This window comes from Marmota flaviventris, chromosome 3, assembly GCF_047511675.1.
Source record: "Marmota flaviventris isolate mMarFla1 chromosome 3, mMarFla1.hap1, whole genome shotgun sequence".
In the NCBI taxonomy this organism is placed as follows: Eukaryota; Metazoa; Chordata; class Mammalia; order Rodentia; family Sciuridae; genus Marmota; species Marmota flaviventris.
Genome location: NC_092500.1, coordinates 164,397,016 through 164,469,104, shown reverse-complemented (window position 1 = coordinate 164,469,104; position 72,089 = coordinate 164,397,016).

The window sequence follows — 72,089 nt, the reverse complement described above, 5'->3', positions numbered from 1 at the left end:
TCTGAACCCCAGCATGTGCTGCTGCTTTGGTCACAGCCATTCTCAGCCAGTGCCCCCCATCTGCCGCAGTCTGGCTGGGCACAAATCACGAGCCACTGAAGCAGGAACAAACTTTATTTTTAAACTGCAGGAAAACACTTCACACAGCTCCCGGGGAATCCTCCCGAACGCGCCACGAGGCTTCTCCAGGAACCCCCAGCCGGAAATATCTCTCCCGGAAATCCCTCCTCCTGCACTTCCCCAACCAATGGGAACTCTCGGGGAATCCCCGGAAATCCCCACGAGAACTCCAAAATAGTGCGAGAACTCAAAAGTTGCGGCAGAGGCGGACAGGCAGAGGCGCCTGTCAATCAATACTGTTGGCAAAATGCCAGGGGCCATACAGACTCAGCCATGGCTCTCAGCACCCATCCTCTGCTATATCTTGGGCCTGAAATGTCCCCCAAAGGCCTGTGTGTCAGAGGCTTGGTCCCAGCTTGGCAGTATGGGCAGGTGGTGGGACCTTAAGAGGCGGGGCTTGTGGGAGGCCTCCAGGGCTTACCCCTGAAGGGGATAGCGGGATCCAGTCCCTCTCTCCCCCTCTCTCTGTCATACCTGACCATGAGGTGACCAGGCCTCCTCCATGATGGGTTGCCGCCACCATCTGCCAAGCCTTCACTGGCCAAATGGGGCCAGTCTGCAGGGAACCGAAAGCTCATACACTCGGGGCCAAAATGAACTTTGTAGAAGTTGATTATTTCAGGTATTTGAGATAATAGGAAGCTGATTTGCATGCTCCCTACCCTCATGGGAAGGGAGTAGAAGGCTACAATATACCTCAATAAACTGGTAACTCAGGACTCCCGGGCTAGCCTCCCTCCTGCCATGGCTCATAGGAAGCAAAGGTGCTCAGGGAGGGTGGCAGCAGAGTCACTTGAAATAGACACGTGTGTTTCTCGTTACCCGATGGGGTCTTGGTTGTTACTTCTGGGGTCCCAGGAAAAATTCCAACGTCCTGCTACATCTGCATGGCAGAGAGCAGGGCTGAAAGTCAAGCCCCGAAACCGGCTCCATTTACTGGAGGTAACAGAGACAGGAGAGCACTTCGACTTGACAAGATTCAGAAAATTCAATTACATGTCATTCCTCTGCTCAAAGCTCCTAAATATCCCATTACCTGCACTCTACGGTCCGAACTCTTAATCTGGCTGCACCCTATTTTTCCCAAGTACTTCCTGCCTCCGCCCAGAATGAAGTGTTCAGTCCAGGCCAGCAGCTCCGCTCAGCCACTTCAGAATCACTGTTTTCTGTCCCCACTTTAAGACTGTGTGCTTCAAATGAGCTAATGGATCTGAAAGGCTTCTAAGTCGCATGTTGTTGTACACCAGCCACCCAAACCAGCAACTTCAGTGGCTCCGTTTGTAAAACATCTCAAATTACTCCTCATAGATTCCCTCTGAGTTGGAAATTACTGTTCCCATTTAACAATTGAGGATGCAGAGTCTCACCTGGTCAGTAAGAGCCTGAGATGTTAGCAAATGCAGAGCTTCTGAAACCAAATTCTATGCTCCTCCTGTTAGTCTCTGGAAAGGGGGGGAGGGTGGAAAGGAAGAGGGAGCAAAGAGGAATAGGAGACACTGATCATCTCTGATTTTTGTGGTTGGCTTAAAGAATGGATTAACTGCTGGGAGGGGGGAGCTAAGCAGCCTCTGGATGCCTCCATTTATGAAGGCCATGCTGGAAACTCATGGCTCTTTGGATCTCTGGGTGAGAGAACTTTTATTTCTATTGATAAACACAGTAAAGAGAGAGAGAAAGAGAGAGAGAGAGAGAGAGAGAGAGAGAGAGAGAGAGAGAGAAAGGAGTGGAGGATGGAATCTCTGAGGTTCAGAGTGCAGGGAAGATAAAAGCTTGTAGGGCACTCAATCACTGCTTCTAACGGTTGCCAAACACCTCCATCCTAGGATGAGGTCTCCTCGGGTCTGGCAAGCCTGTAGACACGACCCTGGCAGCAAACATTCTCTGGGCTAATCACTTCTCATGGATTATCTCAATTAATCCTCCTCCCAACAACCCCCGAGGTAGGTGTTAATATTAGCCACACTTTACCCAAGGAGAAAGCTCTACACAGCTGTCTTTGTCATCCGTCCTTTAATTACTGTGAATACAGCTGGTCGTGCAGATGTGTTCACAGTCAACTTCCATTGTTTCATGTGAGGAGATGGAAACAGAGAGTCAGGTTATGGCAATTCATATAGAGATGACTCTTGGCCTTGGGTTTGAGAACAGTGGTACAGGACATCTGGAGAATTCCCCATGCAGTTCGTGGAAACCTGATGAAGGTATCTTGTGATGCTCTGACCCCAAAAGGACAAGTGTGTGTGTTGGGGAGGTGTCAGCCAATGTTCTTCCTCTTATCAGTTTTTGATGCTGAATACGGACTCTGATTACCTCTCAGTACCAACATCCCTTCTTCTTCTCTTCTCCTGTCTTCTCACACTTCTTCTCAACATTAATGCTGACAACCATCACTAAATAGAGGATTCTCCTGCACCAGGCTTCAGGTGCATGTGCCCAAGCCTCAGCAATGCCCCGGGGGACATGAGGTGGGGTGTGTGTATGTGTGTGTGTGCTAGAGTGGGTCCTACCAGTTCACACAAGTGGATTGCTCGATTTTCAGTAATCCAGTGAGCTGACTGTTAAACAGAGCTGTTACTAAAAATAAAATTATATGAACTTGCAATTAAACAACATACATTAAACGCAACAAAGCCATTAAATATTTATCAGCACACCACTGGAAGTGCCATTATCTTTATTTTACAGATGAAGAAACTGAGGTTTGTAATAAAGCCCGTGTAGCGTGGCTGGGAAGGGGCCAAGCAGAGGGGCAAATCCAGGTTGAGCTGTCTCAAAGAAGCTGGCCTAAGGTAGCTGCGTTGTACCCCCATCCTGCTGTGGGAGTGGGGGAGGCTGAGAGACTTAGTTCTACTAGGTCTGGGAATTGAACTCAGAGGCACTCGATCACTGAGCCACATCCCCAGACCTATTTTGTATTTTATTTAGACAGGGTCTCACTGAGTTGCTAAGTGACTTGCTTTTGCTGAGGCTGGCTTTGAACTTGTAATCCCAAGCCTCTGGGATTACAGACAGGTGCCACCATGCTTGGCTCCACTAAGTCTTGATCTGGTTAGTAGGTGAATTGCTACTGCCACTCCCAAAGAGAGACTGTAATAGCTGATTTGTCTCCTCTACCTATGGTTAAAAAAATCATGCCTAAAGTTTGCCTGCTGCCATGCTGGGAGAGCGAGCAACAGGTACCCCTCCTTGTTATAAACACTCACTCATTTTCTCTGGAACCTTTTCTGCCCGCTGGGCAATAACACACCAGAAATGTTCACAGCCACAAAGCCTCATGCTTAGCAGAGAAATCCATCTATTAAAAGAAAGAGGGCATTCCAACTCTTTGAAAAAGGACAAGAACAAGTGAGGACTATCTCCAGGGGTGGTGGAAATGGTAAGAGAAAGCAAAGAGGAGGTGTCTGGAGATTCTTCTCTGAAAAGCTCCAGATCCATAAATATATCCACTGGAATGCAGGACAAAACATAATGTATAAAAGATTGAATAGAAGATATATTATGCTATTGCATAGCAATCCTGTCTGCAGGAATTTATAGCTTCGATATATTCCCCATTAAAAGTGGTTCAGCTAGCCGGTGGAGAAGCTCAATTCATCTCGCATCTGTTGCAAGCCATCAATATTATGGTTTACCCATTTAAACTGGAAATGGGACCAAATATTTGGGCTATTTATAATAAAAAATATGAAAATCTTTGTATTGGTGTTCATCTCCTAACTTCTTCAGTTTAATCAGAAGTTTGTTTACATAGAGCTCAGAGGAAATTTCTCACCTGTGAAATTGCTAGGATCCAAGGGGCCGTAATGAGAAATAATCTTGGATCTTTCCCCAAAGAGCTGGGCTTGTCCTTCTCTCTTGTTGAGTAGCAGCCCCAATAAAGCCCCTTAGTCCACAGGAAAGGCCAGAGGGGCCTTCCACCCTTGCATTCAGGGTAAGGAAGGCTGGGCAGGCTGCAAGGTAGAAACAGGTATGCGTATGAAGAGCCAGCTGTGGTTGTCACACTGGAGGCCACCATACCTGGGACAGTCCCACACCATGAGAAGTTGTGTGCCTTGGCTCTTTTTAGAACGGTGCTCCCCAGTGCCCTCTCTCCTGCTCTTCTACCCTGAGCTTTTACCTCAGTTCCAATATCTGCCTTTGACCCACCTCTCATGTTTGAGCATCTTCCATCTATTTCACTTGGCCCTGGAATCTTGACACTAAGCCCTTGAATTCCAAGGAACCCATAGCCCTGAGGGAGAATCCCACCAACAGCTTGGGTTGTCTGAAATCCACAATGGCCCTGTGAGCCCCTGTCCAGGGAAGGATGAAAATAAGGACTAATTTCTTCGCTCATCTGTGCCTCGACCCTTTGGCCTCCATTCCATATACTCATTTTGGAAGGGTCCTATCTGGGCAGCGCCTTCCTGCCAGAGGCCTCAGGTCAGAGGTACACAGGCAAAAGTCCCCTCCTCTGGGGCCATGTGCTCGCAATGTGGCCTGGGCGCTCCTGAAGCCCTGAGCTGGCAGGGTGGAGAAGGTCCCCCAGCTCAGCACTTGGCCTCCTTGTGTCTTCCTCTTTGAGATCTGCAGGGTGGCATTCTGCCCTTTGTACCTGTGCCAAGGGCTTTCAGGGCTATTTTTAAAAGCTCACCACATTTACTATCTGTGCCACTCGTTTTGGTGGTTAATCATCACTGTCTGAAAGAGTCACCTCCTGACAGTTCCATGTGCACAGAAGCCGCGGTACAGTGGCGAAGCAGGGTGGCCTGTGGACCTGGGCAGGAGGGTCTCAGGCCTTTATGACCAGCAGCCCCAGAAGGAGAGTCAGGCCAGCACACAGACACGTGTAGGGTGCGTGTGTACAACAGCCAGGCTTCAGCCTTGGTTTCCCAGCGTAAAGTCTTAGCAGAGTCCCTTGGCCTCTCTGAGTATCCTTCTCCACCCCTGTGCAGGAAAGCCCTGCTTTAGGCAGGCCAGGACTGCGGCCCATGTGGTCTCCCAGGCAGGGACAGGATTGGAAACATACCCTTGGTTTCTCTGTTCACATTCACTGTTCCCTGGCTAGAAAGATTAGGATAAAGATTACTGCTCATGACTGAGCATGTTTTTCCTTTTAGATCAGCCTTCTCAGAACAGGGATCTATCTTCTTTTACCATTTGTACCACCATGCAGGCTGCTTGGTGCTTGGCTTGTGCAGAGCTGGAGACTCTCTTCCAGCTGCTGGGGTGCCCTGAAGGGCTGGCAAAAGAAGGGTCTGCCAAGGGGAACTGCTTCTCCTGGGTGGGAATAACTAATAAGAGGCCCCATCTTGGTCCCAGGCCCAAGTCCAGTGCAGACTGACCATTAATAAAGCTGAGATTCTGGCCTGCCCTGGCTCTATTTGTCAACCGATCAGAGCCTAGAAAGTGGGAGTCGATATCCCCCCAAGCTCGATGAATACTGACCTGGTAGGATGGCTGTGTGGGTTAAATAAATCACCCTGAACAATTCCTTCAATAAACACTGGCCGTTATTTAAACATATGGACAAACTGAGTGACTTGAGAGGTCATCTGGGTCGACCATCTGATTGCAAACCCCGCCTTCCAAGAAGTTGGTCTCTGGAGTCCCCAGTGTTCTGAGTGTAAATAGTTACCATCTTTTATTTTCTCAAAGCTGTTTTCATTTCAGGGTATGCAATTTATTATTTTATACATAATAAATGGATAGCATTTGTATGAGCTAGGCATTCTCCAGATGACAAAACTAAAGCACAGAGAGGGTGCTCAACTTCCCCCAGGCGGCTAGGCTGGAAAAAGGCAGGATTTATAATCAGACCTAGATGAGTGCGCTCTAGTGTGGATGCTCTTAATTATTCAGGAGGCTGAAGTCCTGGCCTCTCCTTTCACTCTGCCCCACCACATATCCCAGGGCCTAGCAGGGGCCACCCACACCCTCTCCATGGGCACTGAAAGACTCTGCTGTCTGGATGACAGGACAAAGGAAAGAGGAAGGAATTTTTATTCTTTAAGCCAATATCCCCTGGCCTCCAGCAGTCCCTGTGAATCCCTCCCTGGAAGATAGAATTGACTAGAAACTTAGCTTCCAGACACTACGTGTAGAATATTTTCTTGCTATAAACTGGTTATCAGCACTTTCAGCCAGTCAGAGATTAAGTATTTACTGGATTTCTCCGCTGCAGCCTCCCTCAAGAAAGCCTGCTCTGTAGTCCAATCCCGAGCACGGCCCATCTGGGGGTAGCGAAGCAGCTGATGGAGGGGAAAACATAGAAAATGAAGATGAATAGGCTCACCTGCTCCCTCCTGAACACGCAAGGAAGGGTGGGTGCCAGGAGCCACCTTGTGGGGTCTTCAAGGTTGGGTTATCGCCCGTAATAGAGTGCAACGTGTGCAACACACATGTGTCCATGTGTTGACAGTGGAGGTTGGCTTGTGCCCACGCGTGCACATGCCTGTAACCCATGGGGCATCTGCACACACACCTATGCCCGTGCACAGGAGGCACATGGCTGGGATGTGAGGACTTGAGGACGTGAGCTCTTCAGCTGTCCTTGCTGCCACTCGATCTTTGCACTTCTTGTTGCTTTTGGGGGAGCTGGAGATGGCCTGAGGGTCTGTCTGGGCTAGAATCTTTATTGGAGATGTGCAGAGTGATTCAGTTCTAGAAATCTCTCTCTCCCCCCCCCCCCGCCCCCCGCTTATTAAATCTGTTTTTAGCTCTGCTTGCTTGTGGAATTACAAGACTTAAAGAGAAACCTTGAAGAGGATGCTCTTGCCAGTGTTCTGAAGCATGCAGCAGCTCCACCTGGCCCTGGCCACCTCTGACCACTCACCCCCAGTGAGGCCAGCCATGTACTGACCCATGCATGGACGCCTGCTCTGGCCCCTGCCTTCCCACATGTCATTCCCCACACCCGAACACTTACCTCAATCCTGGCCTCCGGTCTACATGCTGATCATCCTGACATGAGGACCTATGTTTAAGGTGTCCACCCTCACGGAGTTTTGTCTGACCCCAGCAGCTCTCTTGATCTTTTCCTTCTTGAATTTATTGGCTCCCTACTGTTTAGAGTTCTGAATATGTCGTCTTACAGTATTGGCTTTCTTGCTTTACTTAAGTAAGTTCTGTCTACTGAGAATGAGGGAAGAGAGATGCTTTAGAGACTAGCTCATGAGACCATGTGAACATTACAGTGGAGAAGCCAGAAGCACCACCTCAGTCCCATCATTAGGGTCAGCAGGCGGGGTCACCTCGGTAGTGTGTGTCCTTGATGTGACAAGGGCAGCTCTTTGGCTCTGTGGTCTTCCTCCCCCAAACACCTAACAGTCCAGTCATGAGGAAAGTATCAGGCAAATCCAAATTGAGGGATATTACACAAAATACCTGACTTGTGACCCCAAACTGTCAAGGTCATCCAGAACAAGGAAGGTGTGAGAAATAGTCACAGCCAAGAAGAGTCTCAGGAGACACGTGACTTACCATAATATGGGCTCCTGGATGGGATCCGAGGCCATTAGGTGAAAGCCAATACTATCTGAATCAAGTAGGGACTTTGGTTAATAATAATGTATCAATGTTGGTTCATTAGTTATGACTAATGTACTGTAAAACTTAATAATAGAGGAAACTGGATATAGGGTAAATGGGAACATCTTTCTGACGTTTCTTTAAAACTGTTCCAAAGTAAAACAAAAAAGTTTATTTTTTAAAAAGCACAGTAAAAGGCTACGGAAGAAGAAAACAATTGTTAGCATGGACTTAATAGAAGTTGCACCCAAAGAGATATCTGTGGTAAAGAAAGAAAGAAGATAACATCCATCTAACCGCACAGAGCATCCTAAGTGTGAGCTTCTGTCCTGGGCACATTAAGACACCTTGTCATACTGAGCCCTCAAACACCCTCTGAAACAGACATCAAGAGGTTCTTTTATCCTTTTCTTTTTTTTTTTTTTTTTTAAATAAAAGAATAATAGACTCAAAGACTCGGTGACTTGGTCAAATCCAGAGTGTCAAGTCAAGACCAGACTTCTAGTTCATGGCTTGGTGGTCCTAAAACCAGGCCTTCCCCACCCCTGCAAGACACAGCTTTGAATCTTCACAGCCGTCTTCCTCAACAGCAAAAACCATGGCATGGATGTTCCCCACTCGTCTCATTATTATTCTTCCACATTATTGGACACTTAATCTGTGCCAAGTTAATATTGCTGATTAAAGTAGATGAAATACATTACAAAAACTAGTACATTGCAGGCCCACAGGGGAATAAAAGGCTTTTGTTTTCTATTTATGTATTTTAAAAAAACAATGGAAATGAGCTAGGGAGGCTTCTTCTCCTATGGAGGAACTTGGTCTTGGATCAGCTTCCTATCTACCGTGAAGATTTATGTTCCTCCAAATTCCCATGTTGCAACCCAATCCTAATGCAAAGGTATTAAAAGGCAGGGCTCTTGGAGGGTGCTGAGTAGTACCCGAGTGACCCAGTTGGCTCCTGTACCTTGAGAGGTAGCATCCAAAACACTGTCTGTGAGAAATGAGTCCTCAACAGACACAGATCTGCTGATTCCCTGGTCTTGGATTTCCCAGTCTCCAGAACCGGGAGAAAAGCATTCCTGTTGTTTGTAAGTTACCTCCCTTGTGATATTTTGTAATAGCAGCTCAAACAGACTAAAACACTGTTCAGACTCTGTAGTTGAGAATTCAGGTCCACCCCATCTTGTTTTCAAAATGTCTTATGAATATATACCAGGCCTCCCCGACTGCACTCTAGGCTTCCTGAGAGTAGTACACGCTGAACTACACCCAACCTGTCCCTTCTACGGGTTGGGTGTAGCTCAGCATGTACAACAGGGCTCATTTTCTGCATTATCCTGCTGGTGAGACCTTGGAGCTGACGATGGGTCAGGGATTACACGGACAACATTTAACAGGCACCAGCCAATCGGAATGGAAACTGGTCTTTGAAGATGAACTGCTCTGCTGCTGGTTGGGTGGCAGGCCTAGGTTATCTGAGGTTATCTGAGCACTCAAGAGCTGTCATGGTCCAGTTAGGCTGCTAGAAAGAACCACAGGGACCAGGTGGCTTATCAACAACTGTATTTCTCCCGTTGTGGAGGCTGGGGAGTGTAAGACCAAGGCCCAGCAGACTCCAGGTCTGGGGTGGGCTCACTTTTCCAAAGAAGGTGCCTTCTCACACAGCAGGAAGGGCCACCGAGGTCTCTCAGCCCTTTCTTCATAAAGGTTCCTGCCCTGTTCATGAAGTCCCCACTCTCTTGGCCTAACTACCTTCTGAAGGTCCCACATCCCCATCACCATCATGTTGAGGGCTTGGATGTCACATACAAATTTCGGGGGAAGAGGGAAAACCCATACATTGAGGTCACAGCAGAAACCATGACCACCAGGAGGGCCCCTGAATCTGAAAACTCCTCACCTTGCCCTTTACCTTCGAGTGACAGCAGGCCTGGCAAGGCAAGGGTGACATAGAGCCAGGGCAGACTGTGAAGTCAGACAAACATAGTCTTGAGTTCCTGCTATGACATGCTTGATGCCTATCTTTGTGTCACAAGGCTAAGTTGCTGTCATTGGTGACCCAGCGGGTTGATTGATTAAGGCCCAGTTTCCTCGCTAGAGGACGGCTGGGGGTGAATGAGTGAAATGGTGACCCAGCATGCCTGAGAGCCACAGTGGTACGCACTCTTTCACATCGAGCGTGGCTCCATTTCCTTGCCTGAGAAACTGGGCAATCACGTCTGAAAGGAAGTGAGGAGAACTAATCAGAAGTCACTTTGTTATTTGCCTACCCTGCAGAATGTGAGGGAAAACTCTGCCACACAGTAGGCGCTCGGTGCTGCTGATGGTGTGGTGTGTGCAGCTCCTTCAGGACCTGGGGACCTTGTGTCTGCGTTCAGAGGGTGCAAGCCTCTGCTCTCCCTGGAGCTGAGTCTGCTCTGTCCCTGCTTTCTAGCTGTACAGAGTTAAGAAGAGGATGATCCGAAGGATGACGGTGGCCTCCGAGCAGAGAAGGGCAATTACCGGAAGTAAAGATGCCGAATCTTACAGTCTCAGAAGCCATGTACCTGTGGTCTTTTCACTTCTCAATCTCCTCTACAATGACAGTGATTACAAGAGCTGAGAGAGACACCCTGGGCCAGTCCATGTAACAGAAGGTGACACTGAGGACCAGGAGAAGAGCATCCGCTCTGGGTCAAACAGCCAGTGCCAACCAGAGCCCTGACCCTGACTCCCAGCCTGGCTGCTCTCCACTGACCCTGCCTCTTTCCTCTTCCTGGCATTAGACACTGGAGAAATGGATTGTAACCAGATGTCAAATGGGGTTCTCCTGTTGTCCCGGAATTGTGGCCAGGGCTCAAGGCTGAGTGCAAACAGTGGGACGTTCCTGCCTATAAGTACTGAGAAGACCTGAAGTCGGGCTGCCGGATGCTACAGGGCCTGCTGTGGGGGATGGAGTACTTCCCGTGCTGCTCCTGCCTACACCCCTTCATGGACATAGGGGAGGAGAGGGGAAGGGGAGGAGCATGGCTTCCTTCTGCTCAGAGCCAAGGGAGGGCAACTCGGAGAGAATCATGCATGAAGACAGGGTCCCTGCAAGGAGGCAGATGGGCGTTTCGTGTCCAGTTAGTATCTGCTTATCCTGAAGCCTGTCTGATTGGTGCTTGCCTGGCCCAACAGGAAGATATGGGATGGCAGAGAAATGGTGGAGAGCCTGCACTCCCCCCATCTGCAAAAGATGAAGACCCTCTGAGTCCCCCAGCCTAGATAGGGGAGGTCAGGGTGGGGAGACCTGTGTCAGGAGCTACGAGGGCAGGAGAGAGGATGAGCCAGAAGTGGAAGCCCCATCCAGGGTAGGAAGAGTGGGGGGGGGGCCATAGCACTGAATAGGCCCTTCCTCCACACCCAAGCCAGCACTGTGATGCCACCACACAGAAGAACCAGGGGCAATAATCAGAGAAGATGACCAGGGGTGAAGAATCAGAACATAGTGAGGTATGGTACTAGGGCAGGAGGCTAAGGAAGGGGGTGTCTCTACTGAGGATACCCCTCATTCCTGACCATCCCTGGGACTATGGTGCTGAGAAGGAGAAGAGGGAGTGTCAGAAGCCAAACTATGTACCCAGTGCCACATGGGTTGCCAGATAAAATACAGGATGCCCAGTTCAAGTTTAGTTTCAGATTAACAATGAATACTTGTCAGGATAATTATATCCCAAATACTGCCTGGGACGTACTTATCCTAAAAAAATACATTTGGATATTTTTATTCCATATTCAATATCATTGAATATGAAATTGAAAATAACATTTGTACTTGCTAAATCTGCTAACACAACCTTCTCTGTCCCCAATACTAATTCATGCATGTGTCCACATCACATATACACCCTGCTCCCCCAGGCTGCTGTAGCCCTTTGATCTGAGTTTGAGACTGAATCTTAACAACTAAGGAACTGTTCTAATAAACCAAAGAGGCTGGCGAGTTAAGAAATTGGGCCATGATGTCATTAAAAACTCTGCCGCCCAGTGAGAAAGTTGAGGTTTCAGGAAAAGACAGGTGGGGGTATGTATTAGAAAGCTAGAACTGTTTGCTGGTTTTGCCCCTGAGCATTGACCAACTACACTGTCCTCCAGTCTGAAGTTACTCTTCCCAGTTCTTCTGGCTTGCTTATAAGGTGTCACTGTCTTTTCTGTCAGGGGCCTTATCTCTCTGTGGATCCTGACCGTTATGGTTTGGATATGAGGTCTCCCCCCAAAGCTCACGTGTGAGACAATGCAAGAAGGTTCAGAGGGGAAGTCATTGGGTTGTGAGAGTCTTGACCCAATCAGCAAATTAATCCCCTGATGGGATTAACTGAGTGGGAGCTGAAGGCAAGTGGGGTGTGGCTGGAGGAGGTGGGGCATTGGAGGTGTGGCTTTGGGGTATATATCTGTATCTGGCAAGTGGAGATCTCTTTCTGCTGCCTGATGATCATGTGAGCTGCTTCTTTCGGTCACACTCTTCTGCCATGATGTCCTGCCTCACCTTGAGCCCCGAGGAATGGAGCCAGCCTCTGATGGTCTGAAACCTCTGAAACCGTGAGCCCCTAAATAAACCTTTCTTCCTCTACAGTTGTTCTGGTCGGTCCTTTTAGTCACAGCAACCAAAAAGCCAACTAAAACACTAACCAAGTGGCTGAGACAATGTAGCTGTCCCCTTGCGGGACTGAAGCCTTCTACTGGTTTCTGCATTCCCTTGCATCACTGAGATGACGTGCATTTCCCTTAAAGCAGGGGCTGGAGCTGCAGGAAAGGGTCAGGTGGTAGCCAAAGGCACCCTAGGCCAATGACCATCTCACTCTTGATTAACCTTATTCAAGGCTTAAATGGTCCAAATGTGAAGCTCTCAGGTGCGTCCTCCAGACTCTGGGCCTCCTCTCCCCCTCTGCCTAACTCCTGGGTCATCTCTCCCTTTGGCCCTGCACTCTTCTTCCTACACCTCTACCACCATGTAGCCCACCATGAGCACTCACCCACCAGGCTGGCTCTGTCCTCCGGGTGTTTGTCCTCCGTGAGCAGGCTGTTCCAGGATCTGGGTTACTGGGCTCTCTGCTGGATCTTCTGTCTGGTTTCCCGTCCTCTTACCCCAACACACAAGTGCATATTTGTATCTCCACCCGGCCCCATTGATGTCCTGCCAAGGAGACCTTTGGATGCAGGGCTGAGCCTTGATGACATCACCTCCCTGCCATTCCTTTCCTTTCACTTCCTTTCACTGGACATTTGTCCATAGTCAGAGGGATATTTCATGCTGGGGGATTGATTGGCAGAGGCCAGGCCCCTGGCAGGCAGCAGAGCAGAGCCAAACAGGAAGCTGAGAGCAGAGTGACAGCTGGGTCCCCAGGAGCTGGGCTGGGAGCTGCAGCTGGTGAGGGTCCCCTGCTGGAGTAGGCAAGGAGCTTCCCTAGGCAGGGCAGGCCCTGAAAAGAGTGGGGGAAGGTGTGCAAGGGGGTGTTGGTGGGGGTGCCCAGAGGGAGGAAGAACTGGAGACCGAGGGGAGGAGCAGAAGCACAGGTAAGAGAGGCTGGGAAAGAGGGATGTGTGTGTGGAGAAGAGGGAAGAGAGGAGAGAAGGGGAGAGAGGGTTGGGGGGAGTGGAGGGTGGGGGACAGAGAAAATCCCAGCAGAAAGAGCGGCACGGTCAGAGGCAGAGGCAATTTAGTCAGGCAGGGTATCTTGGAGGAAGAGCTTGCTGGAAATGGCCCCAGACTGTGTGTTGAGAGCACGTGGCGCCATCCCATCAAATCTGCACACATCACTGACTTCCTCATTCAGAGCCATTGCAGGGGGCAGCATGCTGGCCTCCCCAGCTCTGCGTCCCCAGACCCAGCCAGACGGTACCATATGGGCTGCCCGATGTTCCCCCGCGAGCAAGTGCAAAGGCGCAGGCAGCTCTTCCCTGCTCCCACCCACTGGCTGACTTTTCAAGGCAGGGCCTGGAGCTGTGGGAGAATGGCCCAGAGGTGTCCCCTCTTACCCAGAGTGGGTGACTGCGGGCGCTGCCAGGTCAGCCTAGGGCAGCCTGGAGCCTCAAAGGCAGCAAGGGGGGAGGCAGGGCCATGGGAGGGTACAAAGGGCAGGAAAGAAGCTTTGGGGACATCATGAGGGAGTCACTCTGTGTTGGGGTGGCTAGGTTGCTGGAGATGGTCAGCAGGATGAATTCTGTGGTGCTGACCGCCCGCCTGCCGACTGCATCCTCTTCCATGGCTGCTACTGAGCCCACAGAGTGCCAGGCTTAGGGAAATCTCCCAGTTTAGCCAGCTCCAGGGTGATTCTGCTCCCACCATTGGGACTTCTGGGGTGAAGAGGCTCAGAGAGTGAGTCCAGTTCCTCCCTCCCCAGTGGGTCCATTCCCTCCCTTCCCAGTGGGTACCTTCCTGCTGTCCCCAGTGGGTTCTTCCCTTACTCTACAGTGAGCCTGTGTCCTCCATCCTCACTGAGTCCATTTCTTCATCCTCGGTGGCTCCATTCTTCCATCCCCATAGTTAAGTGTCCCAGAGTGCTCGGGCACAAAATATGTTTGGAGTCTGTCCCTTCCCTTGCCTGACCACGAGGGAGGTCTGCTCTGGCACCATTAGCCTATGATGATAGTACCCTGGTTATGGTCATGGTGGTGGTAGTGGTGGAAATTAGCTGACATTTCTTGAGGATATGTAATGTGTTGACTGCTTTGTGTGTGTATAAAAGCCCAGATAGTCCTTCTACTCCTATGACGTTGTCTACGACGTTGCTCTTGTTCCATGGTTAGTTACAAATACCCCATACCTTCACACACACACATTGTATATATAAGGAGACTGAGGCATGGAAGTGTTGAGGAACTAGGCCGGGGTCACCCACCAGAAAGGAGGGGTGTCCTGGTAAAGCAAGTGTAGCACCCACACATGGAAAGCGGCAATGACCAGGGTCCCCTTCACTTTGTGTTGTCATGCACGTCTCTTCAACCTGTCTGCCCTGAACAGCCAGACAATGGGGACACAAGGACATGAACCCTAGTGCCATTCTGATGGCCCTGCAGCACATCCTCTCACCCTAACACGAATTCAGGCTGTTTCCTTGCCTCGGAGAAAAAGAACCTCCACGCAATTGAGGATTTTAGCTGGATGCGTAGGATGAAAAAGAAGAAAGAAGTGCCTGATGGAGAGCCCAGGTCGATGAACACCATGGGTGACAGAGCAGAGCGGAGCCAAATCCCAGGGTCCCAGGGACACGCCTTCCTCTTTTGTGCACGCTGCTGGATGGCTAGGTAATAGCTCCTCCACTCCCTTCCGAGCAGAAGCTGGACTGTGTTCAGGTACCCACCTGTGTTATTCAGCCTTTGTCACTGTGACCAAAATACCTGACAAGAACAGTTTAGAGGAGCAAAGTTTTATTTTGGCTTTGTGATTTCAGAGGTCTCAGTCCACGGTTGGCAGGCTCCACCACTTTGGGCATGAGGAGAGGCAGAGCATCATGGTGGGAGTATGTGGTAGTGATAGCTGCCGAGCTCATGGTAGGCAGGAAGCAGGAGGGATCCAGGGACAAGATGTATTCCCTAAGGAAATTCCCCAGTGACCCACTTCCTCCAATCCTGCTTTACTTCCTACATTGGCCTTTGCCTCCCACTACTCCATTCAGGCATCAATGGATCAATCCATCCACAAGCCAAAGCCCTTGTGTTCCAATAATTTCTCAGAAGCCCCATCTCTGAGTATTGCTTCTTTGGAGACCAAGCCTTCAACATATGAGCTTTTGGGGGACATTTTAGACCCAAACCATAAGACCAACCTTCTCTCTTCAGTTGTATAATTCATGGACAAGTAGTCCCCACCCCATCCCTGGTGTAGATGATGGGTTTTGTTGAGGCACAACTTGTATGTGTGTGTGTGTATGTGTGTATGTATGTGTGTGTGTGTGTGTGTGGGCATCCCCAGCTCATGAGAGGTGTCACAGTTGGAGAGAGTCTGAGGAAGGTTTACTGATTTTTAAAAAATGGCAAGAACGAGCAGGTTCTATTTTTTGCCTCTGTAAGTGACAATTGGAGACCTGGTGTCTTATGGCCCTGATGGGTGGCCCTGGAGAAGGTATCCTGGACACTGTACAGCATTAAAAATAAACCAAATGTAACCTGGTTCTTATGAGGTTATGAAGCCAGTGGAGACACCCAGCTCTGGGTTTCTCGCCATCTGAGATTGTAAAATTTGTGGTTGTTTGAATGGGCTGAGGTGTGAGGTTGTGTTTCATTTTTGCAATGGTGGCCTCCTTGCAGGTCGATAGTTTTTGAATGGTGCTCACCAAATGCTGGGGGTGGCGGGGGATCATCAGAGCTCTGAGTGCTGTCTGGGAGGAAGTTGGGTGAGATGAGGAGCTCAGAGTCACCCACCAGGGCCCTTCTGTGCAGTGTGGGCCAGCCGCACCTCTTCCACACACCAGAGTTCAAGGGGTCCCCCTGCTCAATCAAACAGCTGGAGCACGTCGTGGTGGACCATCCTGCCTCCTCTTGGGAAGCCTGAGAACAAGAACATCTGGCTTTCTGAATGTAGGTGCCTGGTGAGAACACCTTTCCCTCGAGGAGATGCCAGACCAGCTGCCTGCACTCTAGGACCGCAGAGAGCAGTCCCTGCAGATGAGGCTTTCCGGCTCACTTCCCTTTTCTCCATGGCTGGACTCCTCCCAAACCCACCCAGTTTTGCCTTCTCCCTGCTTCTACTTTCAAGCCTTGGCCCACAGACCTCCTGGGAAGTGTGGCGTGAACCTTGATAGCACCATTGCGAGTACCGTGAGCGACTGTCTTAAAAGATCACCTGGACACTGTGGGCAAGATGACTTGGCAGCCATGGGGAAGGAGTCCAGGACACATGCCCGTAAGAGAACTAAGGTCCAAGAGGATTGTTTGGGTCTCATTCTGCAGTGGAACATGGCTTTCTTAGGACATGTACCATGTTGAAATGAAAATTTAAAAAAAGAGCTGAAATTGAACTCAGGTTTTTTTTTTTTTTTTTTTAACATAACTCTCAGATACTCAGATGAGAAAGCAAAGGACGAAGGGGAAGAGCTTTCTCCCAGCTCCATAGCTGGACACCAATGCCCTGGCCACATCTGAGCTCATTCCCTTCCTGGCCCCTCTTCTCCTCATGTTTGTTCTCATCTGTGAAATGGACATCCGGATGCGTCCTCCGCAGGCTTGTTGGGAAGACTGACTGAGAGGCATTCCTGGTCTAGACCCCCCTGCAGTACCCCCCTGATGAATGGCTGTTTAGCTTCGCTTCCCTGGAGCAGCTTTCCAGGGTCGGAAGCTCAGACCCTAGGAGCAAGCGCTAGCTGTTGGCTTTCTGCCTGGGTGGCCGTGGGTTTCTCCTCTAGCTGGACCACAACACTCGAGAGCAGGGTCTGAGCCACAGATCCCCATCTCCACAGCTGTGTTCCTGGACCAGAGAGCACTGAGAGTCACAACTTAACGAAAACTCTCAAAAGTAATTCCACAGCAAAAGGAGGAAAACATAATCAGTATTGAAGGTATTTTTTTTTTTCTATTTAAAGAGGATGCTTAGTATCAGGAAAACAAGCTTGGGCCCTGGAAGGCAAATTTCACCATCCTACACCAACTGAACCCGTCCTTCAGCAAGATCGCTGAACATCCATCATATCCATCAGTGACACCAAAGAGCCATTATTAAGTGACTACTGTTTATCAAGGTAGTGTTATGGGAATGGTCTAGCAATCAATGGCAAGAAGCAAAGCCTGCAGGCATGAGATGGAGATGGAGAGCTAATATCAAATGCAAGTACTAAGGCCAGGTGGAGAGGAGACCGAGCAGTTATAATAGAGGCAGATGGAAAGGCCCCTAGACCTGAACTCCTGGTCCTCTCTTGGAGGGAATAGGGTTTCAACCTCCTTGGCAGACTATAGCAAGGCGTCCTCACGGAAGCAGGAAGCTCAGGAGCTCCCAGGAGGATGAAGCCTGGGTACTCAATGTGTAGACAGTCAGCCTCAGGCACCTCAGGCACCTGCCCGACTTGCTCACAGGATATGCAGCCTGAGAGACTGGGACTCACGCCAGGACCGCAGAGCAAGGACTGGGAAGGATGCAAAGGCTAAGTGAATTCTCAAAGAAACCTATGGGGACAGGCAGCGCACATGAGAATGGAGATTTGACACAGGGAGCCAGAAGGCAGGATCCAGAGGAGGAGCTGATGTGCAGGGTTGGACTGGGGGTGCTGTCCGATGTGAGGAAGGGCTCTCGTCTCAGTACAGGGACACTGCCCTGGTGGTGCATGCTAACTGATGCTCTCTCTAAGGTGTCTGTTTCACCCCTGCTCCTGGGGCCCTGGGGCAGCCCAACGCTGCAGCAGCAAATATGGGAGGAGATGAATGCGGCAGAGATTGTCCCTAGAAGAAGCCACCTGAAAAACGTCTCCTTCCTTCAGAGAGTCCACAAGCCAGGTAATCAACACAACACCGAGACACTCCCCAAAGCCAAGTCTAAGTTTCTTTTTTTGGATCTGGTTGTGTCTAAGCCTGGTTGTGTGGGGCAGCTTCATAGCCTCTCTTGGCACTTCCTGTGTCAACCTTTCCTTCTCTGTGAAAGTCCCACGAGAAACTTTCCACACGCCTCCCAGCTTTGGGTGACTTTTGTCCCTGACCACTCCATGTCCCCAGATGCCCTCTCCCTGTGCAGCAGACCCACCTCCTGAAGCTGCTTCTCAACTTCTCCCCTCCTACAGCCCCCAAGTGCGAAGATGCCACTGTTCAGAAAACGAGCTGCCACTCCCCCTGCAAATCTGCTGGGTATTTTTATTCTGCAAATGTCACTGTCATCCACCCAGATACCCAAATGAGTAATCCAGGATTTCCCCCTCCCTCTTTTTCTCCCTCTGCTCTTCCTTCCTTCTCCTAACCCCTGTCATGGAATCATTTCCAGGACCTGCTGATTCCACCTTCTAAATACAGCTCCACTCCATTTCTCACCAGTGATTAGCTCATTGCTGGTCACCTACCCTCTCCCCAGATAGTGACTGGAACCCGCTCCTTGCAGATTCTACTCTAGTCCTCAGTCTTGCACCACTTCCCAATCACAGCCCCGCCTCACCTCCTCCTTCCCACAGGAGGCATCTCCTAACACCTTCAGCTGATCACACCACGCCCTGGTGACATCAGCAGCAGCCCACCCTCAGGGTGACGTCCAAGAGCCCACCTTCCCTCCAGTCATCTCTTGCTTCTTCCCTGTATGGATTGTTCCTTTTAGCCATCTGGAGGTGCACGTGACTGGAGAAGTGTACCTTGAGTTTTAAGTCTCCTAGCCTCTGTGCAGTTTATCCCTTATAATTTTTCACCTTCGAAGAGTACTTGGCCGTGACTCCCCGAGGCAAGCCTTCCTGGACTCTCCCAGCAGAGTGGGGCGTCCCCACGCTTTCCACAATCAGACCGCTGGAAGCGCGAACTTCGCTGACCATTGACCCATCATCTGCATCTAGGCTGAGTCCTGTAACCCTGCACCTTAGGGTCTAGCATAGTTCCTGGAATTTGGGAGTCATTTAGTCAGAAATAGATGAATAAATGAATGAGTTCACCAGGCACGTTTTATTTTGGCTGTTTGATGGTCGTGGGGGAGCAGAGCGGAGGAGGATTTCCAGCTGTCATCTCCGGGTCCACGTTCCCTCCCTCGGCTCCAAGCACTCCTTCTCTTTGTGGAGAAGGCCTGGGGTCCCCTCCAGCGGCCTCCTTGGCTATTCAACTTAGAGCACACTCCTTCGCCTAGACCTGGTCTCCTCCATTGCAGCAGAGGTAGTTATAAAACCCCACAAAGAGAAAAGAGTGGCTGGTTGCTTCCAGACAAGAATTAATAGGTGCAACTCATAATCCTGTCTTGAGGGAGATGAAGGGAAAAAGGAGCAGGAGAGAATATAATGGCCAAATCCCCCCATCTTGCTGCCTGAGTGCCTCTCTGGTGTTTGAAGTTCAATGCATAGAAAATGAGCAGAGAGACTCGCAGGAGTCAGCACTTTGGGGGAGTCCAGCAGTGGGAGGCCTCCAGGGAAGCTCCAGCTTGCCCCTGCCAGCCAGCAGAGGCAAGGGGAGATAAGAGAGGCAGCCCTCTCTGCGTCTCATCCCACCCACGGGGCAGGCAGCCATTGGGATATTCGGCATGCTCTGGTAGCCCTGACCAGAGGAAGCAGGGAGGTGGCCCTTCAGAGCCTGAGGAGACCATTATGATAATGCTGTAGTTTAACCTGCTTATTTTGCAGGTAAGGAACCAGAGACAGTGGAGCTGACTCTTCCTCGGGGGTCACACGGGGCGGAAATGGTGGGCCAGACACTCAGTGAATGGACAATCCTCCCACCTTGTCAGAAAAGCTTGAAAATGAAGTATTACACATTCATTCACTTGCTCATTCATTCATTCATTCATTCATTCAACCAACAAAGGTCTATTCTGTCCCGAAACATGCCAGGCACTGTTCTAACCTCTAGGGACGTATCTGTAAGCACAACAGACCAAGAACCTGCTCAAACAGAGATCAAGGAAAGGAAGGCAGACAATAAGAAAAATAAATAAGCCAAAGAAAGTTGGCTGTAAGGACCCTGGAGGGAAGGTGAGAGGAAGTTCTGAGAGCCACAGTTAGGGAAAGTGTGGCTCAGAAGGCAGCAGTAGGGCACAGTCTTGGAGCAGCAGGGAGATGTGTTTCCCCATGTGCCTGTCTGGGGAAAGGCCTTCCAGATAGAAGGTGGAGCAGGTGCAAAGGGCTTGAGGCCCATAGTTGCTTGGTGAGTTCAAGGAGAAGCACAGTTAGATGGTGGCCAGGGAGAGGACCTGTGAGATGGTGGAGAAGATGATGTTTGGATGGGAACTGAGTTGGGGAGTTGGAGCAGCGTGGAGGTGGGGCACCTTGTACGCCATGGGGAAGATTTTGGCTTTTACACTGAGTGAGATGGAGACGCCTTGCAGGGTTTGAGTGGCACATACTACTTGCATTTTAAAAGGACCCCTGCATTCCTTTGCTGGAGCTGTACTGGAGGGAGCTCAGGAAGCTGGGAAACAAGGCGGGAATGAATGCAGCAGAGGCAAGGGTGGCTTGCACAGGTAGTGGAGAGTCAGTGGGAAGTGGCGGTGTCCTGGTTCAATTTTGAGATTAGACTATGAGATGGGGAAGAAGACTCTGAGGGTCCTGGCTTGCACAGGTGGGAGGACCAAGTGAGATGGGGAGACCACAGAGGAGCTGTTTTGGAGGGGAAGGTCAGTTGAGCTCTGGGTCTACTAAGTTGGGCATCCCTGTTAGATATGTAAATGGGAGGTTAGGTAGCCGTTGACACACAGTCTACCACGTGGGGAAACAGCCTGTGCTGGAGTTGTAAATTCGAGAGTCACAAACCCCACTTGACAGCCAACAAAACAGAATTAGAGCAGTCAAGCCACTTGCCAAGACTCCTAAGTGGCGGTGCTGGACGGAGCTGTGTCCACATCTATCCTGTGCTGCTTCCCACCCTGCAGACTGCAGAGCATAAGAGCTCAGTCCTCTTCCTAAGAGTACAGAGGACACAGTAAAGGCAACTTTTACAGCTGAAGATGCAGAAATAGAGCAGGGGAGATATGGGCACCTGGAGTGGGATGATCCAGGGACAGTGTGCTGTCCAAAGCACATTTCAGCCTTGGGAACTGAATCAGAATGCAGAGTCCCATTGGTTCAGGTTTGGACTGAGCCAAGAGTCCAGCAAGGAGGGAGTATAGTGTTTTCCAGGGCCACTCATGTCCCATTTGCTGAGAACATATAAACCTATCCAGTACACTCCTAGGCCCAGCAGAAGGTCCAAAGTAGACTGTGTGCTTGTCCTTTGTTCCCAAGCATACATTATGTTAAGAAACATTTGCTCCGTGGAGTGGTGGGTGGTGTGAAGGAGATGCCTCTCTGATACCTGGGATCTGTGGACCTGGCAGACTTCTCAGCTTACCCAGCAGCCTCCTCTGGTGCAGCCAGCATGGATGACGTAGCCTCTGTGGTTGGGACTCCTCTTCCAGGAGGCTGAAAACTCCAAGGGACTGTCCAACACAGCTCCCCTGCCTAATGGCCAGGGTCATGTTGTATGAAAGGGAGAAACTCACCTAGCCCTGCTCCTGCAGCAATCTCTGCACCGGCAGGCCCCCTCCTCTGCAGCTGCAACCCGGGGCAAACTCATGAGCAAACGCGGGGCTCACCAAGATCCACCAGGCAATAGGCTGCCATTAGCCATTGCTGTCTTGGCTCAGTGGATTAGTCTAGCCCGCGGAAGGCAGGCACCGAGGGGAGCAGCTGAGGCGTTCCAGAGCCAGGGTGGGAGGAAGCTTGACCTGGATCTGAGGCTAAGGGATGCAGGAAGTGGGGCGGACGATTGGGCCAGGGGTAGTGGGGGCAAGGTCAAGGTCAGTTGCGAGAAGGACATGCAGAGACCCCAGGAAAGGAGAGTTAGAGAAGCTTCTAGTGATCATGTTTGCAAATCAGTCCTGTCAGGACTGCACCTAGGGTGTGAGTGCGTGTGTTTGCATGTGAACCTGGTTTGAGCGTGTGTACAAATATGTGAGACAGTGTGAGCGGGCATAGGTCTGTGCTTGTGTGAGTGAGCAGAGGTGTGAGCATGTGTGTGTGAGTCTGTGATAGTGAGTGTGCATGAGTGTGCAGGTGTGTGTGACCGTGAGACAGTGTGGGTGTGAATGTATGAGTGCGCGTGGTTGTGAGTGGGTGGGACCACGCATGCGGCAGTGTGGTGTAGTGGGTGGGCGGGCCTGGGCAGCCCCTCTCACTGACAGCTCCTCAACGACCTCTGTGGAGGCAGGGAGGTCACTGGCCTCTGACTCTGTGAGTTTAAAGGCTTGGCCTGGCTTCTCTTCCTCAACCTAGAAGGCTCTCTCCCCTCCGCAAGGAAAGGCACAAGACCATGTGGGGAGACCAAATCCTCCTTCCTCCCTTCTCCTGGCCTCTCCCCAGCACCCCTCCCTCCAGCGCCCTCTCTTCATTCTGATCACTCACCTTTCCTTCAAAGGCCTCCCTTTCTGGAGGAGGAACTGTGCACGCTTTGTCTCAAACATGCTGTATTTTTTGTTAACAGCAGCACTGCACCAAAAGAGATCAAAACAGGGGCAGCGGGAAAAAAGGAGAAGATTCCACCCCCAGAAGGAGGAATCGTCACCCTCCCCACCAGGGAAGAGGCTCCTGGAGGAGACAGAGGTCACCCCAGCTCCCCGGGCTCTTGCGCAGTGGCCCGTCTGGGCATCTCCAGGTTCAACCCTGGTTCTGCTGACCCTTTCGTCCCCTGGCTGTTGTCTGATTAGAGGGGAGTAAAGGAGGGAAGGACACCCCACCTGACCCCACTGTGGGCCTGGGTCCCCTGCCTCCAAACCCCGCCATCGCGCACTCCCCGATCCCGTCAGAACTGCATTTTGTTTTTCATTCGAACCTGTCAGCTCTGGTTATGTTGCTGAGCTTGGGTTTTATTCTCCTGTCTTCCCTGCAAATCCCCTTGTGTGCTGAGGGCTGAGAGCATGGGATGTCTGGGCTGCAGAGTAAATTCAGCCGAGTGGTTTCCAACTCTTGCAGGTATTGTGCTTGGAACTGCAGGGCTCCTGGGATTCCTGGCTGAGAAGCATCAGTGAGATGGGAACTGGGAGTGGATCTTTGGAGCCAGAATGTAGGGAAGGCTTGAAGGCCACCCAGCCAGCTCTCTGTCAGCATGCAAGGGTAGCTGTGTAATTCCCTGTGGAGTCTGGATTTACCCCAAAGCTGTTGGGTGTGTGAGATGAGGGTATAGAAGCAAATGAACCTTCTCTTTTTTGTTGAACATCTACTACTTTTAAGGCACTGTGGAGTCACAGAGATGTGCATAACCTGTGTCTTAATCCCTTCAGCTGCTCTAACAAAATACCTTAGACTGGGTAGTTTATAGACAACAGAAGTCTGTTGTTCACGGTTCTGTCTGGAAGCTGCAAAGTCCAAGATCAAGGTGCCAGAAGACTTGGTGTCAGGTGTCTGTCTATTCCTTCTAGATGCCACCCTGTATGTGTCCTCATTTGAGGGAGGGACAAGCAGTCTCGTGGAGCCTCTTTTGTAATGCCACTCATCTCATTTGTGAGCACTCCTGACCTGAACACTTCCCAAAGGCTCCACCTCTCAATATTACCTCACAGAGGACTGAGTTTCAATGCATGAAAATCGAGAAAATAAGCATTCAGAACACAGAGAACAGTCTCCACAATCAGGGCATTGTGAGAAGACCTGAGGCCACCAGCACCAGGAAACAGAGAGGGATCCTGAGGACCCCGGGCAGGGAGGGTCTGGCGGTGGGGGTGGGGGTGGGGTTGAAGGCCTGGCAGGTGGCCAGGGAGCATGGGTGGGAGGGGAACTGTCCAAGGTCACAGCTAGCACCAGAAAAGACACTGGGTGGGGAGAGACCAGGTGTGGAAAGAGGCAGTGAGGAGAGAGGTCAAGTGCAGAGGAGTCCCTGGAGCCTGAGGCTGTTTCTGACCCACACAAAGTGACACCTGAACTAATGTCACCAGGCCTGGGGACATGGATGGGCACTCAGTGTTTTGAATAAAGAATGCATATCCACAGAGTAGGACCCAGTGTGCGGGAAGTCACAGGCTTCACGCCACCCTATCTCCAGCTACTCCACCTCTCTCCAGTGGAAACCCATTCTGTGCAGCCTGTGCATCCCAGAGCAGTTCTGTGCACATAAAATAATAAATTAGCAGCATTTATTCTCCTTCCTTCCTTCCTTCCTTCCTTCCTTCCTTCCTTCCTTCCTTCCTTCCTCCCTCCCTCCCTCCCTCCCTCCCTTCCTTCCTTCCTTCCTTCCTTCCTCTTTCCAGTAAGTAAATAGGTAGCACATTGAACATATTGCTTTGCACCTTCCTTTTTTTATTTTTTAAGACTTAAATATTTTAGAGCAATTTTAGGTCCGTTACCAAATTGAGCATGTGGTACACAGATGTGCCGTACACCTGCCGCCCTGCTCACCCGCACAGCCTCTCCAGGCTGACAGCCTTCATCATGGTGGTACATTTGACATAACTGATGAACGCACACTGACGCCGTTATCACCCAAAGTGTGGTTGACATCAGGGGTCACTTTGTGTTGCACACTGCGTGGGTTTGGACAAATGTATAATGACATATGCCCACCATTATATCAACAGAATATCATCACCCATCACCATACAGAGGGTTTTCACTGTCCTAAAAATTCCTCTGTGCTCTTCCTTTTCATTCCTGTCTTGCCCTTAGACCCTGGCAAAGAAAAAAAAAAAAAAAAGAAAGAAAGCTTCAAAGTTTTTCCTTTTCCAGAATATCATTCAGTTGAAATTAGACAGTGTGCAACCTTTGTAGATTGGCTTCGTACAGTTCATAATATGTATTGAAGATTTCTCCATGCTTTTTCATGGTTTGAAAACTCATTTCTTTTTGGCACTGAATTCCATGATCCAGATGTATCACAGTTTATTTACCCATTCCCCTACTGAAGGACATCTTGGTTGGTTCCATGTTTTGGCAATTATGAATAAAGCCGTTATTAACTTCCCTGTGCAGGTTATTGTGTGGACATAAGTATTCAACTCCTTGGGCAGAAGAACATGATTGCTGATTATGTGGTAAAAATATGTTTAGTTTTACAACAAACTACTAGATTATTTTTTTTTCCAAAGCGCTGTAGCAGTTTGCATTCCTACAGGCAACAATTGAGATTTCCCAATGTTCCCCATCCTTGCCATTATTCAGTGGTGCCAGCGTTCTGGACTTTGGCCATTCTAACTAGTAAGGTATGTAGTCAGATCTCATTGTTATTTTAATTTTGCATTTCTCTGATGACATATGATGTGGAGCACTTTTTAATATGCTTATTTGCTGTCTGGTCTGTATATCTTCTTTGGTGAGGTGTCTGTTAATGTCTTTGGTTCATATTTTAATCAGGTTGTTCCTTTTCTTATTGTTGAGTTGTAAAAGTTTTTTGTATATTTTGAGCCACAGTTTTTCATCACACGTGTCTTGGGGGTAAACATCTTTCCCCAGTCTGTGGCTTATCTTCTCATTCTCTTGACATTGTCTCTTGAGAGCAGAAGTTTTAATATTAATAAAACCCAGATTATTAATGTTCTCATTCATGAGTCATGTCTTTGGTGTTCTATCTAAAAACCTAGAGCCATAGACAAGGTATCTAGATTTTCTCCTGTTACCTTCAAGGAGGTCTTATTTATTTTTTTCTTTCTTGGTATATGGATGTCCAGTAATTTTAGGAAAGATTAATTTTTTCTTTATTGTATTGCCTTTACTCCTTTGTCAAAGATCCATTGATTACATTTGTGTAAGTCTATTTCTGGGCTTTATATTCTTTTTAAAAAATTTTTATAGTTAACTTATTTCTTTTAATTAATAAATTTAATTTAATTCTGACAGCAGAATACATTTGGATTTGTTGTACACAATTACAGCACAACTTTTCATTTCTCTGGTTGTACACAATGTAGCATTGTACCCTATGGGCCGTCATACATGTACCTAGGGTAATGATATCCAATATGGTGGGCTTTCTATTCTTTTCCACTGACCTATTTCTTAAAGTCAAGTAGTGTCAATTCTCCATCTTGTTATGATTTTTTTATCTGTGTATTATAGCTTTCTATGTAAATTTTAGAATAAGTGTATTGAAAAATCACAAAATAACCTGTTGAGATTTTGATTAGGATTTCAATGAATTTATATACCAATTTGAGAAAAAGTGATATCTTGATAATATGGAGTTTTCCTGTCCATGAACATAGATTATTTCTCCATTTAATTAGTTCTTAAAATATTTTGCTCAGAGTTGTCTGGTTTATCTTGGTTTACAAGATATATGTCAATATACCTTGACATATTTTGTTAGATTTATACCTATTTAGTTTTTTAATGTGTTAATGTAAATGATACAGCATTTGAAATTTCAGATTTTGTTTGTTCATTGCTAGTATATTAGAAAGTGATTAATTTTATATATTAACCTTGCATCCTGCAAACTTGCTATAATCATTTATTAATCCCAGGGATTTTTTTTTTTTGGTGATTCTTTATGATTTTCTACAGAGACAAACAGGTAATCTGTGAACAAATCAGTTTTAATTCTTCCTTTCCAATATGTATCTTTTATATCCTTTTCTTGTCTTATTGCATTAGTTAGGACTTCTAGTACAAAGTTCAAAAAGATACACCTTGCTTTTAAAAACAAAAATGTACCCTCAGTTTTTTTTTCATATAAATATATAATATGTATGTGTGTATGTATGTATATACATATGTACACATATGTTCACACATGTATATATACACATGAACATATACATATATACACAGTGCCTTAACTTTTAACAACTTCAGATTATTTCACTGTAAGTATGTATTCTATTTACTATCACACTCCCCATTTCTCACATGCCCAAAGGAAGTGGGACTAAAACCTATGAAACTATGAGCCAAAACATGCCTTTTCTATTTGTAAGTTGATTTTCTCAGGTATTTTGTCACAGGGATGGAAAAGTGACTATGAAAAGCTGTTTGAGTTCCTTATATATTTTGGATATTCACCCATTTTCAGGTATAGTTAGCAAATATTTTCTCCAGTTCTGTAGGTTGTCTCTGAATTGTTTTCTGTGCAGAAATTTCTCAGATTAATACAATCTCATTTGTTTATTTTTGCTTTTATTGTTTGTATTCTGGCATCTTATACAATGTCGGGAAGCATTTCCCCTAGGTTTTACTCTATTAGTTTTATAGTTTTGAGTCTACATTTAAGTCTTTAATCCATTTTGAATAAATCTGATATTCACTTTTTTCCTCTTTACTGATGAGCCTATTCTTTCCCTGATGTACAGTCTTGGCACATTTGTAAAAAGACCAGTCAGATGTATACATGTGGATTTATTTCTGAAATCTGTATTCTGTTCCATTGGTCTATATGTCTGCTTCAATGTCAGCACTGTGCTGTTTTGGTTATTATAACTTTGTAGTCAGGTAGTGTGCTCTAGCTTTGTTCTTTTTTGCTCAACATTGTTTTAATTATTTATTTTTTTTTCCATTTATGTGAAACATGTCATCAATATTTTGAGATATTAATAATATATAATATCTTATAACATCTATCATAATAGTAGAGATTACATTGAACCTGTAGATTCCTTTGGTACTATCAACATTTTAACAGTATTAATTCTTCTAGTCCATGAATACAGCATTTCCTTCTGCTTATTTGTCTTCTCAATTCCTTTCAGCAGCGTTTTACAATTTTCAGTATAGAGATCTTCCATTTTCTTGGTTAAATTTATTCTTAGGGTTTTTTTTTTTTGGTAGTTATTATATATTGGATTTTCCTCTTGATTTTTCTTTTCATTCAGTTCACTATTAGTATAGAAATCATACTGATTATTGGATGTTGATGCTTGATTCTACATCTAACTCAATTTTTTTATTAGTTCTAACAGTTTGTTTTGGGGAGTCTTTATGGTTTTCAATGCATAAAATCATGTCAACTGCAAACAGGGATAATTTGACTTCCTCCTCTCCAGTTGGGATGACTCTAATTTCTTTCTCAAGTTTAATTGACTACAAATTCAAGAACTGTGTTAAATAAAAGTGATTTTATGACACTTTTATCACTGAGAAAAAATTGAAATATATGTCACAATATTTATTATGATAAATTATAATTGTAACCAAATCCATTTTTAATGACACTGCAATATTGAAGTTATTAAAAATATGTCTTGTTTTCTTTTAGTGCATTTAGTTTCATCTTTTATTTTTTAAGGTATTAGTTAATCTTTTGGTTATAACAGGGGTTTTAACTTTAATATTTTTGTTGATGGCTACTATATCAATAAGATTTATTGAGTAATTCATCTTTTCATACTAATATGCAAAATCATATTCATTATGTCTAGTACTGTATTTTTTTAGGAGAATTACTTTTTTAAAAATATTTATTTGGGGTAAAATGGGAGTTCATAACCCACTTGAATCTAATGTATGAAATATGATTTGTCAAGAGTTTTGTAATGTTTTGAACAACCAATAAAAAAATAATAAAAATAAAAATATTTATTTATTTATTTTCAGTTGTAGTTGGACACAATAGCTTTATTGTGTTTATTCATTTTTACATGGTGCTGAGGATTGAACCCAGGGCCTCACACAAGCTAGGCGAGCGCTCCTCCGCTGAGCCACAACCCCAGCCCTCTAGTACTATATTTTAAAGTATATCTGATTATATTTCTAGATTACCTACTATTTCATTAATGCTTATTCCTGATTCTATACCATATTGTGTGTAATTACTGCAGATTTGTAATATGTTTTGATATCTGATAGGTTTAGGCCCCTCATCCCTTGTGGACATTTTTTGGATATTTTGTCCTGATTTGATTGCTTATTTATTATATTGTTCTTTGTAAATTTTAGCTTGTCTAAAATTTGATATACTTGGTGATATTATTTTAAAGAGATTATTGATATTTTTATCACACTGAGTCTTCCTACCAAAGAATATATACATCTTTCCATTGGTTCTTTTTACCTTTCTCTTCATTACAAATCTTTAAAAGTCTTCTTCTTTATATACATCTTACACACTTGTTAAACTTATCGTTTGGTATGTTATTTTTTGGGACACGAATGTATAAAAGATCTCTTTGTCCTCTATAGTTTCTGATTTTATGGAACAACTGCAGATTTTTTTTGTTATTTTTAATTATTTTATCTTTTGTAACAGAATTTTAAAGAACTTTCCTGTTATTCCATCAGATATTTTATAAATAATGCAAAATGTTATTTTTTCCTTTATTTTTATTCTCCTTTTATGTTGCATTGAATAATATTAAAGTAATATTAAATGATGGTAGCAAAATTGAACATCATCATTTAATTCCTGATGTTAATGAGGACACTTCTAATATGTTTTTCCATTAACCATGAAGCTTTTGGCTTGAGATATATGAAATTTTTAATCATAATAAGGAAGTGTGTATATTCAAACTTTTTTTAAGTCAAAAAAGAATGTCAAAAAATTTTTGAAAGCTTTCTCAGCATTTTTGGAAGCTATTTTAATCCATTTATGTAGCCAATTATATTAATATGAATATATAAACCATCCTTGCATTCTTGGGGCAATCACTATTTAGTCATGGTCAATTATTCTTTCAATCCTTTGCCCGATGCTTGACTATAGTATTCCATTCAGTATGTATGCACTGGTATCCATCAGTGAAATTGGTTTGCAGTTTGTGCTTAATTTGTCAGGTTTTATTATCAATGCTATTCTAACTTTATCAAAGTAATTTGGAAGTAATCTTTTGTTTCTACGATCTGGAGCAGTTTAAAATAGCACTAGAGACATATGTTACTTACACATTAGACAGAATTTTTCTGTGAAACTCTTTGGTTTTATTTATTTTTTTCCTTTCAGGAGCTTTTTGACATTGTTTTTAAAAAAATCAAATTTCTCTTTTGGTAATTATTCTGTTCAACTTGTTTATCTTCTCTGTGGTCAATTTTGGTAATTTACATTTCCTGGAAAATTAGTCACTTCTTTCAGGATTTCAAGACTTTATACTTGACTAAAATTGAACAAAATTATATGAATCTTTTGGTTTCCTCTCTATCCGTTTGGTGGGTTTTTCATAAAAGTAACCTCATGAAGTATTTTAATATGATTAGTTAGCAGATGTTGTGAGCAAAAGGAAGCCAGGTTAGAATGTGAGGTGGGTGGAAGTGGCAGACTTTATGGATATAAAATGAAGAACATGGGTGAGGTCAGTACACCTTGGGCAGGTTTCTAAGGGTCCCCATCATCTAAAAATCAACGTCAGAGTTGAGCAGTGGCTTGTTTCAGAGGTCCTCACCTCCTTGCAGTTCTCCTCTTTCCATACTATAGATGTCCAGGGAACCACCTAAAGGAATTTCACCTAATTTGTCCCACCCAGATTATTTTATTTCTTGAAAGTCACTCCTGGGCCTAGTTTAAAGTCTCATCTGGTCCCTTGTGGTCTCAGGCTGGTCTTGTCTTGTCCTTCAAACCAACCCTCAGGTGTAAGTGCAGGAGACCCCTTTCATCTGACTCTTTTGTCTCTCCATAGCTGCCCAGTGGATCCAAGATGACTTAATACATTTGTATCCACAAGCTTCCATTTAGCGTCCTCCCAGGGAAGAGAAATGATAAATGTCAGAGAATTCTCTGTCTTAGGATATTCTGGGACCTTCTAGAAAACACAGCTGGATCTTGCTCTTGATTTGTTGAGTGGGGAGGCATTTCCTTCCCTGGCACATTCATCTTCTCACTTCATCAGGGGTAATGTACAGAATGTCATCCTGCATTCAAGCATAATTTGGTTGAGAGAAGAGAGGGTTGGGGGGAAACCAGGCATTTCATCTCTGGGTCTTAGAATAGTGAATTTAAAATAATTTTACATGTACTACTGTCTGGATAGTCTTATTATAAAATACCATAGTGTGTGTGTGTGTGTGTGTGTGTGCATTTGAGCTCCTGATTGTAATAGTTTTTGTGAGCAGAGATTGAGCCCTTGGTGCACGCCTGCCATTGTACTAGCTCTCTACCATCTGTTACTCAATGTCTCTGGACTGAACAGGGATTGCAACATTGCTCATTTAGGGAGAGATGATAATCATGCTCTAGATGTTCAGGAAACAGGAGGTGAGTTTCCCCTTGAGGCCTTCTGGGAAAGGATACTGGATGCTGAAACGGCAAGGTAACCAAGGCCAGGCTCTGCCTCTATTCAGTCTTCAGGTTACCCCATCCTCACTGACCAGAGAAAAGAGCATATCTAAAGCCCTTGAGGAGCTTGAGGCAGAGTAGGAGTATCTGGCAAAAGAGATTATAGGAAAGGGTGCAAGACTACTGGCCCCCCGGGGGGCTGGGAAGATATTTGTGAGGTGCCACCACACCCAACCTGACTACACCGAAAACGTATAGGGGAAGGTTAATATGTTGACCTGCTCAAGCCAGTTTTAATAATGTCTCCCCAAATCCTATCCTTCAAGCCTTCTTAGAGGTGACCATTCCCTCTCTGTATTCTTACAACAGTGGACAGCCCCTGTGAGGAACCTACCCTGTGCATGGTCACCCTTTATGGGGCTTCCCTTCCCCCACATCCTCAGAGCCTCACCCAATGCTGGCAGAGAGTAGACACCTGGTAAATGTTTGCTCATGAAACTAATTGAACGACTTCATAATTAATTCTGCATCTGAACCCAGCTGTACCCCCAACACTCTCTGAATAGTTGGAACCAAGCCTTGAACACTGAGCTGCTTCCCAGACACAGGATGGGTACGTTTGGGGCCGGGCTTCCTCCATCTCTCCCGTTTCCTTAGAGTTTGCTGGAGGTGGATGATAAAGCAGATGTGCTCAGGCAGCTGTACCTCATGCTTTATTAGGGAAACTCTTCTGTGAATCAGCGTGCAGATCAGGGAGTTACTTGATGCATGTTCAGAGCACTTGTCAGCTGTCTGGAATCCTTAATCAGGCTGCGGGGTAGAGGGGGATAAACAGGCACACCCTGGCAGGTGATTCCAATTTGCAAGTTGGAAGAGCAACAGTGGATTTAATTGTTCCAACATTCTCTGTCAGCCTTTCTCCTTGTCTCCAACCTCTGAGCATGCCTCCTTGGCTTTTGTTTTACAGATGATTAAAGCTGTTCTTTTCATTGTGAAGTCACAATAATGAGACAAGAACTAAGGTTGGGGCCACAGGCATCTGAATTTATGGCTACCTCCTTACTAGCCACTTGGCTCCTAGAGATTGCCAATTGGATCTTATAAAACTTCTGCTGATTTTTCTGATGAGATTGGTGTGTGTGTGTGTGTGTGTGTGTGTGTGTGTGTGACCTTGAGGTCTCCCTAGCTCCCCAAGGCTCCTTGCATGGCTCACAGAAAGCTCTGGGTGTCTGCACTCACGGGCCTGCTCTTCCGTCGCTGGAGGAGTGGGGGAAGGCATCTCCATCCTGGTTTTGCCTGGCACACCACCCACCAGTGACAAAGGACCCTTAGGAAGATGGATGGAGCCGAGGTAACTGGGTTCTGGCACACATTGATTATGAGAGAGCTGTTCAGACAGAGGATTCCCAGGGCGGGGGCCTGTCGAAATCAGCGTGGGGAGCCAGAGTGATGGGGACATTTAAAGAGCAGAGGGTGTGGATCAGGGCGCGCATGAAAACAACATGCTGAGCAGCAGCACACATGCATATGTTTAGGGGTATAAATAATTTCTAATTAGTAACTTTGGAAGGAGGTTTTCAGATGGGAATGTAAGCGTTGGCACTCCTTTTTACGGATGGAAGCTGGGGGAAGCAGGAGACTTGAAAAAGAAAGACCCTTTGCTGCCTAAAGGAACAGGAGAACCTTAGCAAACGATCCCTAGAATCTTTAAAATTGGAAAAGGAATGCTAATCAGTCTCTGAGTCCAGTCCTGTCTCCAAGCCATAGATCCACACAGGGGCTGAAGACCAGCAGAAATCAATCAAGCTCCACAAGTGGGTGCTCCTGATGCGGTCGCAGAGGCCTTTGCTCTTTGACAGGTAGGGGTGACCTCTGGTTTCACTTTCTTTCTAACTTTATCCAAACTCTCAAGGTTGGAACCCTTCCATGAAGCCACCTTGGAAAATCCAATCAATGCCAAGTTCAAACCAATGGTCCAGATGTGGAAAACATAAGCATCTGCATCCCCCCAACCTATACGCTCCCACAGTGAAGAGCCCATCATTTATTCCTAGGAAAATGACTTCTTGTTCTCAGGGGTTATGTTGCTTTGAGAAAATTATATTCAATAAGTTCAGTAGGTTTCTCTTTTATTTACATGTGTAAATGTGGATACAAATGTGTGTTTGTGTGTACTTACAGGTTTTATGTATGTGTATATGTATTCATTAGAATGTATACAATTTTAATGGAATATATATATATATATATATATATATATATATAATACAATATTTTATGTATATTATATGTATACCCCTGCATATTACAGAAAAGTAACTGTGAGCCTGCCCTGCCCTTCTGGTAGAGACTGAGAGGTATAACCAAGGGTGAATGACTTGATAAATGGCTGAGGCACATTGTAAGGAAATCAGAAGACCCCAGGCCCAAGGAGTAGGAACCCCAGAGATCTGAGGGGATGCCTGGTTCTAGGGTGGTTTAGGGCATCACAGAGGAGAGAGGATGTGAATCAGGATTTGAAGGATGGGCAGAATCCACCTTCTTGGGGAGCAAGGGAGAGACATTGATTTGTGTGTTTCACAGTCTGGGGATTCTCACTGCTGTCCCCACCCCTCTAGGGCCATCTCTGAAGTGGGCTTCCTTGGTTCTTTTTCTCTAGAGCTAACTGTGGGCACAGAACTGTTTTCCCTTGAGAACCACCTTTCCTGATGGCTCCTCAACTGGAGGTGGCTCCCTGCCGCTGCTTCTGACACAGAGGGCCCCCCCCCCCCCATCGGGATAGGGTCTCTGTGGAATGGGTAGGGAGAACTGGGTTAAATGCACGTCACTTATGTCTCCTTGTCAGGCCAGGTCTGCTCCTGATTTGTCCATATATGATGGCTTGGAGGTGGCAGGTCTTGATCACTGCCTCAATTCTTGCTACTTCCCCAAATGCTAAATTCTTTTCCAGTGATTCAGAGCTCCATGACTTGGCGTCTATGTATTTGCAGATTCTCTTCCTCTTCCCTTTTTTCATTTTTCCAAGTCCTACCTTTCCTTGGAGATTGAGGGTGGCGTCCTCTGGCTCTCAAGAATGGCCTGATCTGCTCCTACTGTTGACCTTCACCTTGTGTGTGCCTCCCTTGGTGCTGGACACATGGGACTGGGAGTGCTGCAAGGTGGGTGTCTGCCTTGGATCTAGCACACCTTGCTGGGTGTCTGCAATTGCTACGAGTTACCTCCACATCTGAGGACACTTATTTCCTCCAGAATGCCTGCCCCACTGCTACTAAGGTAAGAATTACTCCTCTTGGGAATATTAAAGAAGGGAAATGATGGAGGGAACCAAAAGTGACCCCAAAGTTGCATTGGGAAAAAATGTCACAACAACATTTTGGAAAGTAACAAGCAGGGTGGAGAAATGTCCTGGGGTCTGAAGTGCTCTAGGGTGACGGAGACAATCCCACCAGATGGACAGAGACCCCAGCCCTTTCATGGCTAATGCCCATCTGTCCCTCTGGACCTGTCTGCTTCCTGTGAAAGAGGATGTCGGGCAGGTTCTGACCTCCTAGGTCTGTGCTGGGCCTCTAGCCAAAGTCAGTTTGTGGGCAGGCTGGGGTCTCAGAACAGCTCCCTCCCTTGGAACCCGTCCTCACCCCTTCCTAACGCCTGCCTGTACTTTCCATGTGTCCCTCCACAGCTCCACCCTGCCCTGTCTCCCTGCTCTCTCTTTAGATTATGCTTGCTTATCCTCCAAGTCTTAATTTCCATTTTTCTTGGGGTGGCGAGAGGTTGAAGAAGGAAGAGGACTGGAGTAAGGGGGTCCTTCCCACTAGGGAGCCTGACTTCTCCCCCACCACCTCCAGGTGGGCGCTCTGCCCCTCATCCCTCCACAGACGGCTGCTCACCTGGAAGCCAGCAGTTGGCTCTTGCAGCCTGAGGAGCTGGTATGCCGCAGCCCCCACTGCTGAGCCACTTCTTCAATCAGGTGCTCACTTAGCAAGATGGCCTCATTATGTGGAGCTTAGTGCTATTGTAATTTGACATACACTTTCACGATTGATTTTGGGCAGAGAAGATCCCACTGTGGTGGGCTTCTACGTGCCACATTTGTGTGCATATTACTTTTAGAATATTGATTGCGGGCCATGGAGGCTTTTATGAGACTGGAGCTCTAACTAGAAGCTTCTAGCTAGATCATCAAGTTGGGGGGTTTCTAGGAGGAAGTTATAGAGGGTAAAGCTGACCCTCCCTGGGCGGGTCTCTTGGTGACTCTTTCTAGGATTTCCCCAGCAGGGATCCACCTGGCCACGGGCTGTTGTGACATGCTGCGGTCTTCAGAATTTTTAGAACGGAGGCCTTAGCTCCTCGTACCATTTATTTCTTTACGTCCTTCCTCCCTGCTTCAACCTACCTTTCTGAAACTTCCTTTCAATTCCTCCCCCTCCCACGTTTCCTCCACCATTTATCTATTGCACACTTTAGGGCAGTTAGCAGTTGGACACTCTCTCCTAAGGCTTATGAGTCTGGTAACTGGGGAGCCTTCTTGTTATCCAACCAAGCAAACCCCCTTTACATCCCCAGATGGAACCTGGCTCTCTGGTTATCCTGGTGCAGACACAGGTCACAGGAGGTTACAAGGAAACCTGGGAAGGCCGGGAAGATAGAGCAGGCGACGTACTGCATACACCATGTGCTCGGTGTATATGGTGGAGCAACAGCAGAGGCCTGTGGACTGGAGGTTGATGGAAGGGACGGCAGAATATGTGGGGTTCTGGGATGACGGGTGGGGTCTCTCTGGCTCCATTCATTTGGGGATTAGAAATGGGTGATGTTTGTGAAGAAGGTGGGTTGGGTGGAGAGAAGATCATGCAGGAGAACCAGTGAGCACTCACAGGTTATTGTAACTGGTCGGGTCAAATTGTGTCCCCACCCTCCCCTTATCAGAAGAGAAGAGATACCATGGGGACATCATGTGACAACGAAGGCTGTGTTTGCAATGAAGCATCTATAAGCCACACAGTGCAGAGGGTTGCCCATGACCCATCAGGAGCTGGGAGAGGCAGGGCCAGGCTCTCAGAAAGAGCCAGCCCGTTGGAAATACTTTGCTACGGCAGACCTAGGAAATGAATGCAGTTATTGAAGGGAAATTAGATCTCGCGCAATCAACATACGTCTTTTTCCCACATTAAGAGAAACAGAAATATGAAGTGATGAGTGAGAAGCTCAAGAGAGTCAGGAAGCAAGGCAGTGTGACCAAGTGCCACTTCTCCTGGTTCTGCTCATGACAACAGTTGCACTGTCTCTGGTGAAATTAAAACAAAAAGAATAGTCAGGATCATGTAGGATTTTTTTTTTTCCTGTAAAGCTAAGTGAAAGTTCCAAATACATTGGACTTTTGGACTCTATTATCTCTTGTCCTAGTAAACATAGATATACAATTTTTATAAACTATATCAAGAAAATCAACTCATGCAAATGTTACTTACAACCCTGCTGTAGTCTATAAATTTCCTGAATTTGAAATTTTAAAAATAGACAGTATCTGCTCTTTTAGGATGCTGGTGAAAGATTGCCAGCTATGTTTTCCAGGAAACAATGGTCTCATTCTAACAAGGTCTCTTCTAATGTTTCCTTTCCATTTAAAATTCTTGATTGGTCTTTGAAAGTCACTGTAACTTCTGTGTACACTCCAAGCACAATCCTTCAATTCCTGCATGCTGCATAAAGCTTTTCTTGATACCTCCATAACAGTGGTTCTTAACTAGGGGTGATTTTTCCCCATGAGAGGACACTTGTTGGTGTCTGAAGACATGTTTTGGTTGTCACCTCTTGGAGGGGAAGAGCTACTGGCATGGGGTGGGTAGAAGCCAGGGATGCTGCTGAGCATCCTACAATATACAGGGCTGTCTCCTCCAACCCAAGAGCCATCTATCCAAAAATGCCAGTAGTAGCAGGCTTGCAAAGCCCTGGCCTAGAAATCTAAGTTTTCTCCCTCGTGGTATTCCCAGTAGTGTACTCCGTATCTCGACATGTGCTCACGTTGTCTTTTGTTTTATGTTGTTCTCTAATTGTTTCCATAGTTCCATGGATGTGAGTCTCCATCTTACTTCTTCCAGCTGTTTAATTTTGGCCACATCAGTTTAACTGTTCTGTACTTCAGAATCCCTGCCTGTAAAATGAGATGATGATATTTTCACTTGAGGGTTTTTTTTTAATGATTAAAATTAATTCACATAAATAATGCAATAAGAGACGTTTATTTAGTGGTTGTCATGGGCCAAGTTTGGTGCTATATTTTAAGTTTATTCTCTCCATGAATCTTTAAAACAACTCTATGAGGTTAGTGTAGTGATTACCCCTTCATTTAGTATAGATTCGGTAAGTCATGGCCATTTATATAATTATGTTTCTTCTAGATGAGAGAAAACCTACCGTGCAGACTCTTGGCCACAGGCCTCTGCTTTGTCTGTCTTGGCTCTGGGTCCGTGTCTGTGGTTGGCAGGGAGCTCGATCAGCTCCATGTATCTCCTCCTTCCAGGACAGTGAGCTTGTCCAGACATGTCCTTATGGAACAAGAGAACAAGCTTTAGTTAGCAAGTGCATTTATTTGTCACTCTTATTCAGAGACACTGAGCCCATAGGATATATACAGAGATACTGTCATGCACTACATAAGATGTTTTGGTCAACTTCAGACGACATTTAAGAGAGCGGTCCAATGGGATTATAATATAGCCTGGATAAGTAGCAGGCTATACCATCCTGATTTGTACAAGCGCGCACTATGGTGTTAGCCAAAGAATAAAATCCCCTAATGATGCATTTCTTAGAATGAATTCCTATCACTCAGCAATACATAACTGTATATAGATAGATTCATTATTAGTGAGTGGCTCACGTGATTATGGAGGCCGAGAAGTCCTATGATCTGTCAGGTGCAATCAGGACACCCAAGAAAGCTGAAGGTGCATTCCCATCTAGGCCTGAGAACCAGGGTGGGCATTCATATAAGTTCCACCTGGATGTAAAGGCCCAAGAACCAAGACCACCAAGGTCTGAAGGCAGAAGCATATGAAAGTCACATCTCAAGCAGAGAACACATATGCTCTTTACTTTTTGATCTTTGTGGGTCCTCACTGGATTGGAGGAGGCTCACCTGCACTGGTAAAGACCAGCTGCTTTCTTCAGTCCACCAATCAAATGTCAATCTCTTCCAGAAGCATCCTCACACACATGTGCAGAAATAATGTACTATCAGCTACCTAGTCATCCCCTAGCCCTGTGAGTGGCCGTCACAAAGCCCATACATAGCCTAGGTCTGCCAACAGTCCATTGATCAGAGCAAGTCACATGGCTGAGTCTAGCATAAAGGACAGGCATGGAATCCCCCAAGGTGGGTTCACACTGCAAAATGATATGGGAAAGGACATGGTTCGGGGGAGGCAGGCGTCACGGCTGTTTCTGCCACAGGTTTGCAACTCTGACCCAGGGACGCAATCTGTCCCACCCTGGATGCTCAGAGGAAGCACTGGGCCTCTTGTCCACCAGGCAAGTCAGGAGAAGCTTTGCAAGAGGTTCCCTTTCTTGCTTCCCTCCTTGACTCGTGCTGCACTCTGGGATGGGATGTTGAATGTTCTTTCCCGGAGCCCAGTACCATCCTGCTCATGGGTTCCCGGCTGGGGCAGGCCTGCCTCGTATTTTCCAGGGAGCCAGAGAAAAAGAGGCTGGGCAAACTCTCCCTTAGCCCCAGCTAATAAAGCATCTGAAGACACAGAGAGAGATATTAAGCCAGGAGGGGGTGAAAAAAAGGCCACTTTGGAAAGCCTTTAGAAAGCCTTCTCTCCCATCTGTTCAGCTCGTGGGAAGGCTCTGTTTTCCGTACTTAAAGGATTTGTAAATTCATTACCAACAAGTAAAATGTACAAAGCACACACAGAGACATCAAGGTCTGACTCACCATCTGCTGGGGAGTCACTTCCATGCAAACAGTGAGATGCAATTCCCCATCAGCGAGAGGCGTGGACACAGGCCACCCAGGCCCCAGATGCCAAATGAGGCAGGGCTCTGCCATTGCACTTCACTGCGCATGGGGCAGGGACTGTGGTCACAGGCCCTGGGTCCCCTCTGTCTCCCCTCTTTCCCTCTATTCAACCCAGTGTGGCCAGAGGAGGCCTGTGGTTTGCCATAAAGAGTATCATCTTAGCTTCTGGAGACCCTCGGAGCATAAATGGAGCAGAACGCACTGGAACTTACTGCAGTTCCCAAGCTCTCTGTTGCACTGGGGCCAGCTTGGCTGGATGCTGGGAGGAAGGGCTGCTGGCAGGGAAATCTTCTCTTCCCCAGTGTGATTCCAGCCTCTGTTCTTGCTGGTTCTGGAGGAGCCCATCAGGGGTGGCCCCTGGCAAAAGTGTGAATGAGGCCTGTGTTTGGTTTCCTGCTTCAGTGGCCTCCTGGCTCCCTGCTCGCTCTTTTCTCTCCTAGTAGTTGCATGTGGCCTCTTGACCACAGTGTGCAGGGTCCGGCAGCTCTGGCATCGGAGCCACCCTGGCTCTGCCCTGGGGATGAAGGAGCCTCTCTGTTTCTCGGCCTCCTTTGCTCCAATCACCCTGCCTTCACGCCCCGGCTCCAGCACCCATCTTTAGCTGCACCCATATTCACATTTGGCTCCACCAGGTGCCAATGGAGATTTCTGAGCTGGCGCTCTGGTGGAGGCCCCAGGATGAGGCCTGCCGCATTCTCGCCAATGCCTCCAGGGAAGGCAGGTCTGATGCTGAAGTCCAGACTGGCAGCTGGTGTCCGGCTACTACAGCTACATCGTCTGCCTCTGTTGCCTTCACTGTCGTGCTCCACCCCACCCCCCCGCCCCCCAACAGGCATGCCCTGGATGATCTCGCTGACCACCCGCCACTTGTCTCCTTCCTTTGAATCCCTTCAGTCGACTTGCCCATCGGGAATCCCTCACTCTGTCTGCAGATACACTGGCTGCAAATTCCTGCTCTGCCCTTGAGCATGCCACGTGGCTCCTGTCCACCACGCCTCAGGTTTCCTCACTGTGACACATCCCCCAGTTTGTTCCCCCTTCTCCCTCTGAAGGAGGATTTGGAATGTTCATGTCCCAACAGGGCAGTAGACAAGATCCAGGGCCTGTTAATGCCCAGCCCAGCCACAGTCCCAGTCAAGGGACATTTCGTTCATTCAGTGTAATAATGTTAAGCACAGGGCCAGGCACCTTGCTAACTGGGCCGCTGGGCAGGACCTCTGCATCGGAGCATTTGCAGTTAAAGGAGGACAAGAAACAAAATTCACACAAGAAAAAAAAATCCTCCAGATAATGATAAATAATTATATAAAGAAAAGAACCCACTGAGTAATAAAAAAATACTGAGTCATTAAGCTGGGGTAAGAGGTAAAGGGGGAACTTGAGGTAAAAACCTAGTAAAGTTCCTGCAGGGGTGCTTCTTAGCAGAGATCTGCATGATCAGAAGAAGCCAGTGTCCCAGTAACCCCGGCAGGAGACTTCCAGGCAGAGGGATAATAGCCAGTGCAAAGGCCCTGAGTCAACAATGAGTTTGATGTGTTTCCTGGAGAGAAAGAAGGACAGGATGGGTGTAGCAGGCAGAATGTTCCCCAGAGGTAGGCAGGACCCAGACCCCTAAGGCATTAGGTGCTGGGAAACAGTTTAGATTTTGTAGCAAAGAAGATGGTGAGCATTTGCTTGATTCTATTCAGGAGAGTATTATGATCTGATTTACATTTTGAAGGGAACATTTTTGCTGGGCTCAGTGGCGCATAAAAATTGGGAGGCCGAGGCAGGAGGATTGCAAGTTGGAGGCCAGCCTCAGCAACTTAGTGAGACCCTGTGTCAAAATAAAAAAAAATAAATAAAAAGGGGATGTAGCTCAGTGACACAGTGCCCCTGGATTCTATTTACAGTACAAAAAAATGGGGGTGGCGGGGGTGGACATTCTCACTCCTCATGCACATGAGACTAGTGACTTGAACACCAGTAGTAGCACTGAAGATGGTGAGAGATGACGTGCTTGGAGGCACAGACCCCAGGACTTGCAGGTATATTAGATAAAAGAGAAAGGGAGGATGAAGGGAAGAACCATAAGAAAGTCCCTAACCTTTATGAGCTCTGGTGTCCTCAATATCAAATAATTAAATATTTGATGATCATTCAACAAAATAAGCAGCTGCCTAACAGAATGTGAGACTGCTCTGTTGATTGGAATGTTAATACAGCAAAACAAAAACCACACAGAAACTCATGCCCTTTTGTGGAGCCCAGGTCTGCCCAGGACTGATCACTGGTACGGATGCCTGGACTCCTAGGCTCTCTCTTCCACCCCTTTGCATGGAACTCTGCTTTCCTGCCTTCCCATGCCTCCTTCCACACCTCACCATTAGGCCTCAGCCAGATGCAAACGTTTAAGAACATTTTAAGTCACAACTGAATCCTTCCCTCCAAACTTGCTGCTGAAGTCTCTGGGCTCCGTGTCTGTATTTCCCTTCTTGGTTTATAACTCTTTAAGGACTGGATCTAAGTTCCCAGATACTGGTAGAGTTTCCACTCAAAGCAAATCCTGTATGGATTTTTGTGGAATAGTTTGAGAAGCCTGTTCTCCCCACTGTCTTCCCCTGGGCAGAGCTGCTGAGTTCTCTGCTTTCAGCCCTGGCCAAATGCCGCCGTCCACCAAGACACTTGATGAAGTCCTGGGTCACACTCAAGTGTCTTTTCCTAAGAATTCTCATCTTTCCTCACTGCTCTGCGAAGAGAAAAACAGGAGCAGGCTGGCCACACTCTTCTTAGGAAGGTCGGCTTGCAAGGGATGCCTTTGGCTGACACCCCGGACGGGGCTGCTCCCCAGTTCCCTTGCTTCCCTGTAGAGTAACCCCCAACATGCTAAGAATGGCTTGCTGTGCCTCCGCTGTGTTCCGGGGAGCACCTGCTGTCCTGCTGGGAGGCCAGGGTTTGGAAACATGTGAAGCAGTTTGTGTGGCCCAGACCAGCCCCAATACAAGCCATGGCACCAGGTCTCTAAGGCTGCCCTAGAGACACACCATGCAGGGACTGTGCACTTTGGTTGCTGGAGCAGGGAGAGAGCCTGAGGAAGCCAGCAGGTAGCCGGACTCCGCCTCTGCTTTCCCTGTAAGATCCAGCTGCGCATCCTCACAAGGAGCGTTTGCTGTGAGCACGATTTCATGATGAGTTCCTTAAGCACCGAGTGAATATTCAAATGGGATCTTGGGGATCCCGACATATGCACATGAGGGCCCTTAGCATTATTGTGACATCATCTAACTGTCTTTTCCTGTTATATAACTGATGCTTGGATAGATCTGTACTCTACAGGATCCTGAGAGACAGAAATATGCTTTGTATACACTTGAAGCCTCTTAGACTCAGTGCTCAGGCCTGATCAGCTGGCAGGTGCCCAGGAAATATCTGTTGGAACAATGAATAAATAAATGAAGGAGACATCAAGTCCACTAGTGATTGGGACAGTAGCCCCATGGTGACTGGTGGGCAGGGAGTGGAGAAGTTTTAATGCTGTTGTTGTGTCTTATCTCCTGGGGCAGAGGGAAGCGGAATTGATCAGGCTTTAGACCAGCTTCCAAGTAATTCCTAGTATCACGAGGCTCTGCTAGAACACCCAGGAGACAGAGACCTCTGAGCACAAAAGCAAGAACAAATAGTCATGAGACATCCAGATCTGTTTGCAACTGTGTATCTAGAGCCCAGGCATTCACACCCTCACCATTGTGCCCTGAACTAGAGGGCCACAGAACAACTGCTAGTTTGCATATTTGCATATTTGTATAGAGAGGGTCTCATGTGCATATGTACACAAACCCGTCTCTGTTTATTTCCAAAATTAACAACTGGGCATATATGCTTACATATGCATCAAAAACCATGTTTCCCACATGCCTGTGTTTATGCAGGCTCATATGAATTTGCAAGTGCTTGAAGGCATAATTACATGAATTCATGCATTTGAAATGTGCAGGCATGTGTGTTTGCACGCACCCCTGCATACCAGAGTGAGCCTGTGTACATATGTGAACGTGCATACTGGTCTCTGCTTATCTGCTTGGTGCTGAGCGCAGACAGCGGCTTTAATAACATCTGCAGCTGAGCGGCTGCACTAACTGCTGTGGCCCCTTAGTGCTATCAGGATTGCTTCAGCCCTTTCAGGATTACCAGTGCTCAGTGCAGTTTAAATATATCTCCAGTCCTAATCCCTAAACAAAGATGCAATGATTTCTGCTAAATGTGTTGGATTATTTATTAAGATAAAGTCCAGGATATGGAAAGCCATGTCTGGTGGAACGCTGATTGCCATTCAAGATGGGAGATCATGAGACCAGGTGCACCCTCAGCCCACGGTGGAGGGAGGGGGTTAGAGGAAAGGAAAGCAGCCAGATTCCTGGAGGCAGAGCGGCCACTACATGAATCTACAGCAGCTCACGCAGGCACATCGAGGTTGGGAAGAGGAGAACAACCAGCCTTCCTCACTAGCTAGGGTGCAGTGGGGGCCATTCAGTGAGGATCAGGAGCAGAGCCAGGCCTTGAGTGAGAATGTTCTGTGAGTACCAAGGAGAGGTCAGCAGTTCCTGCTTCAGGGCATCCCCATCAAGCATTGCACCAGGGAATGGAGGAGTCCCTGCCAGCCCATAGATCAGTTTTGGGCAAATAGGAGGATTCCTTCTACTCTCCAGGTGCACAAGGTCAGTCTTGCACCAGGAGGCAGAGTTTGGCAAGTGGATCCGAGAGGGTTCTAGCTCACCCAGGGACCCAGGGTGGGGTGAGGGAGCCAGTGTGGGTAGCTGTAGCTCCTTGAGCACATAAAAAAGAAGGCCAGAGGGGTGATGGTGAGCAAAGCATAGCCCCGCCAGAGAGTAGAGAGGCCCAATTCAGGAAGCTAGAGAGCCTGGAGTCTCCACCTCTGGAGCCAAGGTCACTGAATGAGATAATACACTTAGACATGACTCAGAAAGCCCATGTCTGCAACCTGTGCTAGCTGCCGCAGGGACAAAAAAGAAGTTACAGCCCTTCCCTGAATGGACATGAAATTCAGTTATTAATATCTTTGCCTTTAAGTCTGTCATCATTCCATCTTTTTCCTACTTGCTCCTACGTGTGATTTTAATATCTTCTTTTGTCCCAGGTGATTTTCCATTCCATTTTATCTCTTTTGTTGAGCTATTAGCTAGAGCTCTTTGTTGTGTTATTTTAATGGTTGATTCGGGAGCGATAGGATATATGTTGAATTTGTCCTTAGCTTCAAGCAACCTCATACCATTGCACACATAACAACTTTTATACTGTAGTATCTGCCCATTTTTCTCATTTGTTCAATGGTTGCCAGATATTTTCCTTCCACCTATGTCAAAACACACCATTCTACATTGTTAATATTTTTCTTTTAAACAGTCAATTATATTTTAATGTGATTTAAATAAAAAGAAAGAATTTATATATGCTACTTACCCACATAATTATCATTTCCAATAGTCTTCACTCCTTGGTATAAGTATTTTTTTTTTCCTGTGATATTTGTGCTTGGTATAGAATGCCAGGTTGGCAGTTTTATTCTTTCAGTGTTTAAAATATGTTGTTCCACTCTCTTCTTGCTTACATTGTTTCTGATGTGAAATCTGCTGTTTAACTTTATTTCCCTGTACCTAAAATCTCTTTACCCTGAATGTTTTCAAGTTTACTCTTTTTTTTTTTCCCCCGGTATTAGGGATTGAAGTCAGGGCACTCGATCACAGAGCCACATCCCCAGCCCTATTTTGTATTTTATTTAGAAACAGGGTCTCACTAGTTGCTTAGCACCTCGCTTTTGCTGAGGCTGGCTTTGAACTCGTGTTCCTCCTGCCTCAGCCTCCCCAGCCACTGGGATTACAGGCATGTGATACTGTACACAGCCCAAGTTTACTCTTTATCACTCATTTTGAGATCTTTGATAGGAAAAACATTTAGCACAATTCAACTTCAATATATCATAAAATCTTTCAGCAAACTTGGAATAAAAGGGAAATTTTCAGCCTGATAATGTCCAACTATAAAATTCTACAGATAACATCATACTTAATGCTTTCCCCTAACATCAGGAATGCTGCTCTCACTGCTTCTGTTCACCATTGTACTGGAGATTCTAGCCCACACAATAAAGGAAGAAAAAGAGTTGAAAGGAAGGAAAGAAATGTAAAACTGTCTTAATATATAGATGACATAAGAAATTATGTCAAAATGAATATGCATGTAGAAAATCTAATGAGATATTAAAAATATATAAAATACTATTAGAACTAGTGAGTTTAGCAAATTGTAAAATAGAAGATCTGTATATAAATATCAATAGTATTTCTATCAGCAAATAACAATCACAAATTGAAATTTTAATAATGCCATTTATAATATCATCAGAGATATAAAATACTTAAGAATGAATCTGACAAATAATTTCTCACACACTGAAAACTACAAAAACTTACTGAGAGAAATTGAATAAGTCCTAAATAAATGGAGAAGCATACCATGTTCATAAATCTGCAGATCAATATGGTTTAGATGTTGCCTCCCCCTAAAGTGATCTTTAGGTGCAGTGAAATTCCAATAATAACCTCAGTAAGTTTCTAGGTAGAAATTGCCAAGCCAAGTCTGAAATTTATATGGAAATAGAACAGCCAAATGATTGACATAAAGCATTTTGAAAAAGTTAAAGAGCTAATACTACCTGACTTCAAGACTTACTATAAAACTGTAGTAATTAACAGTGCGGTATTGGTGTAAAAATGTGCGCATTTTCAACTTGACAGAATAAAGTGTCTAGAAATAGACCCACACAAATAAGGGCTGCTTCATTTGCTTTTACAAAGATACAAATGCAATTCTGTAATAAAAGGATAGCCTTGTCAGCAAATGGTGCTGGAGTAGTTGAGCATCCACAAACAAGAAAATAAACTTTGATCCATATCTCTCAGTATATTAAAATTTTAAGTAAAAAAGTGACATATCAACTTAAGGGTGAACCCCTGAAGTATTAAACTTCTAGAAAGAAAACCTAGGGGAAGTCTTTGAGATTTAGGATTAAGCAAAGATTTCTTAGGCATGCTAAAAAAGACTGATCCATAAAATAAATTGATAAAATGGACTTCATCAAAATGTAAAACTTCTGTTATTTGAAAGAATCTGTTAAAACAATAATAAAGCAATCCACAAACTGTGAGAAAAATTTGCCAAGTATACACTTTATGCAGGACTTGTATCCAGAATATACAATGTACTCTCCCAACTTAATAATAAAAAAACAAATAAATTTGAAAATTGGGCTAGAGTTTTGAACAGGCATTTTACCAAAAAGATGTACAGATAGGAAAATGGCAATTGAAAAACCGCCAAATGATATTAATCAGAAATCATGTGCAAACTAAGAACACAGTGAGAAGCCCCTCCACACCTACGTACTTAATTACAAGTTAAAACCACAATGAGATACTACTCATAATTCCATAGAATGAAACCATGTTACCACACGAAACTCTCATAAATTGCTATGAAGAATGTAAAATGTAAAATCTCTTTGGAAAACCATTGATCCAGCCATTCGATTCCGAGATATTTACCCATGGGAGAGAATAGCATATATCCTTACAAAGACTCATGCAGAAATGTTGGTCGGAGCTCTATTTGTAATAGACTCCTGCTGGCAACTATCTCAATGACCATCAGCAGGTGAAAGAACAATCCTACTGTGGTCTGCCCACTTAATGTAATACCACTCAGCTACGAGAAGAAATAAGTCACTGATATACACATTAGCATGAATGAATCTGGAAAATAATTGCTGAATGAAAACACAGACCAAGAAAGGGGGTCTGATATATGATTTCATTTACACAAAATTATAGAATGTACCATCTAATCTATAATAATGGAAAACAAATCAGGTGCCCCTTGGGGAGCATGGGTTAGGAGAGTGAGGAAGAGCAAGAAAGAGGAGAAATGGCACATGGAAACCAGGGAGGATGATATTTATGACTGTGGTGACAGTCTCACAGATAGAACGCACACAAATTTAACACGTTGTTCACTTAAATATATATGTGCAGTGTATTGTATGTCAATTATATGGACAGGAAGCTGTCAAACAAAATAAAAATAAAATAATAGATAGTTTTTGGGTAATTGATAGCAGAGGTAAAAGGCTTATTATTATAATGGGCATCTACAGAGATGGTCTATTTAGGGACATACATATTTCTTGATTTACTCAACATGTTATTTATATTATAAACTGATGCTAAAAAAAAAAAAAAATAGGCACCGCACTTATTGTTCATCAATTCAACCTCTGTGTGTGAAGGGAACCCAAACAACCAGATGTGAGAAATCAGGCCAAGGAGAGGCTCAGATGATTATTGGCAAATTGGGGATGTATTCTAGGAAACTTGAGGATTTTTTTTGAAAAAAGTAGTGAATATTACTTTTTTTGAAAAGACATCAAATAACTCGTTCCAAATCATCCTCTGCCTTGAGCCTTGCCCTGCTCTCTCCATCTGGCCTGTTTCATAGGAGAGATGCAGGAAATCGTGCGTAACAAAAGAGCTCTGCGGCTCTGCCAGAAGAGCAGCCTCCCACTTAGACAGGCTCCCTCCTGCTCTGGGAGGAGCTACACCCCCGGAGGACACCATGACTGGGGGACGAGCTCCCCCAATAGACAGCAGAACCCGGAAATGTCATGGGAGTGGACGGTGTGGTCAGAGAGCCCTGCGGACTCCAGTCCAGACACCTAAGGATGGTTCCCAGCGCTGCTCAGGGCTCCCTTTCAGCAACTTGAAAATGGGGAGGCCTGGGCTGTCCGGGAAAGAACCTGTTTTCCTGTGCTTTATGGGTTTCCTCACCTTATTTACCAGCTCATTGGTCCTTCTCAGCATTTCCAGGGTTGGGCTCCATCCCTTCTCTCGAATGGTTTTAGCCTTAGCAAAACAAGTCCCTTTTAGTTTGATTTATCCTATTTAAAAATAATAATAATTTTTTTTTTTTTTGAGAAATAACTTCATTAGGAGATCCAGAGAAAAACAAAACAGGTCAAAGACAAAGAAATTGTGAAATAACAGAGCCAGGCGCTTTATCTTCTGAGTCAGGCTGTATTAGTTACCACAGTTTAATGGGCACCCAGGGTCCAACTTCTTAATTTGATTGCCTAGGATCTCAAGGCCAGTTCTGGCTTCTCAAACTCCACCCCCAAGGCTAATTTCAATTTGGGCCGATCCTGAGTCATAAATGACCATGTGGAATAAATCAACAAACGTGTACTTCCCTGAATTCCTGTGAGTCCCCGGCTGGAAGGCTGGACCTTGTTCAGGTGGACAACTGTTCCTCCTGGTGAAGGGTCTCCTTCAATCCTAGGCACTTCCCTATTCTGTCCCAGCTCCACAAGGCAGAGGTCATGCCTGTCTTCTCTGGCTCTATCCCCAGGTCACAGCACAGCATTCAGCAGGCTGCAGGTATTCAGTAAGACATGTTCAATGCAAGAATACCTTGAGCTCCAGTTACCTGCACTAGCTCAGCCCATCTGCCTGTCCACCTCTCCTGTGGTCACTGGCAACTCTGGCTTCAAGAGCTTCTTACCTGACCTGCTGGTCATGCTTTGTGAAACCTGATTTTAAAAACTTGTCAGCAATCTGGTTGGGCTTCCAACTCTGCCATGTACTTACTTAAGCCCAATGGGGGTCATGTCAACCATCATTTGAATTCTCACTTTTTTTTATTGGTAAAGTGGGTATGAAAATCGTGACTTGAGTCATTTAGAAGACTTATAAAAGGAAGCTTCTTCTAAGCTACTGCAGTGTTTTATAGTCTATACAGGACTATGCATCGGTTAGGTTATGGAGAAGAAGATGTTTGCAGATCCTAATAGGGAGCCCTCCAAGTCACTGGGACTTCTCTGAGCGGTGAGTTCTGATTGACCAGAGTGAGAGGAGGAGAGCCTGTGTGGCTCTGTTATGGGAGGAGAGATGTCCTCAGAGAAGGGTTTGAAGAATCCCAGATCATTGTACTGTCATGTGTAACCAATTAAAACAATACAAAGCAAAACAAAAGTATAAAAAAAAAATTTAAAAAGAAGAATTCCAGAAGAGAGGGGGAACTCAACTCAGACCAGCAGGATTTGTGGCATATATGGCAGAAAAAAATTTCAGTGCAAGCCAGACAGGTCTATTTAGGAAGGTAGATGCACATTCAAGGGAGAAGGCAGGCTGTCTCGAGAGTGAGAAGCAGCCCCGACTTGGGCTGGGGTCCAATATTTATACAAGGGCTGTGTCAGGAGCTGGACTGAAGGTGGATCCAGGGTGGAGCTGTATAATTTTGCCTAGGTTTTCCCAGCTTGTGCATTTCCCTTATTTTACAAGAGCATGGGTTAAGGACATGGGTCAAGGGCGTGGGCCAAGGGCGTGGGCCAAGGGCGTGGGCCAAGGGCATGGGCTAAGGTTTGCCACTGTGTTTTCAGTATCTCAGTGGCTTGATTCTGCATTTCAGTGGCTTAAAGATGTCTCCCTGAAGGTAGTCTATTTTTCTCTCCTTATCCTAAATTCCTATCTCAGATCTGTTCCCCCATCTCACCTCTCTCAACCCAGCCTACCTGCAGGAAGCAGCTCTTCTCTGTGCCTCTGTTCCATGTGTTTACAGGAGCAAGCTCCATACCCAGAGCTGCCTGGGGCTGGTGGATAATCCCATCGAGGGTGGAGGGAAATAAAGTGGGCTGACCCCACCTATTTGAGTTGTAGTCGCTGCCTCACTTTCACTGGTGATAATCGCATTGTTCTGTGTCTTCTTATCTGTCAGACTTCAGGGCCTGTCTCTCTCAGTTCTGATTTTAAGTGGGGGAAGGGGATATTTTTAATTGAGTCCCTTCATTGCCAACATTGGTCAGTTTTGATTATTCTTCTTAGGAGCCATCTCAGAATTCTATGCACTTGGAATCCTGGAAGTGGCCTGAAGCTGTCCCTACTCCTGAGCAGCAGGACTTGAGTTAAAGTTTCTAGAAATTCAAGGCCAACAGCAGGTCACTGCTTGGTGCAGTGGAGAGGGACCATGATAGCCAGCTCTCTGTTTTCTCTTCCCCGTGCCCAACCCTGCCCTCCTTCCTTTGCCTGTGCCTACCAGGGTCCTGACCAGTCCAACCCAATCTTCTCCACCATCCCGTGCTACTCTCACAACCCCCAACCTTGATTCAGGTCTCTCTTTAAATCTCCCCCAAGGACACGTCCCCTTCTCTTGGCATCTGGTGATTGACGCTCTGGGTGAAGTGAGCGGTGCTGGTGTGTATGAAGGGCGCTCTGGAGAAATAAATTGTGCGGAGGATGAGAGAGAGCGCTGGAAGAGGCGCTGGCTCTAGCAAAAGACATAAGGACCCTGGAGGCTGCGCCTAGCCCTCTAGTGAATGATAGAGCTGTCCCGTCTGAGTTACTGCCACATGCCCGATTATCATTTTGAATAGTTCAACATGGCTGCAGGAGGAGCAGGCGGGAGCTCTCTGCAGCCATTTGAATAATCTCCCGGGGCTGATTTGGGCATGGGGTGCTCACTGGCATATGGATACCATGACACAATTTAGCAAAAGGATTAGTAAAACTAATCACATTTTGAGCATGTTTGAGAACTTGGCAGGTGAGAAGCCAGAGAGTGAACCAGAAAGTGGGCTCCCAGGTCCTTGGGTCCCCACACTTGGTGACCAGCTTTAAAAGCTGCTGTTGACTATATTTACAGGTTAGATGTATAAGGGGACTCAATATTTAAAAAGTCAACTTCAGAGGTTGTGCCGTGTGGTCCTAGGATCACTGCAACCCGGGGTCAGCAGACTGGCTTGAAATCCTAGATTGGGTCCTGACTAAGCTATTGGACCCTGGATAAATCTCCAGACCTCACCAAGCCTCAGTTTCCCCATCTGTGAAGTGAAGAAAACTAGAACCGCCGTTCCTCCTCCATAGTGACCTTGTGGGGATCCACAGAGATAAATCGTCTGAAATGACTTTAGAAGCTGTGAAACCATTTTACAAACGTGACACACTGTAGGTTTCTGCAACCATCTCTTTGGTCCTTCCCTCCCTGCCCTTTCATTCTATTGGCCTTCTGGCCACCCACATAGTTTGTCCCAAGGTACCTTATGCAGGACTCCTCCACTTTCTGCTCATATTCTCCCCAAGCACAAATCCAAACTTTTTTATGGTATTCATTTCCCTGGGGGTAGTTGGTTCCTCATCCATCCAGGGTAAAGGGTTCTTTCAGAGAAAGGCAGTAATGACACCATTGTCACTTTATTGTTTATGCACTTATGAAGGAATGATCCTTATAAACTTGAGGATTTGGGGCAGGGTCAAAGATCAGACACCCTTGAGTCCTCCAAGCCTGGAGGCCAGGTTTGGTGAGAGGGCTCAGAAAATGAGAATCCACAAAGGTCACGCCATTCTGGAGCCTGTCCCCTGGCACATGCCCACTGTGGAGAGCAAAGAGGGTTTCCATGTGCATTTAACATTTTGGTCTCAGCACAGAGTCTTAGAGAGCCTTCTGAATATTGCATTCAGGTTTGATTTGCTTTTGAACTTGCTAGTGTTTCTCCATACAGGAATGTCAGACTGAAGACTCAGAACACAGTGCTGAAGCCCAACCTATCGCTGGTCTTTACGTGCCCTGTGCTAAAGGGCCCACAAGAAAACCAAATCTTACATTGAAGTGGAGCATCGTTCATACTGTGGTGGATGCTGCGGATCGATCGAACAGACAGGCTCTGGGGGAGCTCAGGCTGGGCAAGAGAAAATGGCATGGGATGCAGGAGAATTCCACCAAGACGGCGAGACTTCCATCTTTTATTAATCTCTTTTCTCATTATTGGTGAATCATTCATTCCCTCACCAAAGTGCCTTGTCTTCTAGTCTATTCCAGCTGAGGGATGCAGCATTTTAAGAAGAATGGTGAGATGTTTGAACTGAGCCTGGAGGGAAATGAAATATCTTAGTAGGAAGAGAGAAACAAGAGTGACAGGGCACATACTGTGGCTAAAGGGACATCCTTGGTAAGCTGTGGCTCAGGGTAGAGTGCTTGTCTAGCCTGTGTGAGGCACCGAGTTCAATTCTCAGCACCACATAAAACTACATAAATAAAAATAAAAGTTCATCCACAACTATATATGGGTGGAGAGAGAGAGAGAGAGAGAGAGAGAGAGAGAGAGAGAGAGAGAGAGAGATGGAATGATACGTTAGTGGTTAAACAGGGAAAATGAGGGGAAAGAGAGAGATGAGGCCAAAAACATGGATAGAGTTAGAATTCAGAGGATGTGACAGATCAGACTCGGGAATCTGGGCCTTCTGATGCAGAGGGGAACCACCTGGGTTCTTAAAACAGAGAGGTGATGTGATCAGACCTGTGGCACAAGAAAGCCAGTCCTGGCCACCACATCAAGGACGTGGTGAAGGGGTAGGAGAGAAGGCCGAGGCGGGGAGAAGGGTATGAAGACACCTGCTATAGACATAGCAAGACGTGGGCAAGGCGATGGCGGGGAAAGGGTTGAACTGGGAGCAGGAGATGCTCTGGAAGAGGAATTGCTGTCACCTGGCAGCCACTGGGTTGTGAGGCTTGAGGGCCAACTTGGATGCCCAGAGGCATGTAGTGAGAAAACAGCAGAAAGAGCAGGCGCAGAGGTGGGAGAAAGGGGCTCTGTGTTGGCCACACCAAGTTCAATGGTTCACTCCCGAGACGTTCAAGAGAAGGTCTCTTAGATGTTCAAGGCAGTGGGCAGACCAGCCTGGAGCCCAGGAGAGCGGCAGGCCATGTGGACGGCTGTTTCTCCACAAGGCAGTCTTTGGGGATGCTGGGGTCTCTGTCAGCAGGGAGGCTCCATCGGGGAAGAGGTTGAGGAGCTGACAGGAGCTACTTTCTTCCCTCTCTTTTCTTTTCAATTTTCTATGTGGCATGTTCTTTTCATTCCTGTGATTCCTTACTGTGCTAATTAGAGAAATGCCAATTAAAACTACACTGAGATCTCATCTCACTCCAGTCAGAATGGCAATGATCAAGAATACAAGTAACAATAGGTGTTGGTGAGAATGTGGGGGAAAGGGGCACTCATCCATTGGTGGTGGGACTGCAAACTGGTGCAACCACTCTGTATGGAGATTCCTCAGAAAACTTTAAATGAACTACCATTTAACCCAGTTATCCCACTCCTAAACATATATCCATCCAAAGGACTTAAAATTTCATACTATAGTGATGTGGCCACATCGATGTTTATAGCAGCTCCATTCACAATAGCCAAGCTATGGAACCAACCTACATACCCTTAACAAATGAGAGGATAAAGAAAATGTGGTACATACACACAATGGTATATTACTCAGCCATAAAGAAGAATGAAATGATGATGAAATTTGCCAGTAAATGGATGGAACTGGAGTCTATCTTGCTAAGTGAAATAAGCCAATCCCCCAAATCCAAAGGCATAATGTTCTCTCTGATATGTGGATGCTAAGTCACAATAAAGGGATGGGGAGGGAAGAATAGAAGTACTTTGTATTAGACACAGGGGAATGAAGGGAAGCAAATAGGAAAAACAATGGAATAGGAAAGACAGTGGAATGAATCGGACATAACTGTCCTGTGTTCATATGTGAACACACGACCAGTGGAACCCCACATCACCCACAACCATAAGAATGGGACATTATCCTCCATCTATGTATAATATGTCAAAATTCATTTTCCGTCATGTATAACTGAAAAGAAAAAAATTAAAAAAAGAAATACCTGTGCTACCCCTTCTAGTGTAGTACCTCCTTATCTTTATGGAGTAAAAGGTGGAGGTGAGGGATTCATTCAGCAGCCAAAAAAATGGGCAGAGGTTCTAAACAAGAAGAGAAGGGGAAAAGGTGATCCCCTAATATAAGCCCCCCAATCAGTGAATGGGGATGGACCCTAGCGATTAGTAGATATTTGTGAATACTGACTTCTTAAGGTCATGGTGGCACTAGGGTTTTGTACCCCAGGTCATGATCTTTTCTCTTGCTCTACTCCATTCAACACGCCTTTTCTACTCCCCACTGGTCAGGTGGTTTCCATCCCTGGGACAACAGCCTGATATGCCCCTGTCTGCCTTGAACTTTGCTGAAGTACTTTTCTCATCAGAAGTCACCTTTTTCCCCCCTTATTGAAGTCTTAGCTTCCTTTGGGATCAAGCACGAGACCCAGATTCTCCAATTATCCCAGCCCATTCCAATTGATCACTCTGTTCAATAGACAAATAGCACACTCATGTGAATGCTTAATTATATATCATCTGTATCTGTTTCTGAATGATTTTGATAAGTTGCTGTCTCCTTGCAGGGAGCACAGTCGTAACTAAATTCGGAGCTGCAGGAACAACTACCCTCAGTCCTTATGCCTGCATGTCTCCTGATTTTTTCTTCCTTCTGTGTTACAGGGCTTTCCTGTTGTGTTGATCTAGGTCGTTGGTAGAAAGAATGATGAGTCCTAGAAAGTTCAAGATGTGATCATTAGAAAACTGCAACTAAGAGAAATAAATAGCTCGAGAAAAGTTGGAGAAAGAAATGGAACAGCGAGAACTGCGTGGGCTGCATATGATTGAGTTTTTGAGAATCTGGGGAAGTGTGTTTGTGGCCAGCCACTCTGCGGGAGAAATGGGGAGAAAATGGGTGGCGATGCCTTGGATATTGTAGTTTGTCATAACACGGCAAATCTTTGGGGCATCTTACAACTATTTAAATTGCTTTTTCTTTTGTTGTTATTACAAAGGGATGTGGTTGTTTTTCTATTGCAATTAATAAGGTAGGAAATATATTACAGCTAACTGTGTCAACAATATTTCAAACTCTTATTGTCATTGAGAAGAGTGAACAGTCCCTCGGACATTTGAGAAAACAGAAATCAATACAGTTTTTAATGAACATGGATTATGTGCCTTCCTTGTTCTAGGTACCGTGGGCAATTTACAAAAACACCATCACCAAATCAATAAAAATATTATTTAAAGTTTTGTATAAGAGACATCTAAAAATATACAAGCGAAGAAGGTGGCCATTATTCTCATGGTACCACCCAAAAGATAACATCTTAGCATATTTGCCTGGAGCCTTGCAGGAAGACAGAAAGCAGACAGTAGAAAGTCACCCAGGTCATGCTATCTGCAAATAGCGTCACATCATTCTAGAAGCTTCTGAGCACGTCTATAGACAGAAGGGACAGTCGGGCTGTATTCCAGGAAAACAGGATCACACAGAGTCCCACTTTAAATTTAATTTTTCTCGATTTTAAAAAGAAGCTGGTATTAAACTGCAAGGATCTCTGAACTCCAAATACCTGTGTCATCACCCCAGGAGACAGCTTTTCCCAAAAGAATCCTTTAAGTTTAAAAGAGAGAGAGTGAGATTAACACACATTAAGAGGCCAGTTATTATTTTTAAGTCATATTTGCCCATTTAATCTCTCCGTCTCTCTATTATTAAATTTAATTTAATTTTTGGTCACCTACGTTCACGGATGATCATGTGGGCTCCTTTGCTAATGCCAGTTGTTTGATTTACAGAGATGTCTGTTATGTTCTTGATTCCAAAGTTATTTACTGTTTGTGAATGGTCAGACAATTTATTTCTTTCCTTTAGGGTTTCATCTTGCTTTTTATGTTATTTTATTGTCTTTTCCATGAGTTTGTAATTTAATGGTAGTTTCTTATTACCTTATTTTATACTAGGGGTCAATGACTTTTTTATGTAAATGGCAAGATGGTAAATTTAGGGGTTTGGGGACCACAGTTGGAAGGACTCGGCTCTGTCCTGATAGCATGCCAGCAGTCTCAGGGACTACAGCAGTAAATGGGTGTGACTGTGTTTCAGTAAAACTTTATTCACAACCACAAGTGCAGGGCCGTTTATAACTCTGGCCCTGGTTTGGTGTCTGATGGCGATCTTGTGTGTAGGGGAGGGAAAGGAGGATATTTTTCTTTTGAAAACGAATTTTTTTAGAAAGCGAGAGAGAGAATTCTTAGAAGCAATTTCAACTGATTGTATTAACCCAGAAATGCTAAAGTGTTTTCTAGTTTTTTTTGGGTATCAACCTTCTGATTATTGCAGATCTAGCACTGTGTTGAGATGGGCTACTAGGCAGACCAGTGCTACCAGGGTTGTATGTCAATAAAAAAAAGCTTGGGCCCACAAACATGAAGAAACTTGCTTGAAAATGCATGGAAGATTTGTCTCAGAGATGAAACTTGATCTTAGATTTTTTTTTTTTGGGGGGGGGGCGGGGCGGGGGTGGGGAGTGGTACCAGGGATTGAAACCCAGAGATGCATAACCTCTGAGCCACATCCCCAGATCTTTCTTTTCTTTTGTTTGTTTGTTTATTATTTTGAGATGTGATCACACTAAGTTGCTTAGGGCCTCACTATGTTGCTGCAGCTTGTTTTGAACTCTCAATCCTCTTGCCTCAGCCTCTGAGTCCCTGGGATTACAGACATGCGCCCCCGTATCTGGCTTCATAGATCATTTTTGTGTGCGTGCTTGTTTTTACATTCTTTGTATTAAGGAGAGGTTCACAAAACATAAGATTATACATTTCATTCTGGACTTTCCCAGGGCTGCTCACCCCCACCTCTACTTTAGCTCACGAATACTTTTATTATTCCAAAAGAGGCTCTGTACACATCAAGCGATCACTTCTCATTCTCCCATTGCTCCAGCCCCTGGGAACCATTGCTTTGCTTTCTGACCTTATGGATTTACCTGTTCTCGACATTTCCTATAAATGGGATTATATAATACATGAGCTGTTGTGTCTGGCTTCTTTCACTTCTCATGATGTTTTCCCTCCATCCACATCGTAACATGTCTCGGTTCTGCACTTCTCCCTTCATTTCTGGATGAAAACATTTCAGGGTACTCACATACCCTCTCTTGTTTACCCATCTCTCTGCTGATGGACATTTGGGCTATTTCCACCTTTTCTTGATTGCAAGCATCACCGCTGTGAAGGTGTGTGTAGATGTATTTGTCTGAGTCCCTGTTGTCAACCCTTTTGGGTGGATCCTAGGTGTGGGATCGTTGAAGCATATGGAAATTCTATGTTTAACAACTTGAGGGACTGCCAGATTTTCCCCCAGAAGCTGAATCATTTTAGATTCAATGTACGAGGGTTCCAATTTCTCCACATCCTTGCCAACACGTTATTTTCTGGTGGTTTTTTTTTTTTTGGTTTTGGTTTTAGTTTTGGTTTTGTGAACACAGATTTTGATTTTCAGAGCTCTTATCTCAGGAGGTTACCAGATTTGTCTTCAATGTTTTTTTTTTTACTAGTTTGAGTTTTGTAATTACAGCACCTGGCATATTTCAAAAGCAGATAATCCATATCATTAAATACTGTATTGATGTATTTCCTCCTAAAATTATGAATTCTCATGGAGTGCTTGCAGATCTTAATGACAATAAAATTTCAGAATGTTATCTGAACAAAGTTATTTGTGATTTACTTTAAAGTTTAAGAGTTCTGTTTAAAATAAAAGCTAAATCCTTTTATAATTCTCCTTCTAAGAGAAATAGGAAGGCCGAGTGCCCATCTGCTGGGGTGGATGTGGGGGTGTTTACTTCCTTGGGTGGATATTGGACAAGATGGTTTCTATCGTCATTTTCCAACTACATTTTTAAAATTAGAATTTGAATATTTATCTCTTTCTGAGAATGTACAAAACCCCGAGAATACTGTAGCGCATAACTTTAAAAATTAAGTTTGCTCTCTCACCACACTAGAAGAGAATGGAGCTGGTGTCCAAAAATCCAACCAGGATGGGGTTGTTGTGAGTCAGGGTGCTGAAGTTCACTGCTCTATGGAGAGCTTGAGGAATGGAGTGGATAAGGGCCTCCCCAATCAGTGGAACGTTCCAGACCATCCCTGGGATCTGGCAGAGGTTAGCTGGCCCATCTCTTCAGAATCTGCAACTTCACAAATCTGCCAGGAGAACTGGTCAGGCACATTGCAGCCCTGCCTGACACCCCCACCCCGCTTTCCAGCAAGGTGACCTCCAGCTCTGCCACACTTGGACCCATCCTGGAAGTCACCTGGCTCTTTGAGAGGACATACCCCCCGTTGTCCCAGGGAAGGGAGGTCTCTCCCTGAAGGTGGAACCATTGGAAAGCCCCATGGCCATTACAAAATGTGGGCTGGCACCTACCTCTCCCGATGAACAGTGCTGCAAGTCAAGCAGGCCTTTTGCAGTATATACATATGGAATGAGGTTTATTTATGAGTGGGAAGAAACCTATAAAGAAGAGTTATTAAGTCCAGGAGGAACTGATTTATATCATAGTAAAATTCAGACTATAGTTCAGCCAGGGAATGACAGCTTCTGACAGGTGTCCGTGAATAAATTCCCCTTCCTCTAAAGCATTTTCCTCTCTTTGCTAGCCACTGGCTAAATTCTTCAACGGGCTCAGGAATTTGCCCTTTCTGCCCTTCTCATTCCCCTCTTCTTCATGATCTTTACTGGGGACGGGAGCAGGAGAGCCACACAGCCAGCCAGCTTTGAGGAAGCCCCAGGTTGGCATCACCCCATATAGTTTTAGGAGCCTTGAAGTTGAGTTGTGTGTCTTCGGGCTGGGGGAGGCTGGCTAGGAGATCTGAGGAAGCCAGGGTAGGTGTCAGCAGAGATACCTGGCTTCTGTCAATAAATGTGCAGAATCACAGCATCTCCCAGGGCTGGAGGCCACGAGTCCTGCCTTTTAAGACAGTTGGTAAGAACTGTTTAATGAGATTTTGGCCTCCAGCTGCGGTGACCTCTGAGAAGCCCAACACACTCAGATCTTTGGCCCAAAGTTCTGCACCCGAGGATACAACCCTGGCTGTCCTCTGTGGACACAGATGACTGGGGCTTCTTTGGACTCCAGACTTATCTGCATTCAGGTGGGACACAATGTCCTTCCGGCATCCACTGCAGTGGCTTGTGTCTGCATGTTTAAATGCTCTGAAAGCACAGACGCTTCTATTAAATGAAGTTGGGATGTGGAATGCATAAATATGGCTAGGCGTCATTCATCTTCCGTCTATCTATATCTGTATCTATTACCATCTATCTATCTATCTGTATCTATCTGTCCATCTCATCATATTTATAACAATATTTATTGCCTGTGTATTTGTCTATTAACATGCATAGAAATACAAAGTCCATAACCAAAACCTCATTACAGAACCTGATCAAATGGAAACTTATGATTAACTCCATCCCTTCCTTCCTTAAAACAGCTCGATATAGATGTGCTCATTGATAAGAGCAGGGCTGAATATCATACATAGAGAGACCCCTGAGAGGTTTCAACTTACCATGATATTAGCCTGCTTGCATTAACATTCCCAACGTAAAGGATCGCCTGCAGCCCCTTATCCACTGGTACTTCAAAAGGCAAGGGAAGAAAGAGGTGGGTCGTCCCGACAGCTCCCAGCTTGGGAAGCGTGCTCTCAGAACTCTCAGTCATTACTCAAATAATCATGACCCATAGAAAGAACGGAAGAGTCTGCTTGCCTTCTGTTGGCAGAGCTGATGCCCAGACTTGTCTTGGCCACAGCAGGTCATCTCTTAGGATGGACCATTCCACCATCTCTTCTCCATCCCAGGAAGCAAGCAAGTCACTCATATTCTGTTATGGCTTTGGCTCAGAGCTAAAGAAGGGATGCATATGCATTTCTCAACTATAAGTGTCCTGTTAGAGCAGAAAACGCGTGTGGCTCCCCTGTGAGAGGTTCTCCCTGGGAGTCAGGAGAGGACCACATCCGTGACACAAAACAGATTGGTCAAATTGAAATTCTAGGTCATTTTAAACACAGTCCTGAGCATGCCTAGCTATGTGGTATCCTCTTCCCATCTGTGAAATGGGGAAAACTCAAGTAAGACCTCATCTCAGGAGAACCTTCTAGATCTCTCTTTTCCTCTGCAAATCCTCTCCATATTTAATGGATCATTTCCAGTTATCGATCTCCCATTACCTTTCCTAATCCCCCAGGCACAGCTGACATCTCTTCCTGATCATCCACGCCACTCATTATCTGTTCCAGAACATGTCATATATATTTTATTTTTCTCTTAAACTTTCCCATGTTTAAGTCTTAAGAGTCCAGCAAGTTGAGAGAAGACCCCTTGCCACTTAGACTTATCTCCAAGTTCCCCAGGATTCTACATCAGTGCTGGACGTGGAGTGAGTGGGGCTCTAGAAGCAAATCTTGGTACGGGTTGATCCTGACACTCTGCCCAGGTTATCAGATGTCTGAGAATTATCAGCCACAGACCATTGCTCTCATGAAGGTCCTCTTTTGTTTTTATTTTTTGGTACTGGGGATTAAACTCAAGGGCACTTGACCACTGAGCCACATCCCCAGCACTATTTTGTATTTCATTTAGAGACAGGATCTCATGAGTTAATTAGCACATCGCTTTTGGCTGAGGCTGGCTTTGAATTTGCCATCCTCCTGTCTCAGCCTCCTGAGCCCCTGGGATTACAAGCATGTGCCACGGCACCTGGCTCCTAGTACTTCTTGATGTAAATTCTTCTTGCCCAGAAGATATATTGGCCCTGATGTCTTTGTCCTGAGAAGGACAAGTGTCTCTGCCATGTCCCCGAGACAGGGTCTTGCTGGAGGTTGCGGGTAGCGGGGAGGAAGCTCTAGTAACATCCGAGAGGCCAGAGAGGCTGGAACACAGTGAATGAGGGAGAGAACGGTTGAAGCTGAGGTCAGGGAGTGACCAGGGACCAGGCCACAGTGGACTCCAGGATGGACTCTAAGTGGTAGAAACCTCTGGAAGATTTTGAGCAGAAGAGTGATAGGACCAGTCCTGAATTTTGAGAACTCTAAGGTCCTGTCCCCTCTGAGCTTCCCCATCCCTCCCGGCTCTGGCTGGCTTGTGTAGGGCAAGTGCCCCGGCCCTGCATTTCTCCTCTCCACATGGCAGTGACCCACCAGGCCAAAAGTGATGCTCAGTGGCAAGTCCAGTCCCAACAAAATGGTGATGGTAGCAAAGTAGACTTTCTAGCTCTTCTTGTGTTTGTTTGTTGACATTATTTTGTTGTTGTTGTTGTTGACATTGGACATTGTTGGTGTCCCCTGACATGACTGGGGACAACATAGATGACCAACGAGGCAGACGGAGGGTAGAATGGGGTGTCTGGATCTAGGTGGAGGATGCTGGAGAGGGGCAGAGGCGCACCTTATGGGAAGAGATTCCAAGCTCCTGCAGGGGCGCCGCAGGAGGACCTTTCCCATTCTTTCCCTCAGGGTGTCCCGTGTCCTCTGCCCAGGAGCCTGTTCAGCTCTGGGGAGATGGACGACTCCCAGACCTCTCCACCAAGGCCAGCAGAAGGCTTCTGCCTGCTAGGCCCCTGCCCTGCTCTCTCATCACTCCACAGCCTGGTGGCCTGGCAATCTCTCCCCTTCAGCACCGGCAGGGACGGCATTCTTTAGAGGTGAAAGTACAGTTTAATTTCTAGGTTCACCCAGGCGTGCACTGGGCTGCAAAGGACCCGATAATGAAATATTGCTGGTGCATATTTGATAGTGCGTTGAGCGTGCCTGGATGTAGCATGGGCGGAGTGAATGTATTCCCACAGGGGGCTGCAGCCCTGTCTCTCTGAAACGGGGTGACGGGAGGATGTTGGGGTTCAGCATAGCCAGGACTTGCTCCCTGGGTTCTTTATGTCCACTGACAGCCCCTCCTCTAAGGGAGAGACCACTCCTCAGTGGACATCTTCTGTTCTCTCCAGTGGAGAGAGAGGAAGGAGAGAACAGAAGAGAAAAAAACAACAGCTCCCCCCACACCTCCTGGCTCTGCTCTGAACCGAGATCCTATAGAGAATGGTATTTCTCTCATTGAGGTTTCCCAGTGACAATAGGGTCAAAGAAAGCATTTTTCAAAAAGAGCTTCTTTTCTCAATTTATGGCAGAGCATCCAGTAGCAAGCAGCAAAATGAAATAGGTCTCTGTTATCTCTCCCCCAAAAAGAGACAGCCCGTATAGGAGAAGGAGATAATTCCCGTCTGGCTTTTATATGCCTCATAAAACGCATTGTGCAGGCATGTAAAATATATGGCACTGGGCAGACACATGGGGTGGGAAGGGACATCGCCTGGCTCCTCGTGCATTTTGGGTTAGCAGACAGCAAAGTGGAGGGCTTTTTTCCCCTCATTTCTTTCTTTGTTTCTTTCTTTTTTAAGAATAAGGATATTGATAACAGAGAATCCCCCAAATGCAGCCCTTGTGTTGATTTTCCATGGCGGGTGGAGGTGGAGAGGAAGAGTGATCATAATAAGATGAGGAAATCATAATGTAAAAAACGATTCATTTTTCACTTTGCCCAACTATGAGTCGGCTCTCAAGGTGCTGGACCCGGCTCACACCTGTTAGTGCCGGAGAGACAGGGTCACCTCCCTCGTGCAGTCTGGTAGGGTTTGGTCTGCCTGGTGAGGGTCCACTTGCAGGACTCAGCCCAAGTCATACCTCATAGGTCATTGAGCCCTCCAGGAACTCACTGTTGGTACTCTTGGAGGTGGCCTTGTGAATATGTATGCCAAGATCACAGCCACCTTCCAGGAGGGAGATCTGGGGACAGGTGCAAATGCCTGGCCCCCTGTGGGACACCCTGTCTTTAGAGTGCCTCCCACCATGTTCTAGACTCCTTGCTCAAAGAAGATTGAATAAGTTTAAATGGTGATTGCTGTAGTTTGGATCTTTAGTAGCTCCCAATGGCCTATGTGGAAAGCTTTGGTCCCTAGGGTGGCACTAGTGGGAGGCGGTGCAACCTTGGAGAGGTGGGGCTTTGTGGGAAGTCCTCAGGTCACTGGGGGCATATCCTCAAAGGAGATGGTGGAACTCTGTCCCCTTCCTCTCCCTTTTTGCTCTCGGGCAGTGATGTTAGCAAGCTTGCTTGGCCCTATGTTCCTGTTGGGACATGCTGACTCTCAGCAGGTCCAAAGCCACGGGAGCCACTCAATGGGTGCCCTTGATCTTGCCCTAGAACCTCTAAAACCACGATCCAAAAGAAGTCTTTCTCTTGAAAAGTTGACTGTCTCAGTTATTTCATTATAGTGATGGAAACCCGACTAACCTAGTGGCATACCAACTCGTTCCTAAGAATGAACTGAGCAAGAGCAAAGGGGGCGGAACAACCTCTTGTCTTTGGGACTGGAATAGAGTCCACTCTCAGAACTAAAACCCAGGGGTGAGGACATCTGGGCTTTGGAGTCCATAGATTGGTGTAGTGAAGACAAATGAGAGGAAGGACAGGTGCTTTTGCCCCCTCCTGTCTCTCCTCCTTCTCCTTCTTTCTGTCTCCTTCTGCTCCTTTCAAAGTAACTCTGAGAGACCCACAGGCACAGGAGCTTATGCTGAGACTCAAAGGCAGCGTAGTCAAAGTCCTTCAGGAACTGGCCTTCCTTGGTTCTTTAATTCTCTGAAACAGTGACTCCCCTAAGCAGGGAGCTTTTAGCAGTGCTGGCTCACAGTGCATACCGTTCTGGTTTGAACGTGTCCCCAAAAGACCATGTGCTAGAATCTTAATCCCTAGATTCATTTCCATGGTATTCAGAGGTGGGGCCACTGAGAGGTAGTTAGGACTAGATGAGGTCTGGAGAAGGGGGCCCCCATGATGGCATAAATGACTTCATAAAAGGAAGAATCTGAGCTGGCGTGTTTGCTCTGTCATGTCGTGTGATGCCTATCCTGAGGTTAAGATGCACTATGGTGTCCTCATCAGATGCTAAGCAGATGCCATCACCAAGCTCTTGCACTTTCCAACCTCCAGAACCATGAAGCAAATAAACTTTTATTCTTTATAAATTTCCAGGTCTCATGCATTTTGTTATAGCAACAGAAAACAGACAAATACACCTCGTTAACCTACAGGTTATCAAAAGGGTCGAGTCTAGTACTCTTTACCTTTAAAGTGGCACAGGGATTCTGATAGGTAGTTGGTGTCAGAATCACTGCTGTTCTCCAGCTCTGTGTTCCAAGAAGGTATCAACTTCCCCAAACCAGCACATTGAAAGGACACAGAATTTGGGTTGAGTAGGGTTTGAATTCATGCTAGTGCTGTAGTTGTCTGCTGTGGACCTTCCCAAAACTCTTTACCTCTCAAGTGGAGATGATGGTAGCACCCATTTGACAGGGCTTGAGTGACATAATCTATGTGAACATGCTTTCTAAACCACAGAGAGCTTTGCACACAATCCTTCTCTCTGTCTCACTATCTCTTCATGTTTTCAATTGCTCTTCTTTTCCTTAAGTTCCCAATAGAAGCCTCCCTCCCTCTACTGTGCCCATACCCCTGAGCAGGACCTCCCTTCCTTGTCACACTCAGCATCTTCTCTGCCCCTTTCTTTGCCCACACATAGGCTTTGATCACCCATTACATCCCTTTCCTCAGAACTGCTCTTCTCTTGGCTACCATTTTATCTTTCTCCTTTCTTGACCAACAGACTTGAATATACAGGGTTCCTCTTCTGCACCATTTTCTATGCTTACAACTGCTTAGTGACTTTCATGCAGTGTCTGCACCCTGTGCTGAAAATGCTCCCCCAAAGCTAAGCAGTGGCCCCCAACCACTGGCCACCCAAGAGTTCTCCTCCAGTCTCCCTGCAGTTATTCTGTCTTCTTTGGAGCATTCGACACAGCACCTTGGCTGCATCTCCATCTCACCACTCATGCTTTCAAATAACGTCGACTGATGCTGTCAGCTCTGTGTTCTCCTTTGGGTCCAAAGACACCGGCAGCATCTCCAAACGATGTGTGAAGAGGCTATATCAAAAGGCAGGGAAATGGACTGTTCCTCGTAGAACACCCATAAAGAGTCATAGAAATTCTTTCCAATTGTCCTCCAGACTACTCACATTTTTTGGATAGAAACCCATCATATGCCCTGTCTACACCACTGGTTGGCAAGGGGAATGGGAAGACCGTATTGCCTCATTCCCTCCCCAATCCCCAGGCAACTCCATGACATCAGCAAGTGAAAAAGAATTGGAGGAGTGGGATGACCATGGGATGGCCAACCAAGAGGGCTGCCCATCATGACCACCCCCTTAAACGACAAACCCTCCCCACCTTCCCATCTCTACCACTGCTGCTCCCTGGGGCCCCTCACCAACACTTCCTGTCACCTTTCTCCCTCTCCAGCCAATCACACAGTGTGACCTCCATTCCCTGACACACACGTTCCATTCCCTGAATCAGGAGTCTGCTACCTCCTTCTGTTATCTGCTAATATTTTATCAGACTTATCCTGGAAGATGGCGAGGGAGGACTGGGGGTGGTGTCTTCTGCAGACTCCGTGGCATCCCACTTCATTCTGGATGCATAGCTCTGTTGCGCCTTCCAGTTCTCACTGTGGACACTGCTTTCTTGAAGGGCAGGAACCTGCTGATTGATTGTCTGTGGCTCCTGCTCAGCACAGAGTCAGCACGCCATGGTTTCAGTCAGTGTATGTTGGGTCAAAGAATCAGCCAAGGGTTTACCATGGACAGCTCTATTAGGTAGGTCACAGCTGCATGTCTGCAGAGTGAGTTCAGTCCCCATTTCTCTCTCTCTCTCTCTCTCTCTCTCTCTCTCTCTCTCTCTCTCTCTCTCTCTCTCTCTCTCTCTCTCTCTCTCTCTCACACACACACACACACACACACACACACACACTCTTCATTGAGGGGTCAAATGCCATTCAAATCACAGGGCCCAGGTAAAGAGCTCAGCTTTTCCAAAGCCTGCACATAAACAAGACAACATTTTGACTAGATAATATTTGGAAAGAAACTTAAAAGTGAATAATAGTCTGGAAGATGACCTAGCAAGTTTATTTTTATCTCCTACAAAAGTCACAACCATCAATATTCTCTAAGGTCACAAACCTCAAGAGAACCTTACCATCTGCTTTGGTCAATCTTAGCGATGAGGGAACTTTTAAGAAAAAGTGAGCTTTTTAAATTTTTCTTTCTTTCTTTCTTCTGAGTAGCATGAACAATACAATTTTCAGTCCTGCAGAGGAAGCACTGCCTTGATGTAGGGCTGGACCTGGCCCAGATTTCTAGGTAAGGAGCTTTCTGTGTGCACCTGCCTGTGTGGCTCGTGACTGTTCTGAGCCTAGGCCCCTAACTGGATGCTGGGACCTCTTGCCCTTGGATGGGATTGGTTGGTTGGAACATGAACAGTCCCTCAGGAGCCCAACAGACATCGTGGGGAGTGACCTACCTTTATTTATTTACCCAGACTGATGAGAGTCCCTGCAGGTACGGCTGGAGGCCCCCTGTGCCCTGTGTGGCTATCTTCTGTTTGCATGCTGTCCCCAGGCCAGCCAACTGTGGCTGCTGGGGCAGGGCTGCTTGCTCTAATAAATCACTCTGCAGCAGCGTTTATGGCTTGTGTAGGAAAGAACTAGTGGGACCACTTTTCCTTTAAAGTGTCTTGTGCCCGTGGTGGGCACTGGAGGGTTTATGGCACACATCCCCTCCCCCAGCTCTCTGGTACACAGCGCTTGGCTAATGTGCATTGGGAGATATGAGAACCAGCCAGGCAGGAAGAAAACAAGGGGATAGGCTGGGAGTTTTGTGTTCAGATGCCCTTCCCACACCTGCCATTTCTGGGTTTTTTTTATCTCACATGAAACTCCAGCTCTTCTCCCTCTCCCTGGGTCACTCAGTACAGCTTTCAGGATGTGGCGTGATCTTTGTCTTTTATACCTGAGCATGAGGTGGTGCCCTTCTTACTACATCTTCCAGGGATATGTGCCAGTTCTATCTGCTACCACGTTGGAATGAAAGGCATTGCTGCCTGTTGAGATTCTCAGCACCAGTGAGTGGACACATGGCAGGCTCTGTACGCACACCTGCTGGTCACACTCAACTCTGATGTTCTGTAGCTTTTGGTCCTCACGTCACCTGCATGAGCCAGAAGAGATTCTCTTAGCATCTTCATTTTATATAAAAGAAACCAAGGTTCAGAGGGGCTTAGTGCTTCTTCTAAATCTCCGAGGGAATCCACTCAGATTCCTACAATCCCAGCCTTGGCATTTAGTAGCTTTGTGACTTGGAATGGGTATGGAGTCCACTGGGGAATCCATGCCTGTTGGATGGTAAATCTATCTACATTTCCACTCTCAAACTAGGCTCCTGGAAGTGACTCCTCCACGTCACTTCTGCCTCCATTGCCAGTTCTGGTATCTCATAGAGGATACTAGGAATGCTGGTAGTCACAGTGGTCAGCCAGTTTCTAAAGGATTTTTTTTTTTTTTAACCCAAACCTGCCAATCTCTTGCCATCATTTTATAGAAAAGAGATTTTCCTTGCTCCCCCTTTGATTTCTCGACTTCAGAATTTCATGTTCCCACTTGCTTCTGGTTTAAAAGACCCTCTGAGTATTTTTGTCCTCCTAGGAGCCCTAGTGAGTAAGGGGTGTGGACAGGGTATGGACGGGCCATTTCCCTTCATCATCCCAATCATCAGCATTAGGAGGTGTCACTTATGCTGGTAAATTGCCAGAGACAACTGGGGAAAGCAAAGAAAAATCCTTTTGGAGGCAGAAATGACCTGAGAACCACTGTGCTCCGTGAAACAGATAAGCAGAGAGCTGTTTATTCCCTGGGTGGGTGAGGCCTGGCTTTGAGGCAGATAAATCTTTGCTGGTAATACAGTACTTAAACCAGAACTGACACCTTTTTATATCAACTGCGGAGAATTGCTTTTGTGAAGCTCTGATACAAAAGCTGCCTCAGCTCCGCCTTGCATATCAATGGCGTGGCAGCCTGTTGCCTGTCTCAGTTCTGCCTTTTAGGCACCTGCCCCTAGTCCCCAGTGGGCCTCAGAAGGGCAGGAATGGGTGATGGCCCCCGAATTCAAGGCGCCACCGGGCAAAACAGGCAGGCTTTGGACAGAACGTGAGTGTGGGCCTGTTCTAAAGATCTTCTTCTTTATCACCCCCTCCCCAAATTCCTACGCAGGGAACATTCTGGAACAGCTGGCAGGGCTGACCAGATGCATCTAAATGCAGCCAGTGTATACACAGCCTTTGCCAGGAGGCATCAAGGCCCTGAGGAAAATGGACGCAAATAATTTTCAACTTAGTTTTTTGGTCAACCACTAACATGGACTTGCTGCAGATAACTTAGATAATGCTGGTAAGTAAAAAGAAGAAAAAAACCCAAACCTGCCCATAATGCTTTGTTGTCTATCCTTCTAAGGGAAAAAATACATATTTTTTAATAAAAATAAAAGCATGCTGTTATGAACCAAATGTGTATGTATCTCTGCCAAATCCCTATGTTAAAACTCCCCTCCCTCAATGTGACCAAACTTGGAGACAGGGCCTGTACAGAGGTAATTAAGGTTAAATGAGGTCATAGAGATGAGATCCTGATTCAGGAGGATTAATGTCCTTCTAAGAAGAGACACTGGAATGCACCATAAGAGGACACAGTGAGAGGTGACCACATGCAAGCTAGGAAAAGGCCCCTCACCAGGACTGACTAGGCTGACACTTTGCTCTCTGATTTCCCAGGGTCCCCACCCATGAGAAACAAGTGTCTGGAAGCTAAGCAACTCACCCTAGGGTCTTTTGCTCCTTTTGTTGGGGGGAGATGGGTTACCAGGGATTGAACTCAGGGGCACTTGAGCACGGAGCCACATCCCCAGCCCTATTTTGTATTTTATGTAGAGACAGGGTCTCACTGGGTTGCTTAGCGCCTCACTTTTGCTGAGGCTGGCTTTGAACTCGTGATTCGCCTGCCTCAGCCTCCCGAGTTGCTAGGATTACAGGCATGCAGCACCATGCCTGGCTCTTTGGCTCCTTTTGCCCCCACACTCTGCTCACTGGACCCCCTATTACTCCGACACACACGCTTTTGCAAGCTGTGCAAATTTCCCCATGTGGTTTCCTCGCCGAGGAGTCTGGCTCAGATCTGCCCGTTTCTCTGTTTAGCTAAAGGCCCTCCTTCATCTTGCCCTTCGGCCCAACTCGACTTCTTCCTGAAGGTAACATGGACCCCACAGATGTGGTTGGGAGCGTGGTCTACTACTAAGTATGTGACTTTGCCAAGTTGATCTCCCCCAGACTTGATTTCTCTACCCAGAGAACTGGCTAGTAACTTTGACATCATATGAATAATATAAAAAAAAAATGAAAAAAAAATAGGATAATATTTTCCAGCCTAGAGCTAGTAAATAGTAGATCTTCAATTTTGTAAAATGTCATTTTACGTCTTTTGGAACATTCTCTCCACACTAGTGACTTCAGTGTCCTGTGGTCCATCCTGTGGAGCTGTGGCTGGGGCACCTGGCTAGCGACCCCTCTATCTAACTGATTAATCCCCCAGGGCTGGGTTGACAGGGCCCCTTGCTTTGGCCTGCTACCTTTGTTTCTCTTGAGATTTTGTTGACAACTCTGCCCTCCAGGGTTCCTCAACCTTCAAGGTTGTCTAACAGAGAAGGTCGGACCCTTCCTTACAGATTTTATATAGTTCCCTAAGCAAATTCACAAATTCCCCTTTTGATTTTGAGGTTCACGACCTATTGCTTCAGGGTAGATGGAATCAAGTAGCAAGAGTATCCTACACTAAGGAAGTCACTTTGCTCCTAGAAACGTGAGTCTGAACTTGACTACAACTAGATCCTTCCTGGACCCTAATTTCCGATGGTCCTTAGGAAAGATTTCTTGGGCCATCATCCTGGGAATCAATGTTAGTTTTTCCTGGCCCAGATGGGGGTGCACCGGTCCTATCCTGAGCCTCTCTGCCCTCTTCCAAAGCACTGGCTGGCGCCCGGGATCAAATGCCACTTGTAGCAAAGAACCTGTGGCTGTGGGTACTTGGCAAAGCTGGAAACCCACGTCCCCTGCCAATCTATAGCTTCTTTCCCAAGCAGCTGCCACCACACAATGGAATTAACATAAAACACAACTCGGCAGAGGCGCATTTAATTTACGGTGATTATACTATCTATTATACAACACAGTTTTAAGTACTACAAGCTCCCTGGAGAATGGGAGGGAAAAAAAAAAATCATGTAAAAAGGACCCAACCCTCTCTAAAACCACATAATGACAGAAGAATCTCAGAAACAAAATACAATTCATGGCATGATAAATAATGTGTTTTAAAGTACTTAACATTTTTCCATTCTCTCTTTCATTCCCATCAGGAACTCACTTTATTTCTAGTGTGAGAAAAAAAGATGTCTATCAACAATTTTAGATTCTTAGAGACAATTAGAGCTGAAGAGGGGTTCTTGCAGGAGATGATTGGTTGGTTTCCAAGTGGATGGAGCGACAGTGTTCTGCTGGTGTACAATGGCCAGCGCTGGGCCTGGGTACCACATCCTTGCCTGGGAAGAGTCTAAGCCTAAAATAGGAGTACACACCTCCTGGGCCCTGACCTCTAATTCTCAGGCCTGTAGAGTAAGAGGCTAATGGCATCAGGTCCCCCCCCCCCATCACATTCCCAGGTCTTCTCCATGTGGGAGGGTCAAAAGGGGTGGCACTAGGAACAGGAGCTCTGAACGTCTCTAGTCCTGATTCCACTGCTCACTAATGCTGGGAAACTGTGGGTCTTAGTTGTTGCATCTGCAGAATGGGAACGATACCAGCCACCTCCCGTGTGGTATGAGAACTGGATGAGATTTTACTCAGTAGCTAGCTGAGTGCCTGGTAAGGCAACAGGAGCTCCACGATCCTTCATTCCTTTCCTGCTACCTTTCTGCTTGCCACTCCCTTTCTTTCTGGAATCCATGGGAGACGATGCTTTCCTTAAAGGAAGGAGTCATGCAAAGACGGCTGCCAGGTAGCTATGGGGAGATCTTGGCAACTTTTAAATTGCGCCTGAGCCTTGAAGGTAGGTCAGAAGTATGTGGTGGTCTGAGCCTCACTGGAAATGGGGAAAAGTCCCTCCTGTGGCTCCAATCCATTAGGGTGTGAGAGTGTGGGCAGAACAGCATGATAACCCTAAGCTGGATGGCAAAACGGACTGGCTAGAGGCCTGAGGAAAGCACCCCAGTCCTCTGGCTTCCATTTGACAATCACCCGAGCTCTACTTCCCCTGGGACACATCATATATTGTAGACACAAAGTTGTTCCAGTTCTCAAGGGAGAGGGCAGAGGTCTCTACCTCCTTTCATTGGCTTCTTAGCAAACTTCATTGCCAAGGTCACCTCTACACAACCCATGTGATACTTAAGGACAGGGTCCTTGGGCTGAGGGACAGACATGGAGTCAATCCCAAGTTGATCAAGACCCTGCTCTGGATTGTAGGTTGTACCTTCTGAAAGGTGCACAGGAGACCAGATCACTGCAGGGCAAGGGTGTGCCTTCACAGAGCTAGAGTTGCTCTCCTCTCTGGATGTGGAGGGCCCAGGCTTCAGCTAATGAAGTCAGCCACGTGCCTGATTGCTGCAGCAGGGGTGGCTCAGCCTAATCCTGGTATCACACTTTCTGTGACCTTCTTGGGGCCACACTCGGAACTTGGGGGCAGAAAGGGAGACCTCAGCAATATTCTCTATGTGATGTGACCTTCATTGTTTGAGGAGCAGTAACTTGGCCATAATAATTCTCTACTGAGAGAAGCAGATACCAATCTGTCTGCACATGTTAGATTCACTTTGTACATATCTGGCACCCAGAGAGAGAGCACCATAGGGGATCCAACATAACCAACATGTATGGTGATTAATA